The following is a 72089-nucleotide window of genomic DNA, read 5'->3' on the forward strand; positions in this document are numbered from 1 at the left end:
CCCTCGCGTTGGCCTGCCTGCCTGCCCCTTCATCTCTCTCCCTCGCGTTGGCCTGCCTGCCTGCCCCTTCTTCTCTCTCCTTCGCGTTGGCCTGCCTGCCTGCCCCTTCTTCTCTCTCCTTCGCATTGGCCTGCCTGCCCCTTCTTCTCTCTCCTTCGCGTTGGCCTGCCTGCCCCTTCCTCTCTCCTTCGCGTTGGCCTGCCTGCCCCTTCCTCTCTCTCCTTCGCGTTGCCCTGCCTGCCCCTTCCTCTCTCTCCTTCGCGTTGCCCTGCCTGCCCCTTCCTCTCTCTCCTTCGCGTTGCCCTGCCTGCCCCTTCCTCTCTCTCCTTCGCGTTGGCCTGCCTGCCCCTTCCTCTCTCTCATTCGCGTTGGCCTGCCTGCCCCTTCCTCTCTCTCCTTCGCGTTGGCCTGCCTGCCTGCCCCTTCCTCTCTCTCCTTCGCGTTGGCCTGCCTGCCTGCCCCTTCCTCTCTCTCCTTCGCGTTGGCCTGCCTGCCTGCCCCTTCCTCTCTCTCCTTCGCGTTGGCCTGCCTGCCCCTTCCTCTCTCTCCTTCGCGTTGGCCTGCCTGCCTGCCCCTTCCTCTCTCTCCTTCGCGTTGGCCTGCCTGCCTGCCCCTTCCTCTCTCTCCTTCGCGTTGGCCTGCCTGCCTGCCCCTTCCTCTCTCTCCTTCGCGTTGGCCTGCCTGCCTGCCCCTTCCTCTCTCTCCTTCGCGTTGGCCTGCCTGCCTGCCCCTTCCTCTCTCTCCCTCGCGTTGTCCTGCCCGCACTTCCTCTCTCACTTGTGCTGTCTCGCCTGCTCTTTCTCTTCGCCAATGATGCCAGTGTTGTGTTCAGTCTTCGGTCTGTTGCGTGTGGAATATGCCAGCCTATTTATTGATGATAGGCCCTGCTTTACTGAAGTTGCAATACAAATTGAGATAGATAGGTCTAGTACATGGTTCTTACTCTGTTTGCCTGGTGGCCAATCTGTCTATACTGTGCCCCTCTGTGTTTGTGTTTTTGGCAGTACATCAACTAATCGGCCTCCTCCGTTCCAAGTTCCAGAAGTACCAATCTTAGCAGTCGATTCCCGGAATCGAATCTTAACACAAAAAAATGGATTCACGTGGAATTGTATTAATTTTATTATAATTGAATGGAAAACGAATAATAATTTTATTTATTTATTTGTCACATCCCTAATATATTCATGTTTAATCATAGCTTAATTAAGTTGTTACTTGCTATGTAAGATTTCACAGACTGACTTTACATAAACAAATACAATTTCCAATCAGTAAAATGCTATTTCACCTGATTTAATGTAGACGAAATCAACATTTATTTTTTCTCCCCCCTTTCCATTCTATAGAATGTTTTAAGGTACATACATACTGAAGCGAAGGAGAGGAAGCAAACTGCATTTCAAAATGGCTGGAAGATGTATATCAACGAGGTATGATACATTGAGCTGTGTGTGGATCTTTGAAATTGAGTTTTAATGTTTGCCTGATCATTTTTTTAACACAATAGAACAAAAAGACTGGTCTTTACGGGATTGCCTTCAGAAATCCTGCAAAAAATGCCATTTGAAATGTAGCCCATGATAATCACTGTTTTGGGTGTCTAACTACAAATTGATTTTTCGCAGAGAATACCACAACAGACAAATGAAAACGACTGTGGAGTTTTTGTGTTAGAGGTACCAGCATATATATATTTTTGTAAATCCTTGATTATTTGAAGTGTCTGCTTTTATCGTCATGTACCTCTGTGTGAAATCTTAATAAAGGGTTACTTCCTGTCTCACTCACCCTGTTCATTCCTTTGTCTCAGTACTGCAGGTGCCTTGCCTTGGGGAAACCGCTGCACTTCTCCCAAGGGGACATGCCGACTGTGCGAAAGAGAATCTACAGAGAGCTCTGTGAATGCAAGCTCCAGGACTGACAAAATGGACCTTTCACCTTTTCACCATCCTCACTCACCTCACCTGGGTCATACTAATTAGGGCACACTAGAGAAAAATGTTTTGCAATGGTAAAAAAAAAAAAAAAGTAGATATTGCCAAGAATCCTTGAACCATAGAAAGGGGGGGAGGGGTTGTTTTGTCTGGACCCTGTGTCATTGTGTTAGCTGATATATTTAATTAGTGGAGAAGCATCTCCACCCCATATTCTGACGACCTGTTATTTCAAGCCACATGGTATCAGACTGACTAGCTGGCATTTATTTTAACCAATGGTGTATCAGGGTGTAACAAAATATGTTGTGATCAGTCTGTAATGACAGCAGACTAGTTGGTCTCCTAGATTTTTATTTTATAAAGACTTACCAAAGTCTGAGGCAACTCTATATACATGTGTCCACTGTTTTTCAATGGTTATTGCATTATTCTACATGAGCTTACGTTTAGACTATTGTTGAAGGCGGCAGACCGAATAGCAACTTGCCATTGAATGTATTGAACATACGGAATATATTCTATGTAGTTTTTGTTCACACTTTCGTTATAGTTTTGTGTTTTAGACGTTTCTTTATGGGTCAAATTTCAGTTTTTTTGCATTGGATAAATTGCATTCATTTAAATGTAAACTGTTGTCCCTTAGATTTGCAATTTACTTTTTAGACTTAAGTTTTCCTATTATGTCATGCCTCTATCTCCCGGAGGCTCAGTTCTGTAACGGGTCAGCAGGAGGTTCATTTGGATCCGGGTTTGAGCCGTTAAAAGGTAAATCAGGGCCCATATTCATAAAGCGTGTTAAGGTAGGACTGCTTTGAGAATACAGGCCCAGAAGGATACGTCATGTTTTTTTGTGTTTGTCTTTCAAAGTAAGGTGACAATCTGGAATTTGTATTTATTTTTATTTAACCAGGCAAGTCCGTCAACAAATTCTTATTTAAAATGACGGCCTACCGAGGAACAACTGCTTTGTTCAAAGGCAGAACGACAGATTTTTACCTTGTCAGTTCGGGGATTGGATCTAGCAACCTTTCGGTTACTGGCTCTAACCACTAGGCTACCTGCCCCCCCCCCTCCAATATTGAACAAAGTTATTGTAAAGTATATGTACATAGTAATGTAAAAGTAACATAAAATCCATTTGATTTAGAGCCACTCTGCATTATTTTACCTAATTTTACCTAATTATTTTACCTAGCGTAGGCCGTCATTGTAAATAAGAATTAGTTCTTAACTGACTTGCCTAGTTAAATAAAGGTTAATTAAAACATAAATTGTCATAGTTTGTCTTCACTATTATTCTACAATGTAGAAAATATGAAGATAAAGAAAAACCCTTGAATGAGTAGGTGTGTCTGAACTTTTGTCTGGTACTGTGTGTATATGTATATATGTACACACACACACACACACACACAGTGCATTCAGAAAGTATTCAGACCCCTTGACTTGAAGCACCTTTAGCAGCGATTACAGCCTCGAGTCTTCTTGGGTATGACGCTACAAGCTTGGCACACCTGTATTTGGAGATTTTGTCCCATTCTTCTCTGCTGATCCTCTCAAGCTCTGTCAGGTTGGATGGGGAGCTTTGCTGCACTGATATTTTTAGGTCTCTCCATAGATGTTTGATTGGGTTGAAGTCCGTGCTCTGGCTGGGCCACTCAAGGACATTCAGAGACTTGTCTGCGTTGTTTTGTTGTTGTGCTTAGGGTTGTTGTCCTGTTGGAACATGAACCTTCACCCCAGTCTGAGGTCCTGAGCGCTCTGGAGCAGATTTTCATCAAGGATCTCTCTGTACTTTGCTCCATTCATCTTTGCCTCGATCCTGACAAGTCTCCCAGTCCCTGCCGCTGAAAAGCATCCCCACAGCATGATGCTGCCACCACCTTGCTTCACCGTAGGGATGGTGCCAGGTTTTCTCCAGACGTGACCCTTGACATTCAGGCCAAGGAGTTCAGTCTTGGTTTTATTAGACCAGAGAATCTTATTTCTCATGGTCTGACAGGCCTTTCGTTACCTTTTGGAAAACCAAGCGGGATGTTATGTGCCTTTTACTGAGGAGTGTCTTCAGTCTGGGCACTCTACAATTTAGGCCTGATTGGTTGAGTTCTGCAGAGATGGTTGTCCTTCTGGAAGGTTCTCCCATCTCCACAGAGGAACTCGAGAGCTCTGACAGAGTGACCATTGGGTTCTTGGTCACCTCCCTGACCAAGGCTCTTCTCCCCCGATTGCTCAGTTTGGTTGGGCGGCCAGCTCCATGAAGGGTCTTGATGGTTCCAAACTTCTTCCATTTAAGAATGGTGGATGGGGTTCAATGCTGTAGAAATGTGTTGGTACCCTTCCCCAGATGTGTGCCTCAACACAATCCTGTCTTGGAGCTCTACGGACAATAACTTTGACCTCATGGCTTGGTTTTTGCTCTGACATGCACTGTCAACTGTGGGACATTATATAGACAGGTGTGTGCCATTCCAAATCATGTCAAATCAATTGAATTTACCACAGGTGGACTCCATACAAGTTGTAAAAACATCTCAAGGGTGATCAATGGAAACAGGATGCACCTGAGCTCAATTTCGAGTAGCATAGCGAAGGGTCTGAATACTTATGTAAATAAGGTATTTCTGTTTTGAATATTTTATAAATTTGCAAAAACCTGTTTTCACTTTGTCTTTATGGGATATTGTGTGTATGTAGATTGCTGAGGAAACGTTTTAATTTAATCTATTTTATAAGGCTGTAACTTTAAAAAATGTGGAAAACATCAAGGGGTCTGAAAACCTTCCGAAGGCACTGTGTGTGTGTTTGTTTGTGTGTGTATATGTAACGGATGTGAAACGGCTAGCTTATTTAGCGGTGTGCGCTAAATAGCGTTTCAATTGGTGACGTCACTTGCTTAGACCTTGAAGTAGTAGTTCCCCTTGCTCTGCAAGGGCCGCGGCTTTTGTGGAGCGATGGGTAACGATGCTTCGAGGGTGACTGTTGTTGATGTGTGCAGAGGGTCCCTGGTTCTCGCCCGGGTATGGGCGAGGGGACGGATGTAAAGTTATTCTGTTACATTGATGCTGTTGACCCGGATTACTGGTTGCTGCGGAAAAAGGAGGAAGGTCAAAAGGGGGGTGAGTGTAACGGATGTGAAACGGCTAGCTTAGTTAGCGGTGTGCGCTAAATAGCGTTTCAATTGGTGACGTCACTTGCTTTGAGACCTTGAAGTAGTAGTTCCCCTTGCTCTGCAAGGGCCGCGGCTTTTGTGGAGCGATGGGTAACGATGCTTCCTGGGTGACTATTGTTGATGTGTGCAGAAGGTCCCTGGTTCGCGCGAGGGGACGGACGTAAAGTTATACTGTTACATACACATATATATATATATATATATATACATACACAGTGCCATGCGAAAGTATTCGGCCCCCTTGAACTTTGCGACCTTTTGCCACATTTCAGGCTTCAAACATAAAGATATAAAACTATTTTTTTGTGAAGAATCAACAACAAGTGGGACACAATCATGAAGTGGAACGACATTTATTGGATATTTCAAACTTTTTTAACAAATCAAAAACTGAATAATTGGGCGTGCAAAATTATTCAGCCCCTTTACTTTCAGTGCAGCAAACTCTCTCCAGAAGTTCAGTGAGGATCTCTGAATGATCCAATGTTGACCTAAATGACTAATGATGATAAATGCAATCCACCTGTGTAATCAAGTCTCCGTATAAATGCACCTGCACTGTGATAGTCTCAGTGGTCCGTTAAAAGTGCAGAGAGCATCATGAAGAACAAGGAACACACCAGGCAGGTCCGAGATACCGCTGTGAAGAAGTTTAAAGCCGGATTTGGATACAAAAAGATTTCCCAAGCTTTAAACATCCCAAAGAGCACTGTGCAAGCGATAATATTGAAATGGAAGGAGTATCAGACCACTGCAAATCTACCAAGACAAGACCTGGCCGTCCCTCTAAACTTTCAGCTCATACAAGGAGAAGACTGATCAGAAATGCAGCCAAGAGGCCCATGATCACTCTGGATGAACTGCAGAGATCTACAGCTGAGGTGGGAGACTCTGTCCATAGGACAACAATCAGTCGTATATTGCACAAATCTGGCCTTTATGGAAGAGTGGCAAAGAAGAAAGCCATTTCTTAAAGATATCCATAAAAAGTGTTCTTTAAAGTTTGCCACAAGCCACCTGGGAGACACACCAAACATGTGGAAGAAGGTGCTCTGGTCAGATGAAACCAAAATTGAACTTTTTGGCAACAATGCAAAATGTTATGTTTGGCGTAAAAGCAACACAGCACATCACCCTGAACACCCCATCCCCACTGTCAAACATGGTGGTGGCAGCATCATGGTTTGGGCCTGCTTTTCTTCAGGGACAGGGAAGATGGTTAAAATTGATGGGAAGATGGATGGAGCCAAATACAGGACCATTCTGGAAGAAAACCTGATGGAGTCTGCAAAAGACCTGAGACTGGGATGGGGATTTGTCTTCCAACAAGACAATGATCCAATTTTTCAGTTTTTGATTTGGTAAAAAAGTTTGAAATATCCAATAAATGTCGTTCCACTTCATGATTGTGTCCCACTTGTTGTTGATTCTTCACAAAAAATACAGTTTTATATCTTTCTGTTTGAAGCCTGAAATGTGGCAAAAAACATTCAAGATTTCTGGTTCTCACAGACCTGTAACTTCTTTTTTAAGAGGCTCCTCTGTCCTCCACTCGTTACCTGTATTAATGGCACCTGTTTGAACTTGTTATCAGTATAAAAGACACCTGTCCACAACCTCAAAAACAGTCACACTCCAAACTCCACTATGGCCAAGACCAAAGAGCTGGCAAAGGACACCAGAAACAAAATTGTAGACCTGCACCAGGCTGGGAAGACTGAATTTGCAATAGGTAAGCAGCTTGGTTTGAAGAAATCAACTGTGGGAGTAATTATTAGGAAATGGAAGACATACAAGACCACTGATAATCTCTCTCCATCTGGGGCTCCATGCAAGATCTCACCTTGTGGGGTCAAAATGATCACAAGAACGGTGAGCAAAAATCCCAGAGCCACACGGGGGAACCTAGTGAATGACCTGCAGAGAGCTGGGACCAAAGTAACAAAGCATACCATCAGTAACACACTACGCTGCCAGGGACTCAAATCCTGCAGTGCCAGACGTGTCCCCCTGCTTAAGCCAGTACATGTCCAGGCCCGTCTGAAGTTTGCTGGAGAGCATTTGGATGATCCAGAAGAAGATTGGGAGAATGTCATATGGTCAGATGAAACCAAAATAGAACTTTTTGGTAAAACCTCAACTCGTCGTGTTTGGAGGACAAAGAATGCTGAGTTGCATCCAACGAACACCATACCTACTGTGAAGCATGGGGGTGGAAACATCATGCTTTGGGGATGTTTTTCTGCAAAGGGACCAGGACGACTGATCCGTGTAAAGGAAAGAATGAATGGGGCCATGTATCGTGAGATTTTGAGTGAAAACCTCCTTCCATCAGCAAGCGCATTGAAGATGAAACGTGGCTGGGTCTTTCAGCATGACAATGATTCCAAACACACTGCCGGGGCAACGAAGGAGTAGCTTCGTAAGAAGCATTTCAAGGTCCTGGAGTGGCCTAGCCAGTCTCCAAATCTCAACCCCATAGAAAATCTTTGGAGGGAGTTGAAAGTCTGTGTTGCCCAGCAACAGCCCCAAAACATCACTGCTCTAGAGGAGATTTGCATGGAGGAATGGGCCAAAATACCAGCAACAGTGTGTGAAAACCTTGTAAAGACTTACAGAAAACGTTTGACCTCTGTCATTGCCAACAAAGGGTATATAACAATGTATTGAGATAAACTTTTGGTATTGACCAAATACTTATTTTCCACCATAATTTGCAAATAAATTCATTAAAAATCCTACAATGTGATTTTCTGGATTTTTCCCCCTCATTTTGTCTGTCATAGTTGAAGTGTACCTATGATGAAAATTACAGGCCTCTCATCTTTTTAAGTGGGAGAACTTGCACAATTGGAGGCTGACTAAATACTTTTTTGCCCCACTGTATAAATATTTAATATAGATTAGACACTTAAAATATAACGTTGCATGACTATTCTGGCTCTTTGTTCAGGCAACCTTAAATTAGTTCAGGAGTAACATTTGGCTTAACAAATCACAAACAGTGAAAAAGTATTTGCCCCCTTCCTGATTTCTTATTATTTTTGCACATTTGTCACACTTAAATGTTTCAGATCATCAAACAAATGTTAAAATTACACAAAGATAATCCAAGTAAACTCAAAATGAAGTTTTTAAGTGATAATTGTATTTATTAAGGGAAAAAAGCTATCCTAACCTTCATGGCCCTATGTGACAAAGTAATTGCCCCCCTGGTTAAATCATGAATTTACTGTGGTTAATCACATTTTTTGGAACACAGAGTTCAATTTCACTAGCCAAACCCAGGCCAGATTACTGCCAGACCTGTTGAATCAAGAAACCACTTAAATAGAACCTGTCTGACAAAGTGAAGTAGGCCAAAAGATCTCAAAAATCAAGACATCATGCCGTGATCCAAAGATATTTAGGAACAGATGAGAAACAAAGTCATTTACATGTATCAGTCTGGAAAGGATTACAAAGCCAGTTCTAAAGCTTTGGGACTCCAGTGAACCACGGTGAGAGCCATTATCCACAAATGGAGAAAATTTGGAACAGTGGTGAACCTTCCCAGGAGTGGCCAGGCTACCAAATTACCCCAAGAGCGCAGCGACGAATCATCCAAGAGGTCACAAAAGAACCCACAACAACATTTAAAGAACTGCAGGCCTCACTTGTCTCAGTTAAGGTCAGTGTTCATGATTATTATCATTTAAACCATAAGAAAACCATAAGAAAGAGACTGGTCAAAAATGGCATCCATGGCAGAGTTCCAAGGCGAAAACGACTGCTGACCAAAAAGAACATAAATGGAGACAGGACGGACAGCTGATCATCCTCGCAGTGGTAGACCACGTGTAACACCTGCACAGGATCGGTACATCCGAACATCACACCTGCAGGACAGGTACAGGATGGAAACAACAACTGCCCGAGGTACACCAGGAATGCAACATCTCTCGGTTGGTCATGACTGGGCTTGTTGTCATTTCAGGCAATCCCAAGGCTATGTGTTACAGGGAAGACATCCTCCTCCCTCATGTGGTACCCTTCCTGCAGGCTCATTCTGACATGACGCTCCAGCATGACAATGCCACCAGCCATACTGCTCGTTCTGTGCGTGATTTCCTGCAACACAGAAATGTCAGTGTTCTGCCATGGCCAGCAAAGAGCCCGGATCTCAATCCCATTGAGCACGTCTGGGACCTGTTGGATCGGTGGGTGATGGCTAGGGCCATTAGCCCCAGAAATGTCCGTGAACTTGCAGGCGTCTTGGTGGAAGAGTGGGGTAACATCTCTCACAGCTAGAACTAGCAAATCTGGTGCAGTCCATGAGGAGGAGATGCACTGCAGTAATTAATGCAGCTGGTGGCCACAGAAGATGCTGACCGTTACTTTTGATTTTGACCCCCCTCCTTTGTTCAGGGACACATTATTCCATTTCTGTTAGTCACATGTCTGTGGAACTTGTTCAGTTTATGACTCAGTTGTTGAATCTTATGTTTAACAAATATTTACACATGTTAATTAAGTTTGCTGAAAATAAATGCAGTTGACAGTGAGGGACGTTGCTTTTTTTGCTGAGTTTACATACATCTTTAAGGTCCCTTCATTCAAGTGTTGAATTTCAAGCACAGGTTCAGCTACAAAGACCAGGGAGATTTTTGAAAGCCTCATAAAGAAGGGCAGTGATTGGTAGATGGGTAACAATATGAAATCAGACATTGAATAGATATTTAAGCATAGTCAAGTTTAGAATCATTTTGTGGATTATGTATTAAACCCCCCAGACACATAAAAGATAGTAGTCGTCCTGCTGATCTGAGCTGTAAGACAGGAAGGAAACTACTTAGGTACTACTTATTTTACAACTGTTCAATCACACATACTGTACAGTTGAAGTCGGAAGTTTACATAAACCTTAGCCAAATGCATTTAAACTCAGTTTTTCACAATTCCTGACATTTAATCCGAGTCAAAATTCCCTGTTTTAGATCAGTTAGGATCACCAATTTATTATAAGAATGTGAAATGTCAGAATAATAGTAGAGAGAATTATTTATTTCAGCTTTTATTTCTTTCATCACATTCCCAGTGGGTCAGAAGTTTACATACACTCAATTAGTATTTGGCAGCATTGCCTTTAAATTGTTTAATTTGTGTCAAACGTTTCAGGTTGCCTTCCACAAACTTCCCACAATAAGTTGGGTGAATTATGGCCAATCCCTCCTGACAGAGCTGATGTAATCGAGCCAGGTTTGTAGGCCTCCTTGTTCGCACACACTTTTTCAGTTCTGCCCACAAATGTTCTGTAGGATTGAGGTCAGGGCTGTGTGATGGCCACTCCAATACCTTGACTTTGTTGTCCTTAAGCCATTTTGCCACAACTTTGGAAGTATGCTTGGGGTCATTGTCCATTTGGAAGACCCATTTGCAACCAAGCTTTAACTTCCTGACTGATGTCTTGAGATGTTGCTTCAATATATCCACATCATTTTCCTCCCTCATGATGCCATCTATTTTGTGCTGCACCAGTCCCTCCTGCAGAATGCGTCTCCTTCCTGAGCAGTATGACGGCTGGACGGTCCCATGGTGTTTATGCTTGCTTACTATTGTTTGTACAGATGAACGTGGTACCTTCAGGCGTTTGGAAATTGCTCCCAAGGATGAACCAGACTTGCGAAGGTCTACAAGTTTTTTTCTTGGCTGGTCTTGGCTGATTTCTTTGGATTTTCCCATGATGTCAAGCAGAGGCACTGAGTTTGAAGGTAGGCCTTGAAATACATCCACAGGTACACCTCCAATTGACTCAAATGATGTCAATTAGCCTATCAGAAGCTTCTAAAGCCATTACATAATTTTCTGAAATTTTCCAAGCTGTTTAAAGGCACAGTCAACTTAGCGTGTATAAACTTCTGACCCACTGGAATTGTGATACATTGAATTATAAGGGAAGTAATCTCCTCTGTAAACAATTGTTGGAAAAATTACTTGTGTCATGCACAAAGTAACCGACTTGCTAACCGACTTGCCAAAACTATTGTTTATTTTCACAAGAAATTTGTGGAGTGGTTGAAAAATGAGTTTTAATGACTCCAACCTCCAATCTATTCGACATTCGACTTCAACCGTATGTCACCATGAGGCCATTGGGGATTTTAAAAACAGTTACAGAGTTCAATGGCTGTGATGGGAGAAAACTGAGGACGGATCAACAATGTTGTAGTGACTCCACAATAATGACAGAGTGAAAAGAAGAATAGAAATATTTCAAAAAATGCATCTTGTATGCAACAAGGCACTAACGTAAAACTGCAACAACAAAAAACACAGCAAAGGAATTCCCTTTTTGGCCTAATTGCAAACAACGACTTATGTTTGGGGCAAATCCAACACATAACTGAGTACCTGCCTCCTTATTTGCAAGCATGGTGGTGGCTAAATCATGTTATGGGTATGCTTGACATTGGCAAATACTGGGGTGATTTCAGGATAAAAAGAAACGGGATGGAGATAAGCACAGGCAAAATCCTAGAGGAAAATCTGCTCCAATCTGCTTTACACCAGACACTGGGAGAGAAATTTGCCTTTCAGCAGGACAATGTCCTACAACACAAGGCCAAATCTACACTGGAGTTGCTTACCAAGAAAACAATGAATTTTCCTCAGTGACCAAGTTACAATGTTGTCTTAAATCTTCTTGAAACTCTATGGCAAGAATTGAAACTGGTTGTCTAGCCATGATCGCTAACATCTTGACAGAGTTTGAAGAATTATAAAAAGAATAATGGGATAATATTGCACAATCCGAGTGTATTAAGCTCTTAGAGACTTATCCAAGAAGACTTGCAGATGTAATCGGTGTCAAATGGGTTTCTAACATGTATTAACTCAGGGGACTGAATATGTCATGTTTTGTCTTATATTGTCTTGTCCTTGTGCTTTCCCTTCTGTTCGTTTCCCCCTGCTGGTCTTACCTATCCCTCTCTCGCCCCCTCCCTCTCTCTCCTCTTTCTATCGTTCCGCAATTCTCCTAACTATTTAATTTATCTTGTTATTTATTTCTCCCCTTGTTTTCCGTTTCTGTCCTGTCGGATTTGTATATTGTTCTGCTGTGTCTTGTTTCCCTCAGATGCTGCGTGTGAAGGTGTCTTTGAAAAAAATTTCGGTCGGTGCCTTCCCGAGGCAACCTACAGTTTATGGTCGAGTCTCCAGTCTGTCCTCGTCACTACGAGTGGAATTAGTTCTTTATGTTTTGTTTTCTGCTCTGATTTGTCAGAGCATCACTGGAATAAAGACTCATTGGGTCCTCATTCACCTGCATAACAGAAGGATCCGACCAAGAATGGACCCAGCGACTATAGATTCTCTCTACTCTACTCTCGAGTTCACTGCATCTCAGTGCCCTGGCCGCTCAGACCTCTCAGGACATCACTACCAGCTACCCTGGTTTGATTCCAGGCAGCCCACTGGCCGCTCCTTTCTCACCCAGTGTGATATAGTGTTCTCTCTCCAACCCAACACATACTCAAGAGAGAGCTCGGATTGCCTACGCACACTCCTTACTGGTGGGCTCGGCAGTGGGGCACAGCTATCTGGGAGTAGAACTTTAAAGAGGAGATGATAAGGGTTTTGATCGTTCAAAACTAATCGATGTTACTCTATGGTTCCTCAGTAACTGGAACTTGCTCGCTCGTTTTCTGGAACTCCACGCTAAGGTTAGGATGAGATTCTCTCTCGGGAGGTTCCATCCAGCGTGGATTCTTTGATTGAACTCGAGCATTGAACCAGATGGTTTCTCACCGGCTCATAGAAGAGAGCTCGCGTTAACTGTGTCTCCCCTCTCTCCGACACCTTTCAGGTGTTGAGCCCATGCAGCTTATTCCATTTCGACTAAGGAGAGGGAACGGAGAATCACCAACCGCCTCTGTCTCTATTGCGGTTCCGCTGGTCATTTTGTCATTTCATGTCCAGTTAAAGGCCAGAGCTCATCAGTAAGCGGAGGGCGACTGATAAGCGCTACTAGACGGTCCTCTCCGTCAAGTACCTGTAAAATCTACGCTGGAATAATTCCTGCAGTGCAGACTCTGGGGCGGAGGGCTGTTTTATGGAGCCTGGGCAACATGACATTCCTCTCAGACAGTTAGGGGACCCACGGTCATGTTCGCCTTGGATGGTAGTCCTCTCCCCATTCACTTTTAACCCTCACTGTATCTGGTAACCATAGTGAGACCATTTCTTTTTTGATTTTTTGTTCACCTTTTACACCTGTTGTTTTGGGTCATCCCTGGCTATGTGTCATAATCCTTCTTTTGATTGGTCTAGTAATTCTATCCTTTCCTGGAACGTTTCTTGTCATGTGAAGTGTTTAATGTCTGCTATTCCTCCTGTTTGTTCTGTCCCCTCTTCTCAGGAGGAACCTGGTGATTTGACAGGAGTGCCGGAGGAATATCATGATCTGCGCTCGGTCTTCAGTCGGTCCAGAGCAAACTCCCTTCCTCCTCACCGGTCGTATGATTGTTGTTCTGATCTCAATCCGCTCCTATCCTTGTTGCACCTGAACTAAACAGTTTATTGTTGAGGTTGACGCATCGGGGCTGGGCGTACCCAGCGCTCCGATACTGATGATGGGGTCCACCCTATTTTTCTCATCGCCTGTCACCGTCGGAACGTTATGATGTGGCTAACCGCGAACTGCTATCCGTTTAGCCCTAGGCAAATGGCGATGGTTGGAGGGGGCGACTATCGTTTGGACTGACCAAAAGAACCTTGAGTATCCGTTCTGCCAAACGACTGAATGCGCGTCATTCGTTGGGCGTTGTTTTTAATTTCTTATTGCCCGGGTACTAAGAACATCATGTTTATCCCGTCTCTTTATTCTTCTGCATCCTTCCTGTTGGGCGTGTTGTCGGGTTGACAGTCTGGGGAATTGGACAGGTTAAGCAAGCATACGCAATATTTTTTTCGTTCCTGTTTCTACGTCTGGCTGTTCTTCATAATGTTTGTTTATTTTTTGGTGGCCTACTCAGGAGAGTGACATTTCGTGGCTGCGTGTTCGGACTGCGCGCAGAATAAGTCTGGTAATTTTTTTCTGCTTCTGCTCCTGGTCTTGCTGGGTCTCAGTCTGTTCCCTGCCATCGCATCTCTCCTGTTCTTGTTCCTGCCCTTGCTGTGTCTCAGTCTGTCCCTAGTTGTTACTCTCCTGGCCTGTTTGGTCCTGTTTGCTCTAAAGCTTTCAGTTCTCTACCCGTGTCTCATTTTTTTTTTTAGAGTAGTACCCTAGTTTCCCTTTTTATCGCACGGTCCTGAGGTGAGGAGTTGGGTTCTTTCTCGCGTGCTGGACCGTTTGTGATCTATGATTTCCTCCGTTGCCGCCAGTGTTCCTCCTCGAGGCGCCACAGTGGGGGGTACTGTCATGTTTTGTCTTATATTGTCTTGTCATTATGCTTTCCCTTCTGTTCGTTTCCCCCTGCTGGTCTTATTAGGTTCGTTCCCTTTTTCTATCCCTCTCTCTCCCCCTCCCTCTCTCTCCTCTCTCTATCGTTCTTCCTGCTCCCAGCTGTTCCTATTCTCCTACTCACTCATTTAGTCTTTCCACACCTGTTCCCTATCTTGTCCTCTGATTAGAGTCCCTATTTCTCCCCTTGTTTTCCGTTTCTGTCCTGTCGGATCCTTGTATATTGTTCGTGCTGTGTCTTGTTTCCCTCAGATGCTGCGTGTGAGCAGGTGTCTGAGTCTGCTACGGTCGGTGCCTTCCCGAGGCAACCTACAGTTTATGGTCGAGTCTCCAGTCTGTCCTCGTCACTACGAGTGGAATTAGTTCTTTATGTTTTGTTTTCTGCTCTGATTTGTCTAGGAGTATTGCATTTCTTTACTGGAATAAAGACTCTGTTTTCGCCAATGTCCTCAAAAATACCTATGCAACAACTATAATTTAGTTATTTAATTTCTATGAATCTTTGAAAAAATGTCTTCCATTTTGACATTTGACATTCCTGGTCAATGCAGAGCATCAAGCCATTGGGTTCTCAAGTGGAGCAGCGGTCTAAGGCACTGCATCTCAGTGCTAGAGGCATCACTACAGACCCTGGTTTGATTCCAGGCTGTATCACAACTGGCCGTGATTGGGAGTCCCATAGGGCGGCGCACAATTGTTCAGTATTTTAAAACTTAATGTTTGATGGTTCCTCACCTTGAAAGTAGTTTGGTTTCTCAAGTTTTGGTTTTCCATGGTTTCTCCAGGCCTGTAGCGTGCCTTTTAGGGTGAGGAACCATCTAACATCAAGTTTAACAATTCTGAACTTCCCCTTTAAAATGTAATAATGCACAGACAAAGAGCGCACAGCGAACTAGGTGGCCCATTCACTTTCAATGAAGCCTATGTGGGGACGAAATTCTATTCAGGTATACAGAGGTGCTCGTGTCCACGGAAGCTGCTTAGCCGAGGCAGCGAAAACAGGATTCTGCTCTTATTTTTCAAGAGATTCCGTCGTTGTTGACCAATCACAGTAGAAAACGTAGCCAACAGCAGGATACTATCAGTTTACAGAGTTATGTTTAACAATATATTTTTTTAAATATACAAATATTTGTATTATTAATTTATGTTGCATGTTTTATGCATGCTTATGGAGTTATAGCAATATTTTCTTCGCACGTTGATAATGTTTGTTTATTTCATTGTCATGTTCACCAGCAGCTGTCGCATAGACTGTGGACTTGCGTCCACGTGTGTAAAGGCACTTGCCGCTTTGACTAGAGGGACAAGTGGTGTACTCTGCGATATTCTGCTGGCTGTCTGAAAAGCACTATACGGTATTGTAACAGGAAGAGCTGCAGGTCATTCTGTTTAGAACAGGTTCAAGTTTACGCTTCTATTACAACACTTTCCTTGGCTGACTTGTTTAACACTAACAATGTCAAAATACATAGTTCTGAAATATGTACTGTGTTCCTTCACTCTTAGTCGTCCACATTAGCTTAGTCAGAGGTGGGATGCCCGTATGTACACTGTTATGTGTAGGTCAGTTTTTCCATTTACAGTCTAATGGTTAAGGTAAGGATTTGGGGAGGGTAAACTGACCCTAGACGTGTGATCCTAGAACTTTAGGAGATGGGGCCAGCTTTTTCCCAGAGAATTTCATTGACCCTTTGTTCCCTCCAAATGTTCCCTAGTCATCCATGTTTGCTCCCAATGGGCCCTAATCGTCCATGTTGGCTCCCAATGGGCCCTAATCGTCCATGTTGGCTCCCAATGGGCCCCAATCGTCCATGTTGGCTCCCAATGGGCCCTAATCGTCCACGTTGGCTGCCAATGGGCCCTAATCGTCCATGTTGGCTCCCAATGGGCCCTAGTCATCCATGTTGGCCCCAATTGGCCCCTAGTTGTTTTCCATCTGCGGGTGTTCCTGATCGATCTCCTGGCCATCATCGTGGTGCAGGAGGATGTAGGAAATGAACTGGAACATGTGTTGCCACAGCAGCAGGGCCAGGTACAAGTAGAAGTCACTACAGTCGACTGTGCATTGGTCACCTGAGAAGTTGCTCTCACAATCACAGTGGAAGCCATTGGGGAGGTTGTGGCAGTAGCCTCCGTTATCGCAGGGGCCTGATGCGCACTCATCAAAGTCTACCTCACACCTGTGCAGAAGGGGGATTTAATTAAATATTAATTCATGAAGTAAATACAATTAATTATTAATTCATTGCATTTAATAATATTTGTTATAACATGAATATACATTTTCATATACATTCATGCAATATTACAAGACAGACAGATATTGGGTCTCATTCACTAACCGTGAGCATGCACAGACGGGTGCTTCTCCAGAGCACAAGATTAAATATACAAATATTTTCGATTTTGTACATTTTTTCTTATTAGAAATGTGTTCTTCTGTACAAACAAATTTTACAACTGCTTAGACCACTCGTACACACATTTTCTTGTTGAAACAGGTAAATTAGCAATTTTATTGACAAAGAATTTCCCCGGTTAATGTTTTGACTCCGGTGAAAGTTGCTGTCTTAATTTGAGGAAGTGAAAAGAAGGATGCAATCTGTAAAATTTATTTTCCACTTTCTGTATTGTCATGCAAAGTATGTAAAGTAACATAAACATGTTATCGATTTAATTTATTGTGGATATTTTCATCCTACATATTACGTTTGTGTAACGGCGTTCGTCTGTTGAATGAAGAGAGTCGGACCGAAATGCAGCGTGTTTGTTACTCATGATCTTTAATGAACGAAAACGAAACGATACATGAAATAACTCAATACAAAAACAACAAACGGAACGAGAAACCTAATTACAGCCTATCTGGTGAAACTACACAAAGACAGGAACAATCACCCACGAAATACAAAGCGAAACTCAATCAGAGACAACGAGAATCACCTGACTCTGATTAAGAATCGCCTCAGGCAGCCAAGCCTATAAAACACCCCTAATCAGCCGCGATCCCAAATACTACAAACCCCAATACGAAAAACAACATATAAACCCATGTCACACCCTGGCCTACCCAAACATATAACAAAAAACACAAAATACAATGACCAAGGCGTGACAGTTTGTACAGTATGCATGCAGTGATTATGGCTTTCTGGTTTTGTGTTGAATAGACTGTTTCCTATTATTTAGTATCTGATAGTAACAACCTTTCCGAACAATAGATCTTCACTGTTTTACATGCAACCCGTAATTCAAAACAATATATATATAAATAAATAAACAAGTTATACATACATAGATCCTCTTCATGAACAAAAGTATGTGGAAACCTGCCCATCGAACATCTCATTCCAAAATCATGGGTATTAATATGCAGTTGGTCCCCCTTTTGCTGCTACAACAGCCTCCACTCTTCTGGGAAGGCTTCCCACTAGATGTTGGAAAATTGCTGCAGGGATTTGCCCCATTCAGCTACAAGAGCATTAGTGAGGTTGGGCACTAATGTTGGGCGATTAGGCCTGGCTTGCAGTTGGCGTTCCAAATCATCTCAAAGGTGTTCGAAGGGGTTACAGTCAGAGCTCTGTGCAGGCCAGTCAAGTTCTTCCACACTGATTTCTCAAAAAAAATATTTCTGTATAGGCCTCGCTTTGTGCATGGGGGCATTATCATGCTGAAACAGGAAAGGGCATTCTTCAAACTGTTGCCACAATGTTGGAAGAACAGAATTGTCTAGAATGGCATTGTATGCTGTAGGGTTAAGATTTCCCTTCACTGGTACTAAAGGGCCTAGTATGAACCAAAAACAACACCAGACCATTATTCCTTATCCACCAAACTTTACAGTTGGCACTATGCATTTGAGCAGGTAGCGTTCTCCTGTTATCCGCCAAACCCAGATTTGTCTGTCATACTGCCATATGGTGAAGCGTGATTTATCACTCCAGAGCACTCGTATCCACTGCTCCAGATTCTAATGGCGGCTAGCTTTACACCACTCCAGTTGAAAGTCACCGAGCTCTTCAGTAAGACCACTGATCTGAGATCAGTTATCTGGAGGAAACCTGGCACCATCCTTACAGTAAAGCATGGTGGTGGCAGCATCACCTTTGGGTATGCTTTTCAGCAGCAGGGACTGGGGGAGACTAGTCAGGTTCGAGGCAAAGATGGAGGGAGAAAAGTACAGAGAGATCCTTGATGAAAACATGATCCAGAGTGCTCAGGACCTCAGACAGGGGCGAAGGTTCACCTTCCAACAGGACAACGACCATAAGCACACAGCCAAGACAATGCAGGAGTGGCGCCTGGACAAGTCTCTGAATGTCCTTGAGTTTCCCAGCCAGAGCCCAGACTTGAACCTGATAAAACATCGCTGGAAAGACCTGAAAATAGCTGTGCAGCGATGCTCCCCATCCAACCTGATAGAGCTTAAGAGGATCTGCAGAGAATAATGGGATAAACTCCCCAAATACAGGTGGGCCAAGCTTGTAGCGTCATACCCAAGAAAACTTGAGGCTGTAATCGCTGCCAAAGGTGCTTCAACAAAGTACTGAGTAAAGCATCTGAATACTTATGAAATGTGTTATTTCAGTTGTTTAAAAAAAATCAATTTGCAAACATTTCTAAAAACCCTGTTTTGCTTTGTCATTGTAGGGTATTGTGTGTAGATTAGAGGAGGAAAGAAAACAATTGAATATTTTTAGAATAAGGCTGTAACGTATTAAAATGTGGAAAAAGTCAACAGGTCTGAATACTTTCCGAATGCACTGTACATACAGTTCCAGTCAAATGTTTGGACACACCTTCCCATTCAAGGGTTTTTCTTTATTTTTACTATTTTTCTACATTGTAGAGTAATGGTGAAGACAACAAAATGATGAAATAACACATATGGAATCATGTAGTATGCAAAACAAGTGTTAAACTAATCAAAATATATTTTATATTTGAGATTCTTCAAAGTAGCCACCCTTTGCCTTGATGACAGCTTTGCAGACTCTTGACATGAGTCAAAAGTTTAGTATTTGTCCCATATTCCTAGCACGCAATGACTACATTAAGCTTATGACTCTACAAACACGTTGGATGCATTTGCAGTTAGTTTTTTGTTGTGCTTCAGATGATATTGTGCCCAATAGAAATTAATGGTAAATAATGTATTGTGTTGTTTTGGAGTCAATTTTATTGTAAATAAGAATATAATATGTTTCTAAACACTTCTAAATTAATGTTAAAACCACAATGATTATGGATCATTTTGAATGAATTTTGAATAATGATGTGTGAGAAAGTTGCAGAGGGTCAAAGGTCATAGCCCTAAGTCATTCTGCTGTCTATCTTCTCAATAGATTTATATTCATCAAAAATATAAAAGAAACATGCAACAATTTCAATGATTTTACTGACTTACAGTTCAATTAAGGAAATCAGTCAATTTTTAAAAATTCATTAGGCCCTAATCTATGGATTTCCCATGACTGGGCAGGGGCTTTGGAGGGCACACCCACTTGGGAGCCAGGCCCAGCCAATCAGAATGAGTTATTCCCCACAAAAGGGCTTTATTATAGACAGAAATACTCCTCAGTTTCATCAGTTGCCCGGGTGGCTGGTCTCAGACGATCCCGCAGATGAAGAAGCCAGATGTAGAGGTCCTGGGCTGGCGTGGTTACATGTGGTCTGCGGTCTGAGGCCAGTTGGACGTACTGCCAAATTCTCTAAAACCACATTGGAGGTAGCTCTGTAGGACATTCCTGCAGTCAGCATGGCAATTGCGTTTCCAGTCAATAACTGATGCAAAGTGTGTATGTTTATCATGTGTTCCATTTAATTAGCTAGTAAATAAATCATTTAACCAATTTGTGTAGTACTGAATCATAAGTAAGGCTGGGTTTTTTGCAGATGCAAGGAGGTTACTACTGTTCAGAGTGATGATATGATAGGAAAGGGAAAGGGGGATACCTAGTCCGTTGTACAACTGAATGCCTTCAACTGAAATGTGTCCTCTGCATTTAACCCAACCCCTCTGAATCAGAGAGGTGCGGGGGGCTGCCTTAATCGACATCCACGTCTTCGGTACGAGGTTATGATTAATACTTTGACTGTTTATAGATGTGATAGGTAAATACCCTTTAGAGTTTAATTCAGGAGATGGTGACTCTTTAAAGAACTGCTCTCGTGGTGCCCCAGATCCTATTAAGTTCATTGTTACATTATTAATTTAATCAGGTAACAATTAAACATCGTTAGGTAATTAGATAAATAGCAGTTTTCAGATTAATGTTAAAGACAAGGCACGACACAGTCTTACGTATGAAATCTCTTAGGCAGCATATCTTTAATAAAAATTAAAAATATATAAAAAAATAATAAATTAAAACAACATAAGTAAACAATTCAGACCTTTGCAATTGAGTTAGCAAGCTTAAGGCTGGGTAATTAAGAAAAATAAACAAAAATGAAATCAAAAGGACAATATGCCTAAACAGTAAAAAAAAAGGTAGCTGTAGGATTCAAATATTGTCCATTGTTCAGTCATTGGCATGGTGTAATCACTGTGTAAATGTCCTGAACCATAGGCAATATAATTATAACATGTTCAATACTCAGGAATAATAGTATTATTGTTCCTTGTACCCGAACATGAGGGGTGTCCTCATCATTGTCTTATGCTGAGGGCAGCATCCTAGCCATAGTCTAGGCTGCATGATTGTGCATGGATAGCATACCTGAATAATGTTTTGAACTTTTGAACTTTCTTGGCAGTGGAAAACGTATGTGTTGTGTTCTGGAAGGTCAAGATGAGTTTTGCCAGGTGGATGAAGTCACATCTTAGGTTTAGCTTGCGTAGCTGGGTTCTCACCTCGTTCTCACCTCGTTCACCTGGGTTCTCTCCCTCTGTTTTAGCAGTTCATCACTCAGGTCTGGGTAGATGCTGATCTTCTTCCCTGCATAGGTCAGACCCCTGGATTACGCTGCAAAGCGAACGATTCGCAGCTTGACTTCAAAGCTGTGGATCCGTACAATCATACAGCGAAAGGCGTTTCGGAGTTGACCAGTGTGGTGCGTAAAGGTTAATCAGTGGCATGGGACCAATCTTCTCCTGCCTGAACAATTCATAGAAAATATTACTCATGGAGGAGGTCGGGTTCTCCGCTTCCACACCAGTTTCAAGTCCTGTGATCTGCACATTCAATTAGCGGGACTGATTTTGGAGTGATTCAGTTCATTATCTCTTCCAACTTAGTTTACGCTGTTTCCAGATTATGGAGTCGCACATCTGACGTATTGGCTGTCTTCTCCAGACATTCCACTTTGGTTTAAAACAGGCTCTCGAGTGACGCAGCGGTCTAAGGCACTGCATCTAAGTGCTAGAGGCATCACTACAGACCCTGGTTTGATCCCAGGCTGTATCACAACCGGTTGGTTGAGTCCCATAGGGCGGTGCACAATTGGCTCAGCGTTGTCCGGGTTAGGGGAGGGTTTGGCCGGGGTAGGCCGTCATTCTAAATAAGAATTTGTTCTTAATTAACTGACTTGCCTAGTTAAATAAAGGTAAAATAAATAATAAGTATCCACTCTGCCAGTGATTCATTTAATATCTCGTATAGTAGCAGCCAACTCTTTCTGTTGTCTGGTGTTGAGAGCCGTCATGTTCACACAGTTGAATTGTGGACGTACAAATTCTAGCTGCTGGAGAGTAATGGACCTGGTAGGTATTTCTTGTCCCACACCTTAATTTGATGTTTAGTATTGAGTTTTAGGAAATAAGTCTGTTAATTCATAGTTGTTTGCATAAGAAAGTCACGAAAAGGCCACTAGTTTCAAAGTATGCCACCGGAACCAGAAACCTAACAGCAGCTCTTATCAGAAATGTGGACTGCCTCAGTCTGCCTTGATGAAAGTTTGGGCACACGTACTCATTCCAAGGTTTTTCTTTATTTGTACTATTATCTACATTGTAGAATAATAGTAAAGACATCATAACTATGAAATAACACATATGGAATCATGTAGGAACCAGAAAAGTGTAAAAAAATCTAAATATATTTTATATTTGAGATTCTTCAAAGTAGCCACCCTTTGCCTTGATGACAGCTTTGGAAACTCTTGGCATTCTCTCAACCAGCTTAATGAGGAATGTGTCCATTTACAAATTATTTAGTTTATTTTAGAAGAAATCAAATGTCTATTTTGATTTTACCAGGCAATTCAGTGAAAAACAAATTCTTATTTTCAATGACAGCCTAGGAGCAGTGGGTTAACTGCCTGTTCAGGGGCAGAACAACAGATATGTACCTTTTCAGCTTGGGGATATGAACTTGCAACCTTTCGGTTACTAGTCCAACGCTCTAACCACTAGGCTACCATGCCAGCCCATTTAACTCCTGACAGATGCGTTCCGTAGGAGAAGTATAGTTATGGTACAGTATCACAATACTGTATGTGATCCTATGTGGCTCAGTTGGTAGAGCATGGTCTTACAACGGCAGAATCGTGGGTTTGATGCCAGCTGGTTGTAATGCACAGCCTTCCACCATGATGGGAGTTTTGTATGAAAGTCCGATTTGCAGGTCATTCCTTTCAGAGCAGAACAACAACAAAACATGTACGGGGTAGATCAGCTTTAATATTGCAGATATATTGACGCTTCAGTCAATGTAATTGTCAGCATCATTTCCAATCCCCCATATATTTTTCTGTATATATATATATATATATATATATATACAATGCCAGTCAAAAGTTTGGACACACGTACTCATTCCAAGGTTTTTCTTTATTTGTACTATTATCTACATTGTAGAATAATAGTGACGACATCATAACTATGAAATAACACATTTGAAATCATGTAGGAACCAGAAAAGTGTTAAAATAATCTAAATATATTTTATATTTGAGATTCTTCAAAGTAGCCACCCTTTGCCTTGATGACAGCTTTGCAAACTCTTGGCATTCTCTCAACCAGCTTCATGAGGAATGCATTTTAAGGAGTTTCCACATATGCTGAGCACTTGTTGGCTGCTTTTCCTTCCCTCTGCGGTCCAACTCATCCCAAACCATCTCAATTGGATTGAGGTAGTCCCCTGTTTACCTTCTTAATGCGTTTGTGTCATGTTTGTCATTTATTGTCATGTCTTGTCCCTGTGCTCCCCATGCTATTCGTTTCCCTCTGCTGGTCTTGTTTGGTTCTATCCCTCTCTCTCCCCCTCCCCCTTTCACTCTCTCGCTCTCTCTTCTCTCTGTCGTTCCGTTCCTGCTCCCAGCTGTTCCTATTCCCCTAATCATCATTTAGCCTTCCCACACCTGTTCCCGATCCTTTCCCCTGATTAGACTCCCTATTTATTCCTTTGTTATCCGTTCCTGTTCCATCGGTTCCTTGTTTTGTATTCCATGCTGTGATTGCGTTTCGCCCTGTCCTGTCGTGTTTTTTGCCGTGATTGTGTATCACCCTGTCCTGTCGTGTTTTGTGCCTTCTTCAGACGCTGCGTGTGAGCAGGTGTCTCAGTTGACTACGGCCTGCGCCTACCCGGCGACCTGCAGTCTGTGGCCGCTTCTCCAGTTGTTTTCCCCTCTACTAATCTAGAGGATTTCAGTTATTCGGTTTTGAACATTAATAAACTCTGTTTCTGTTAAGTCGCGTTTGGGTCCTCCTTCACCTGCATGACAGAAGGAACCGATCAAAGAATGGACCCAGCGACTTCAGACGCTCGTTACACTGCCGTCGAGATCCAAGGAGCCATGCTCGGCAGACACGAGCAGGAATTGTCTGCTGCTCGTCATGCCGTGGAGAACCTGGCCGCTCAGGTTTCCGACCTCTCTGGACAGTTCCAGAGTCTACGTCTCGTGCCACCTGTTACTCCCTGGCCTGCCGAGCCTCCTGAACCCAGGGTTAATAACCCACCTTGCTACTCCGGGCAGCCCACTGAGTGCCGCTCCTTTCTCACGCAGTGTGAGATTGTGTTCTCTCTCCAACCCCACACATACTCTAGAGAGAGAGCTCGGGTTGCTTTCGTCATTTCACTCCTTACTGGCCGGGCTCGAGAATGGGGCACAGCTATCTGGGAGGCAAGGGCTGATTGCTCTAACAGATTCCAGAACTTTAAGGAGGAGATGATTCGGGTTTTTGACCGTTCAGTTTTTGGTGAGGAGGCTTCTAGGGCCCTGGCTTCCTTATGCCAAGGTGAACGGTCCATAACGGATTATTCCATTGAGTTTCGCACTCTTGCTGCCTCTAGTGAGTGGAACGAGCCGGCGCTGCTCGCTCGTTTTCTGGAGGGACTCCACGCAGTGGTTAAGGATGAGATTCTCTCCCGGGAGGTTCCTTCAGATGTGGACTCCTTGATTGCTCTCGCCATCCGCATAGAACGACGGGTAGATCTTCGTCACCGGGCTCGTGGAAGAGAGCTCGCATCAACGGTGTTTCCCTGCTCCGCATCGCAACCATCTCCCTCTGGCTTTGAGACTGAGCCCATGCAGCTGGGAGGGATTCGCATCTCGAATAAGGAGAGGGAACAGAGGATCACCAACCGCCTGTGCCTCTATTGCGGAGTTGCTGGACATTTTGTTATTTCATGTCCAGTAAGAGGCCAGAGCCCATCAGTAAGCGGAGGGCTACTGGTGAGCGCTACTACTCAGGTCCCTTCATCTAGATCTTGTACTACTATGTCGGTCCATCTACGCTGGACCGGTTCGGTGCTACATGCAGTGCTTTGATTGACTCTGGGGCTGAGGGTTGTTTCATGGACGAAGCATGGGCTCGGAAACATAACATTCCTTTCAGACCGTTAGACAGGCCTACGCCCATGTTTGCCTTAGATGGTAGTCATCTTCCCAGTATCAAATTTGAGACACTACCTTTAACTCTCACAGTATCTGGTAACCACAGTGAGACTATGTCTTTTTTGATTTTCCGTTCACCGTTTACACCTGTTGTTTTGGGTCACCCCTGGCTTGTAAGTCATAATCCTTCTATTAATTGGTCTAGTAATTCTATCCTATCCTGGAACGTTTCTTGTCATGTGAAGTGTTTAATGTCTGCCATCCCTCCCATTTCTTCTGTCCCTACTTCTCAGGAGGAACCTGGCGATTTGACAGGAGTGCCGGAGGAATATCATGATCTGCGCACGGTCTTCAGTCGGTCCCGAGCCAACTCCCTTCCTCCTCACCGGTCGTATGATTGTAGTATTGATCTCCTTCCGGGGACCACTCCTCCTCGAGGTAGACTATACTCTCTGTCGGCTCCCGAACGTAAGGCTCTCGAGGATTATTTGTCTGTGTCTCTTGACGCCGGTACCATAGTGCCTTCTTCCTCTCCGGCCGGGGCGGGGTTCTTTTTTGTTAAGAAGAAGGACGGTACTCTGCGCCCCTGCGTGGATTATCGAGGGCTGAATGACATAACGGTTAAGAATCGTTATCCGCTTCCCCTTATGTCATCAGCCTTCGAGATTCTGCAGGGAGCCAGGTGCTTTACTAAGTTGGACCTTCGTAACGCTTACCATCTCGTGCGCATCAGAGAGGGGGACGAGTGGAAAACGGCGTTTAATACTCCGTTAGGGCATTTTGAGTACCGGGTTCTGCCGTTCGGTCTCGCCAATGCGCCAGCTGTTTTTCAGGCATTAGTTAATGATGTTCTGAGAGACATGCTGAACATTTTTGTTTTTGTCTATCTTGACGATATCCTGATTTTTTCTCCGTCACTCGAGATTCATGTTCAGCACGTTCGACGTGTTCTACAGCGCCTTTTAGAGAATTGTCTCTACGTAAAGGCTGAGAAGTGCTCTTTTCATGTCTCCTCCGTTACTTTTCTCGGTTCCGTTATTTCCGCTGAAGGCATTCAGATGGATTCCGCTAAGGTCCAAGCTGTCAGTGATTGGCCCGTTCCAAGGTCACGTGTCGAGTTGCAGCGCTTCTTAGGTTTCGCTAATTTCTATCGGCGTTTCATTCGTAATTTCGGTCAAGTTGCTGCCCCTCTCACAGCTCTTACTTCTGTCAAGACGTGTTTTAAGTGGTCCGGTTCCGCCCAGGGAGCTTTTGATCTTCTAAAAGAACGTTTTACGTCCGCTCCTATCCTCGTTACTCCTGACGTCACTAGACAATTCATTGTCGAGGTTGACGCTTCAGAGGTAGGCGTGGGAGCCATTCTATCCCAGCGCTCCCAGTCTGACGATAAGGTTCATCCTTGCGCTTATTTTTCTCATCGCCTGTCGCCATCTGAGCGCAACTATGATGTGGGTAACCGTGAACTGCTCGCCATCCGCTTAGCCCTAGGCGAATGGCGACAGTGGTTGGAGGGGGCGACCGTTCCTTTTGTCGTTTGGACAGACCATAAGAACCTTGAGTACATCCGTTCTGCCAAACGACTTAATGCCCGTCAAGCTCGTTGGGCGTTGTTTTTCGCTCGTTTCGAGTTTGTGATTTCTTACCGTCCGGGTAGCAAGAACACCAAGCCTGATGCCTTATCCCGTCTGTTTAGTTCTTCTGTGGCTTCTACTGATCCCGAGGGATTCTTCCTTATGGGCGTGTTGTCGGGTTAACAGTCTGGGGAATTGAAAGACAGGTTAAGCAAGCACTCACGCACACTGCGTCGCCGCGCGCTTGTCCTAGTAACCTCCTTTTCGTTCCTGTTTCCACTCGTCTGGCTGTTCTTCAGTGGGCTCACTCTGCCAAGTTAGCGGGTCATCCCGGTGTTCGAGGCACTCTTGCGTCTATTCGCCAGCGCTTTTGGTGGCCGACTCAGGAGCGTGACACGCGCCGTTTCGTGGCTGCCTGTTCGGACTGCGCGCAGACTAAGTCGGGTAACTCTCCTCCTGCCGGTCGTCTCAGACCGCTCCCCATTCCTTCTCGACCATGGTCTCACATTGCCTTAGACTTCATTACCGGTCTGCCTTTGTCTGCGGGGAAGACTGTGATTCTGACGGTTGTCGATAGGTTCTCTAAGGCGGCACATTTCATTCCCCTCGCTAAACTTCCTTCCGCTAAGGAGACGGCACAAATCATTATTGAGAATGTATTCAGAATTCATGGCCTCCCGTTAGACGCCGTTTCAGACAGAGGTCCGCAATTCACGTCACAGTTTTGGAGGGAGTTCTGTCGTTTGATTGGTGCGTCCGTCAGTCTCTCTTCCGGGTTTCATCCCCAGTCTAACGGTCAAGCAGAGAGGGCCAATCAGACGATTGGTCGCATACTACGCAGCCTTTCTTTCAGGAACCCTGCGTCTTGGGCAGAACAGCTCCCCTGGGCAGAATACGCTCTGGTCCGCTTCCTTCGTCTGCTACCGGGTTATCTCCGTTTCAGAGTAGTCTGGGTTACCAGCCTCCTCTGTTCTCATCCCAGCTTGCCGAGTCCAGCGTTCCCTCCGCTCAAGCGTTTGTCCAACGTTGTGAGCGCACCTGGAGGAGGGTGAGGTCTGCACTTTGCCGTTACAGGGCACAGACGGTGAGAGCCGCCAATAAACGCAGGATTAAGAGTCCAAGGTATTGTTGCGGCCAGAGAGTGTGGCTTTCCACTCGCAACCTTCCTCTTACGACAGCTTCTCGTAAGTTGACTCCGCGGTTCATTGGTCCGTTCCGTGTCTCCCAGGTCGTCAATCCTGTCGCTGTGCGACTGCTTCTTCCGCGACATCTTCGTCGCGTCCATCCTGTCTTCCATGTCTCCTGTGTTAAGCCCTTTCTTCGCACCCCGTTCGTCTTCCCTCCCCCTCCCGTCCTTGTCGAGAGCGCACCTATTTACAAGGTACATAAAATTATGGACATGCGTTCTCGGGGACGGGGTCACCAATACCTAGTGGATTGGGAGGGTTACGGTCCTGAGGAGAGGAGTTGGGTTCCGTCTCGGGACGTGCTGGACCGTTCGCTCATCGATGATTTCCTCCGTTGCCGCCAGGATTCCTCCTCGAGTGCGCCAGGAGGCGCTCGGTGAGTGGGGGTACTGTCATGTTTGTCATTTATTGTCATGTCTTGTCCCTGTGCTCCCCATGCTATTCGTTTCCCTCTGCTGGTCTTGTTTGGTTCTATCCCTCTCTCTCCCCCTCCCCTTTCACTCTCTCGCTCTCTCTTCTCTCTGTCGTTCCGTTCCTGCTCCCAGCTGTTCCTATTCCCCTAATCATCATTTAGCCTTCCCACACCTGTTCCCGATCCTTTCCCCTGATTAGACTCCCTATTTATTCCTTTGTTATCCGTTCCTGTTCCATCGGTTCCTTGTTTTGTATTCCATGCTGTGATTGCGTTTCGCCCTGTCCTGTCGTGTTTTTTGCCGTGATTGTGTATCACCCTGTCCTGTCGTGTTTTGTGCCTTCTTCAGACGCTGCGTGTGAGCAGGTGTCTCAGTTGACTACGGCCTGCGCCTACCCGAAGCGACCTGCAGTCTGTGGCCGCTTCTCCAGTTGTTTTCCCCTCTACTAATCTAGAGGATTTCAGTTATTCGGTTTTGAACATTAATAAACTCTGTTTCTGTTAAGTCGCGTTTGGGTCCTCCTTCACCTGCATGACAGTTTGAGCCAATCAGTTGTGTTCTGACAAGGTAGGGGTGGTATAAAGAAGATAGCCCTATTCGGTAAAAGACCCAAGTCCATATTATGGCAAGAACATTTGAAATAAACAGAGAAACCACAGTCCATCATTATTTTAAGACATGAAGGTCAGCCAATCCGGAACAATTTCAAGAACTTTTAAAGTTTCTTCAAGTGCAGTCCCTAAAGCCATGAAGTGTTATTATGAAACTGGTTCTCATGAGGACCGCCACAGGAAGTTCATTACTTACCAGCCTCAGAAATTGCAGCTCAAATAAATGCTTCACAGAGTTCAAGTAACAGACACATCTCAACATCAACTGTTCTAAGGAGACTGTGAATCAGGCCTTCATGGTCGAATTGCTGCAAAGAAACCACTACTAAAGGACACCAACAAGAGGAAGAGACTTGCTTGGGCCAAGAAACACGAGCAATGGATAATAGACCGGTGGAAATCTGTCCTTTGGCCTGATGAGTCCAAATGTTTATTTTTTGGTTCAAACCGCTGTGTCTTGTGAGACTCCGAGTAGGTGAGCGGATGATCTCCATATGTGTGGTTCCCACCGTGAAGCATGGAGGAAGAGGTGTGATGATGTGGGGGTGCTTTTCTGGTGACATTGTCTGTGATTTATTTAGAATTTAAGGCACACTTAACCAGCATGGTTACCACAGCATTCTGCAGCGATACGCCATCCCATCTGGTTTGACTTAGTGGAACTATAATTTGTTTTTCAACAGGACAATGACCCAAAACACACCTCCAGGCTGTGTAAGAGCTATTTGACTGAAAAGGAGAGTGATGTAGTGCTGCATAATATGACCTGGCCTCCACAATCACCCGACCTCATCCCAATTTAAATGGTTTGGGATGAGTTGGACAACAGAGTGAAGGAAAAACAGTCAACAAGTGTTCAGCATATGTGGGAACTCCTCCAAGACTGTTGGAAAAGCATTCCAGGTGAAGCTGGTTGAGAGAATGCCAAGGTCTCATCGAGGCAAAGGGTGGCTACTTTGAAGAATCTAAAATCTAAAATCTATTTTGATTTGTTTATAACTTTTTTGGTTACTAAATGATTCAATATATGTAATTTCATAGTTTTGATGTCTACATCTATTATTCTACAATGTAGAAAATCATAAAAATCTAATTACCCTTGAATGAGTAGGTGTGTTCAAACTTTTGACTGGTACTGAATATACACATACATGCATACATACATACAGACAGACAGACAGACAGACAGACAGACAGACAGACAGACAGACAGACAGACAGACAGACAGACAGACAGACAGACAGACAGACAGACAGACAGACAGACAGACAGACAGACAGACAGACAGACAGACAGACAGACAGACAGACAGACAGACAGACAGACAGACAGACAGACAGACAGACAGACACACACACACACACACACACACACACACACACACACACATACATACATATGTTTATACATACATACACATATTATATACATCTTTAAAAAAACATCCTTTATTATTTTCCTCCAACCATACCACCCCTTCCCTAATTGGAGTAAACTAAGGTACAACAACACTTTGGCTTCTATTTCCAGCTTATACATACTATATACATTTTACGGACACAATCTATTTTACAATAGTTATCTTTAGTTTGTTTTTACTCATATCCTTCCGCTACCCTTAACCCCTCCCACCTTCCGCTACCCTTCCCTCCCACCTTCCGCTACCCTTAACCCCTCCCATCTGTTTCTGAAGACCATCCAGTTTCATTTCTATTTGCCATATATTTTTAACTGTGCTGTTTCACAAAAGTTCTGAACCTATAGACATTTTAAGTACCCAGTATATTTTACATTGGTTATCGTGTTGTTATTAGTCCCACACTTCAGCTCCTCTCATCTCCCATCTATCTTTTAACGCCATCCATATTGGATTTCTATTTGTCATATATTTTTCAACTGTGCTGTTTCACAAAAGTTCTGAACCTATAGACATTTTAAGTACCCAGTATATTTTACATTGGTTATCGTGTTGTTATTAGTCCCACACTTCAGCTCCTCTCAACCCCTCCCATCTATCTTTTAACACCATCCATATTGGATTTCTATTTGTCATATATTTTTCAACTGTGCTGTGATGTTTCACAAAATTTCTGAACCTTTGTATTCTCATAGTTTCTACAGATTGTAAATTAAAGATAAACATTTTTGCTAAAAGTATTACTATATTATTGATCGGTTGACTATGACTTTTCAAATCACCCAATAGTGCTATCTCTAGAGTTAGCTGCAGGTAAATGTTGCAATTCTTCAGTCATTCCTGAACCTGCAACCAAAAACAAGCTACATATGGACAGTACCAAAACTAATGATTTTGTCTCTTCACAGCAAAATCTGCAGAGCAGTTATGTTTGTATCCCCATATATAAAACATTATACTGGTTGCAAAAATTTGGTATAATAATTTAAAGAAAAACATTCTGAAGTTCTAAGTTTTGAATCCGGTGTCGTTTTGAGTATCAGTCCGTAAACCATATGGAATTAGTACCTCAAAAATCTCTTCTATTTTGCAGTCTGTATGGCACACCTGTCAATTTTTTGGTCCTTAAAGTAAACTGGTATACTTTTTTATTCATCAAAATGTTCTTTAACCAATTTTAATGCAGGGCCGGCAGACAAGTTCCTTACTTTTTTCCCCTTCCACTTGCCTCTTTCATTTTTGTGGTAATGCTGCAATTGGTAGGTTGTAATTTTGGGTAGAGCAGACATTTTCATATATTTGTGTTAGCTTCATGTGTGACATAACTCCACCAGTCCTATTTATGATATAATTGACAAAAAATGTACTTTTCTTTATCAATTAGTATATTTAAGTTTAACCACAATATTTGTCATATTATTTGTTCTGCCTTCTCTGGTGCATTAATCTGAAAATGCAAACACATTTCTATGACTTGTTTTAAAAATAGCGATATTCTGGAGATTATTTCATTTTCAAATAACCAAAGGTGAGAGTTGGTAATCTGAATAAAGGGAAAAAGGCCATTCTTGAACATGGGGTGAGACATTCTTACTAATGTGCTGGAGAACCAGTTTGGATTAAGTATAACTTTTTTATGACTGACACCTTTAGTGAGAGGTCTAATGCTTTAATATTTAATCATTTCTGACCTCCGAATTCATATTCATTATATAAATAGGCCTGTTTAATTTTGTCTGGCTTGCTGTTCCAAATCAAATTGACAATTTTATTGGTAATGTAAACATTGTATTTTGTAATGATCCAATATGTAATATAGTACATTTATCATAATTTGGTTGTAATCCAGAGAGGTTACAAAAAGTATCTAGATCCTCTATAAGTCTGTGGAATGATCCAAATTGTGGATTTAAAAGAAAACATGAATCATCAACATACAATGATATCTTTGTTTTTAAGCCCTGGATTTCCAGCCCCTTGATATTACTGTTGGATCTGATTTTAACAGCTAACATTTCAATGGCCATAATAAATAGATATGCCGATAGTGGACAACCTTGTTTTACTCTTCTTGACAATTGAATACTTTCTGAGACGTAGCCATTGTTTACTATTTACCACCTAGGGTTATTATATATAACTTTAACCCAGGTAGGGGGCAGGTAGCCTAGTGGTTAGAGCGAGCTGACAAGGTAAAAATCTGTCGTTCTGCACCTGAACAAGGCAGTTAACCCACTGTTCCCGGTAGGCCGTCATTGTCAATAAGAATTTGTTCTTAACTGACATGCCTCGTTTAATACATTTTAAAAAATGTATTCTCCAAAATTGAAATATTCCAGGCATTTATATATAAATTCCAGCTGTACTTTATCAAAAGCCTTTTCAAAGTCAGCTATGAATGCCAGGCCTGGTTTCCCAGATGTTTCATGGTGTTACTATTGTTTCCACTACCTGTCTTATATTATCTTCAATGTATCGTCCATGTAAAAAAAACTGTCTAATCAGTATAAATAATATCCAACAATACCTTTTTAATTCTATGCATATGCATTTTGCTATAAATTTTGCATCACAACTAGGGCTGTGGCGGTCAGGAAATTTTGTCAGCTGTTGATCGTCAAACAAAAGAACTGTTGTTCTCACGGTAATTGACCATTAATTAACATTAACACATTTAGCATCTCCTGGTTTCCACACATACAAGCCACTGATGCTGACCTTTGGAACATCTACATAAAGTCTAATAAATCCATGTAATATAGCCTACACCTCCACAATAAATGTTGATAAACTATTAGTCTATTTCTTCACATTATAAGCAAAGCAGTGCGCACATGGTAGTTGGCTATAAGCGCGAATGTTCCATTAGTGGAAAATGCCATTATCAAAAATGACCGCAAATGCAATTATGCATGTAAAGCTTTTATTATAAAGGTGCATTTGTACGGTGAAAATTAACTTCCCCAAACTTGAAACTCACGTGCTGCTTATATATGCCTGTTGTAAAGCGGATTAATCTGCTTCATTTTAAGACGTTATTTGGCCACTTTAGTTGTGATACAAACCTTATTAAAACATATAGGCCTATGGGCTAGGCTACATGAGGTGTGATACTAACCTCATTAAAACATATAGGCCTATGGGCTAGGCTACATGAGGTGTGATACTAACCTCATTAAAACATATAGGCCTATGGGCTAGACTACATGAGGTGTGATACTAACCTCATTAAAACATATGGGCCTATGGGCTAGACTACATGAGGTGTGATACTAACCTCATTAAAACATATAGGCCTATGGGCTAGACTACATGAGGTGTGATACTAACCTTATTAAAACATATAGGCCTATGGGCTAGACTACATGAGGTGTGCGACTATGATTGGAAAAAAATCGCTAAAAAAAGGCTTTGTTTCTTTTATGCTGGGCATCAATCACAAGTGATAATATATAATTCATAAATGATAAGCTAATATTGTCACCCATCAGACTACTCTTTATTTAATCTTGTCTTTACATATACTGAATAATATATGTGTGAAATTTGTTTATGATTTAGAATGGACCATTATCATGCACCTCTGAATGAAAACAGGCAGCGGCCAACCAATACATGTCGACTATGCATTTAAATAGCGAATGGAGGACACTTTCCCTGTGGATTATTGTCATGCCAGCCAGGTAGGCTTTACTCCTGTTGTATATATAAGCAATGTGCTTAATATTAGGAAAGTTGATAAATAAATATAATAGGCCTAGCTTTTACACCTGCATTGTTTGCTGTTTGGGGTTTTAGGCTGGGTTTCTGTACAGCACTTTGAGATATCAGCTGATGTACGAAGGGCTATATAAATAAATTTGATTTGATTTTGATTTTGATTTGCTAGGGCTGGGTGGTATACTAACCTTATGATAACATATTGATGCCTTTGGGCTTTTGGTTTGGGTTTTTACTTTATTCTATAAAAATCGGTATATTAATGTTTGGTTTGTTAAATGGGATCAATCACAAGTGATAATATATAATTTTAAATGATTAGCTTATTGTCACTCTCCATGCCACTTTCCATTTAATCTTGTCTTTCACTCAAGGATGGCATTTGTTTTTACTCGATCATGTGTTAAGTTCAGTCTGCATGGTCAATGTAGCACATGCAACAACGTTGATGACAACGATGGTTTTCACTTTGCTTCTTAATATAAATCCACTAGCATTCTATAATTACATGATTTGTTTGTGTTTCTTACATCTGCTAACACCTAGGTTGTATTTACTAAGCAAGTTGGGCCATAATCCTGTTAGCTGCTAATGCTAATCGCCAGCTAGCTGTTACATGTACTGAGTGAGAGCAAACATAATTAGCTATACAGCCTAATAATACCAGTGATGGTGTAGACCTAAATCAGCATTCAGCATATTGTTTGTGCAACAGTATCGTCTAAATCAAAGAGGAATATGCAAAGCAAGAATAAGATAAATACATGAAGTAGCTAATAGAAAACATTCAATGTAGCCAAAGATTATAGGGCCCCTTAGGAAACACTTGTCAACACTTTAGTTCCTACCCTGTCACAATAACTCCTCGCTGGCATTATCATTCGTTGTCATGTGAAACAACACCCTAAGGTCACACACTACTCATAAAGCAGCCCTAGGCCTAGCTTATAGAAAGCTTATACAAAGTGCCCACTATAATATTCTAACAATATAATTAGAATAGTCATTATATTTCCATGACTCCAACAGTTCACCCAAGTGTTTTGCTCTAAATCGCAAGTCAAATTGCAATTGCGACATTTGGTTAAAAATAAGTCCTAGATTATTTGCCCATATCGTGCAGCCCTACATGGCAGTGTGGAAGTGATCTCAATTGAGTGCGAGAAATACAGACAATTATAAATCTGCTGAAATTTGTTTTGGTTGAAGTTTAATTGAACCGTATAAAACAATCAGAATGGAGAAAGACCCATTGAAATCACTTAGAGTGTATGTGTTGCCACCCTAAGGTCACACACTACTCATAAAGCAGCCCGAGGCCTAGCTTATAGAAAGCTGATCCTCCTCTTGTTAGTAGAGGCCATGACTCTGTTTTCTCGCTCAATTGCATAGCCTATATAAATGTTGCGCAACATGAGTTCATGGGCTCTCACAAAGTGTTTTATGAATACATTTGCATTGATGTCAAAGTGATTAGAGGGACAATAGCGTGCTGAATACGAGGCAGTTAGCAAGTTTGGTAGGTTACTAATGACCATCAGCAGCTTCAGAGCTTGGAAAAGCCTATCACTAAATGGTTACATGGAATATGACTGCCTTCACGACTGGTGACCGCAGGTGTGGCGGTAATACGGTAATTGCAACAGCCCTAATCACAACCCTGAAGTGTAAGGAGCTTCCTATTTTTTTATGGACTGGATCTTTGTATTTACCATTTGGATCCTGTCTCAGTAATAATGAAATCCGACCTTCTTGTTGAGTATCTGATAATCAACAATTTTTATAGGAGTGTATAAAACATGATAATAACAGTCCTCTGAGTACATCACAAAAGGATTGGTATACCTCAACTGGTAGGCCATCAAACCCTGGAGTTTTCCCGAACTTAAAGGCTTTAATTGCATCAAGAAGTTTCTCCTCTGTAATTTGGCCTTCACATGAGTCTTTCTGTACAGCTGTGAATTTTACATTATTAATCAAATAAAAAATACATACAATTAACTTCGGTTAGTGGAGATGGAGGAGACTGAAATGAAAACATATGCTTAAAGTGCTGTGCTTCCTCTTTCAAAATATAGTTTGGTGAATTATCGAGGTAATTTTGGTAGCATTATTATGTTGAAGATTTAAAAAATAATTTGGTTCATTTTTACCCATATTTCATCATGTTCTCTTTAAATGTTATAATATATTACACTTGATCTTTCTTGAATAAGTTCCTCCATTTATTTGCTGTTTTTCCTCTAACTTATTCTGTGTCTCTTTGGTACAGTTTTTATTGGTATCTATCTTTACTGTTAGTCCTTCCATTTCCTCTTAAAAAATGGACTCGTTTGACCTAAATTGCCTTTGTTTTAAAGATGAGTACTTCATTGCATGGCCTCTAAAGGCACCTTTAAAAGTGTCCCATACAATAAGAGGATGTGCTGTACCTACATCTGAAGTCGGAAGTTTACATACATTTAGGTTGGAGTCATTAACACTTGGTTTTCAACCACTCCACAAATGTATTGTTAACAAACTATAGTTTTGGCAAGTTGGTTAGGACATCTACTTTGTGCATGACATAAATCATTTTCCCAACAATTGTTTACAGACAGATTATTTCACTTATAATTCACTGTTTCACAATTCCAGTGGGTCAGAAGTTTACATACACTAAGTTGACTGTGCCTTTAAATAGCTTGGAAATTTCCAGAAAATGAGGGTCATGGCTTTAGAAGCTTTTGATAAGCTAAGTGACATAATTTCAGTCAATTGGAGGTGTACCTGTGGATGTATTTCAAGGCCTACCTTCAAACTCAGTGCCACTTTGCTTGACATCATGGGGGGAGGAAAAAAAGACCTCAGAAAACAATTTGTAGACCTCCACTAGTCTGTTTCATCCTTGGGAACAATTTCCAAATGCCTGAAGGTACCACGTTCATCTGTACAAACAATAGTACGCAAGTATAAACACCATGGGACAACGCAGACGTCATACCGCTCAGGAAGGAGTCGCATTCTGTCTCCTAGAGAAGAACGTACTTTGGTGCGAAAAGCGCAAATCAATCCCAGAACAACAGCAAAGGACCTTGTGAAAATGCTGGAGGAAACAGGTACAAAAAGTATAATTTCCACAGTAAAACGAGTCCTATATCGACATAACCTGAAAGGCCGCTCAGCAAGGAAGTAGCCACTGCTCCAAATCCGCAATGTAAAAGCCAGACTACGGTTTGCAACTGCATATGGGGACAAAGATCGTAATTTATGGAGAAATGTTCTCTGGTCTGATGAAATAGAACTGTTTGGCCATTATGACCATCATTATGTTTGGAGGGAAAAGGGGGAAGCATGCAAGCCAAAGGACACCATCCCAACCGTAAAGCACGAGGGTGGCAGCATCATGTTGTTGGGTTGCTTGGCTGCAGAAGGGACTGCTGCACTTCACAAAATAGATGGCATCATGAGGCGGGACAATTATGTGGATATATTGAAGCAACTCAAGACATCCGTCAGGAAGTTAAAGCTTGGTCGCAAATGGCAATGCAAGGCAATGCTACCAAATACTAATTGAGTGTATGTAATATTCTGATCCACTGGGAATGTGATGAATGAAATAAAAGCTGAAATGAATCATTCTCTCTACTATTATTCTGACATTTCACATTCTTAAAATAAAGTGGTGAACCTAACTGACACAAGACAGGGAAATTTTTACTAGGATTAAATGTCAGGAATTGTGGAAAAACTGAGTTTAAATGGATTTGGCTAAGGTGTATGTAAACTTCTAACTTCAACTGTATGTTATGTCGGAAAACGCCAGTTATAAATTATTCTGTCCTAGTTAAAAGCAAGTTATCATCCAATAGGCTTTGATTAAATTTCCAATATCCTTGCCCACGTGGAAATTCTGTAAGTGTAATGTTATAGGCCAATTATTTGATGGTCCGACTGCATTCTGTCCCCTATCAATTTAAAAATGGATTCTGTCCCCTATCAATTTAAAAAAAACTTTTAGTGCTAGCGAGAACGACATAAGAAAGTAGTCAAGACAACTAGCTTGATTGAGCCTCCGCCATGTATATGTCACTAGGTCAGGATATTTAAGTCTCCATATATCCACTAGTTCCAATATATCCATGATTTCGATATTTCCTTAAGTGAACGAGGGTAATAGTTTGTTGCGTGACTTCCTTAACGGTCCATTGCGGTATTTAAAACTGTATTATAATCTCCCACCATAATTATACAGTCTTGTATTGCTTGTAGGTTTGATAAAGTATTATATATCATTTCAAAGAAGTGTGGATTATCATTATTTGGACTGTATGGATTAATGAGCCTTATCTGTTTATGGTCCAATAACATATGTAAAATGTTAAGGTAAGGTTTTTGGGAGGGTAAATGGATCCTAAACCTGTGCATAGGAAGTGGGAGCAACAGCTACCCAGAACATTCAATCAACACTTTGTAGCCCATGTTGGTTCCCGATGGCCCTTTGTTATCCATGTTGGCTCTCATGTGCTCCTAGTTGTCCATGTTGGCTCTCATGTCCTCCTAGTTGTCCATGTTGGCTCTCATGTGCTCCTAGTTATCCATGTTGGCTCTCATGTGCTCCTAGTTGTCCATGTTGGCTCTCATGTGCTCCTAGTTATCCATGTCGGCTCTCATGTGCTCCTAGTTGTCCATGTTGGCTCTCATGTGCTCCTAGTTGTCCATGTTGGCTCCAATGGATCGCTAGTCGTCATCTATTTGCAGTTGTCCCCAGTCGATCTCTGGGCCATCGTCGAGGTGCAAGATAAGGTAGGACATGAGCTGGAACATGTATTGGAATTGCAACAAGGCCAGGTACAAGTAGAAGTCGCTGACATCGATCTGGCACTGGTCACCTGAGAAGTTCATCTCACATATACAGTGGAAGTGGTTGACAAGGTTGTGGCAGTAGCCTCCGTATTCACAGGGGCCCGACGCACACTCATCAAAGTCTATCTCACACCTGTTACACACGGGGGATTTAATGAAATATACTTATATATTAGTTATATATTTAACAATAATTGCATATTTGAATAATATTAATTACATGTTTATATACATATACATTGTGTTACAAAACCAACTAGCTAGCCAACTGAGTTTGGTACACTTTCTAAGTCTAGGAGTCCTAGGCCTAGCTAAATGGTCCGTAACCTGATTTAATGTGTTCATTTCAAATCAAATCAAATCCGACTTTATTAGTCACATGCTCTGAATACAACAGGTGTAGAGCTTTACAGTGAAATGTTTTCTTACGAGCCCCTAACCAACAGCGCCGTTTAAGAAAAATATGGATAAGAATAAGAGATAAAAGTAACAAGCAATTAAAGAGCAGCAGTAAAAAAATACAATATTTACAGGAGGGTGCCAGTACAGAGTTGATGTGTGGGGGCACCAGTTAGTTGAGGTAGTATGTGGATGTAGGTAGAGTTATTAAAGTGACTATGCATAGATGACAACAGAGTGGCAGTGGTGTAGGGGGGGGGCAATACATATAGTCTGGGTAGCCATTTGACTGGATGCTCAGGAGTCTTATGGCTTGGGGCTAGAAGCTGTTTAGAAGCCTCTTGAACCTAGACATGGCGCTCCAGTACCACTTACCATGAGAGAACAGTCTATGACTAGGGTAGCTGGAGGCTTGACCATTTTTAGGGCCTTCCTCTGACACCACCTGGTGTAGAGGTCCTGGATGGCAGGAACCTTGACCCTAGTGATGTACTGGGCCGTTCGCATTACCCCCTGTAGTGCCGAGCAGTTTTCATACCAGGCAGTGATGCAACCACCATGCTCTCTATGGTGCAGCTGTAGAACCTATTGAGGATCTGAGGACCCATGCCAAATCTTTTCAGGCTCCTGAGGGAGACTGAAAAGGGGAAAATAAGTTTTGTCATGCCCGCTTCACGACTGTTTTGGTGTGCTTGGACCATGTTAGTTTGTTGGTGATGTGGACACCAAGGAACTTGAATCTCTCAACCTGCTCCACTACAGCCCCCCGTCGATGAGAATGGGGTTGTGCTCTGTCCTCTTTTTCCTGTAGTCCACAATCATCTCTTTTGTTTTGATCATGTTGAGGGAGAGGTTGTTGTTCTGGCACCAGACGGCTAGGTCTCTGATCTCCTCCCTATAGGCTGTCTCATTGTTGCCTGAGATTAGGCCTACCACTGTTGTGTCATCTGAGGGAGAGGTTGAAAATGTCAGTGAAGACACTTGCTAGTTGGTCAGCGCATGCTCGCAGTACATGTCCTGGTAATCTGTCTGGCCCTGTGGCCTTGTGGATGTTGACCTGTCTGAAGGTGTTACTCACATTGGCTCCGGAGAGCGTGATCACACAGTCTCCCAGTACAGCTGGTGCTCTCATGCATGTTTCAGGGTTATTTGTCATGCAGGTGAAAGAGGACCCAAAAGCGACTTAACAGAAACAGAGTTTATTCAAGTCCAAACAGGGAATAACAGAAATCCTCTAGTCTGTAGAGGGAAATAACAGGAGAAGCGGCCACAGACTGCAGGTCGCTTCGGGTAGGCGCAGGCCGTAGTTGACAGAGACACCTGCTCACACGCAGCATCTGATGAAGGCAAAAAAACACGACAGGACAGGGCGAAACACAATCACAGCACGGTGAATACTAAACAAGGAACCGACGGGACAGGAACGGAACACAAAGGAATAAATAGGGACTCTAATCAGGGGAAAGGATCGGGAACAGGTGTGGGAAGACTAAATGATGATTAGGGGAATAGGAACAGCTGGGAGCAGGAACGGAACGATAGAGAGAAGAGAGAGCGAGAGAGTGAGAGAGGGAGGGGGAGAGAGAGGGATAGAAAGAGGGAAAGAACCAAATAAGACCAGCAGAGGGAAACGAATAGAATGGGGAGCACAGGGACAAGACATGATAATAAATGACAAACATGACAGTACCCCCCACTCACCGAGCGCCTCCTGGCGCACTCGAGGAGGAATCCTGGCGGCAACGGAGGAAATCATCGATGAGTGAACGGTCCAGCACGTCCCGAGACGGAACCCAACTCCTCTCCTCAGGACCGTAACCCTCCCAATCCACTAAGTATTGGAGACCCCGTCCCGAGAACGCATGTCCATGATCTTATGTACCTTGTAAATAGGTGCGCTCTCGACAAGGACGGGAGGGGGAGGGAAGACGAACGGGGGTGCGAAGAAAGGGCTTAACACAGGAGACATGGAAGACAGGATGGACGCGACGAAGATGTCGCGGAAGAAGCAGTCGCACAGCGACAGGATTGACGACCTGGGAGACACGGAACGGACCAATGAACCGCGGAGTCAACTTACGAGAAGCTGTCGTAAGAGGAAGGTTGCGAGTGGAAAGCCGCACTCTCTGGCCGCAACAATACCTTGGACTCTTAATCCTGCGTTTATTGGCGGCTCTCACAGTCTTCCCCGCAGACAAAGGCAGACCGGTAATGAAGTCTAAGGCGATGTGAGACCATGGTCGAGAAGGAATGGGGAGCGGTCTGAGACGACCGGCAGGAGGAGAGTTACCCGACTTAGTCTGCGCGCAGTCCGAACAAGCAGCCACGAAACGGCGCGTGTCACGCTCCTGAGTCGGCCACCAAAAGCGCTGGCGAATAGACGCAAGAGTGCCTCGAACACCGGGATGACCAGCTAACTTGGCAGAGTGAGCCCACTGAAGAACAGCCAGACGAGTGGAAACAGGAACGAAAGGAGGTTACTAGGACAAGCGCGCGGCGACGCAGTGTGCGTGAGTGCTTGCTTAACCTGTCTTTCAATTCCCCAGACTGTTAACCCGACAACACGCCCATAAGGAAGAATCCCCTCGGGATCAGTAGAAGCCACAGAAGAACTAAACAGACGGGATAAGGCATCAGGCTTGGTGTTCTTGCTACCCGGACGGTAAGAAATCACAAACTCGAAACGAGCGAAAAACAACGCCCAACGAGCTTGACGGGCATTAAGTCGTTTGGCAGAACGGATGTACTCAAGGTTCTTATGGTCTGTCCAAACGACAAAAGGAACGGTCGCCCCTCCAACCACTGTCGCCATTCGCCTAGGGCTAAGCGGATGGCGAGCAGTTCACGGTTACCCACATCATAGTTGCGCTCAGATGGCGACAGGCGATGAGAAAAATAAGCGCAAGGATGAACCTTATCGTCAGACTGGAAGCGCTGGGATAGAATGGCTCCCACGCCTACCTCTGAAGCGTCAACCTCGACAATGAATTGTCTAGTGACGTCAGGAGTAACGAGGATAGGAGCGGACGTAAAACGTTCTTTTAGAAGATCAAAAGCTCCCTGGGCGGAACCGGACCACTTAAAACACGTCTTGACAGAAGTAAGAGCTGTGAGAGGGGCAGCAACTTGACCGAAATTACGAATGAAACGCCGATAGAAATTAGCGAAACCTAAAAAGCGCTGCAACTCGACACGTGACCTTGGAACGGGCCAATCACTGACAGCTTGGACCTTAGCGGAATCCATCTGAATGCCTTCAGCGGAAATAACGGAACCGAGAAAAGTAACGGAGGAGACATGAAAAGAGCACTTCTCAGCCTTTACGTAGAGACAATTCTCTAAAAGGCGCTGTAGAACACGTCGAACGTGCTGAACATGAATCTCGAGTGACGGAGAAAAAATCAGGATATCGTCAAGATAGACAAAAACAAAGATGTTCAGCATGTCTCTCAGAACCTAATGCCTGAAAAACAGCTGGCGCATTGGCGAGACCGAACGGCAGAACCCGGTACTCAAAATGCCCTAACGGAGTGTTAAACGCCGTTTTCCACTCGTCCCCCTCTCTGATGCGCACGAGATGGTAAGCGTTACGAAGGTCCAACTTAGTAAAGCACCTGGCTCCCTGCAGAATCTCGAAGGCTGATGACATAAGGGGAAGCGGATAACGATTCTTAACCGTTATGTCATTCAGCCCTCGATAATCCACGCAGGGGCGCAGAGTACCGTCCTTCTTCTTAACAAAAAAGAACCCCGCCCCGGCCGGAGAGGAAGAAGGCACTATGGTACCGGCGTCAAGAGACACAGACAAATAATCCTCGAGAGCCTTACGTTCGGGAGCCGACAGAGAGTATAGTCTACCTCGAGGAGGAGTGGTCCCCGGAAGGAGATCAATACTACAATCATACGACCGGTGAGGAGGAAGGGAGTTGGCTCGGGACCGACTGAAGACCGTGCGCAGATCATGATATTCCTCCGGCACTCCTGTCAAATCGCCAGGTTCCTCCTGAGAAGTAGGGACAGAAGAAACGGGAGGGATGGCAGACATTAAACACTTCACATGACAAGAAACGTTCCAGGATAGGATAGAATTACTAGACCAATTAATAGAAGGATTATGACATACTAGCCAGGGATGACCCAAAACAACAGGTGTAAACGGTGAACGGAAAATCAAAAAGAAATAGTCTCACTGTGGTTACCAGATACTGTGAGAGTTAAAGGTAGTGTCTCAAATTTGATACTGGGAAGATGACTACCATCTAAGGCAAACATGGGCGTAGGCTTGTCTAACGGTCTGAAAGGAATGTTATGTTTCCGAACCCATGCTTCGTCCATGAAACAACCCTCAGCCCCAGAGTCAATCAAGGCACTGCATGTAGCACCGAACCGGTCCAGCGTAGATGGACCGACATAGTAGTACAAGATCTAGATGAAGAGACCTGAGTAGTAGCGCTCACCAGTAGCCCTCCGCTTACTGATGGGCTCTGGCCTCTTACTGGACATGAATTAACAAAATGTCCAGCAACTCCGCAATAGAGGCACAGGCGGTTGGTGATCCTCCGTTCCCTCTCCTTAGTCGAGATGCGAATCCCTCCCAGCTGCATGGGCTCAGTCTCAAAGCCAGAGGAGGGAGATGGTTGCGATGCGGAGCAGGGAAACACCGTTGATGCGAGCTCTCTTCCACGAGCCCGGTGACGAAGATCTACCCGTCGTTCTATGCGGATGGCGAGAGCAATCAAAGAGTCCACATCTGAAGGAACCTCCCGGGAGAGAATCTCATCCTTAACCACTGCGTGGAGTCCCTCCAGAAAACGAGCGAGCAGCGCCGGCTCGTTCCACTCACTAGAGGCAGCAAGAGTGCGAAACTCAATAGAATAATCCGTTATGGACCGTTCACCTTGGCATAAGGAAGCCAGGGCCCTAGAAGCCTCCCTACCAAAAACTGAACGGTCAAAAACCCGTATCATCTCCTCTTTAAAGTTCTGGAACTTGTTAGAGCAATCAGCCCTTGCCTCCCAGATAGCTGTGCCCCATTCTCGAGCCCGGCCAGTAAGGAGTGAAATGACGTAAGCAACCCGAGCTCTCTCTCTAGAGTATGTGTTGGGTTGGAGAGAGAACACAATCTCACACTGCGTGAGAAAGGAGCGGCACTCAGTGGGCTGCCCGGAGTAGCAAGGTGGGTTATTAACCCTAGGTTCTGGAGGCTCGGCAGGCCAGGAAGTAACAGGTGGCACGAGACGTAGACTCTGGAACTGTCCAGAGAGGTCGGAAACCTGAGCGGCCAGGTTCTCCACGGCATGGCGAGCAGCAGACAATTCCTGCTCGTGTCTGCCGAGCATGGCTCCTTGGATCTCGACGGCAGTGTAACGAGCGTCTGTAGTCGCTGGGTCCATTCCTTGGTCGGTTCCTTCTGTCATGCAGGTGAAAGAGGACCCAAAAGCGACTTAACAGAAACAGAGTTTATTCAAGTCCAAACAGGGAATAACAGAAATCCTCTAGTCTGTAGAGGGAAATAACAGGAGAAGCGGCCACAGACTGCAGGTCGCTTCGGGTAGGCGCAGGCCGTAGTTGACAGAGACACCTGCTCACACGCAGCATCTGATGAAGGCAAAAAAACACGACAGGACAGGGCGAAACACAATCACAGCACGGTGAATACTAAACAAGGAACCGACGGGACAGGAACGGAACACAAAGGAATAAATAGGGACTCTAATCAGGGGAAAGGATCGGGAACAGGTGTGGGAAGACTAAATGATGATTAGGGGAATAGGAACAGCTGGGAGCAGGAACGGAACGATAGAGAGAAGAGAGAGCGAGAGAGTGAGAGAGGGAGGGGGGAGAGAGAGGGATAGAAAGAGGGAAAGAACCAAATAAGACCAGCAGAGGGAAACGAATAGAATGGGGAGCACAGGGACAAGACATGATAATAAATGACAAACATGACATTATTTGCCTCGAAGCGAGCATAGAAGTAGTTTAGCTCGTCTGGTAGGCCCATGTCACTGGGCAGCTCTCGTCTGTGCTTCCCTTTGTAGTCTGTAATGGTTTGCAGGCTCTGCCACATCCGACGAGGATCAGAGTCGGTATAGTATGACTCAATCTTAGTCCTGTATTGACACTTTGCCTGTTTGATGGTTCGTCAGAGGGCGTAGAGGAATTTCTTATAAGCTTCCGGGTTAGAGTCCCGCACCTTGTAAGCGGTAGCTCTAGCCTTTAGCTCAGTGTGGATGCTGCCTGTAATCCATGTCTTCTGGATGGGGTATGTACGTACGATCACTGTGGGGATGACGTCATCGATGCACTTATTGATGAAGCAAATGACAGATGTGGTGTACTCATCAATGCCATTAGAGGAATCCCAGAACATATTCCAGTCTGTGCTAGCAAAACAGTCCTGTAGCTTAGCATCTGATTCATCTGACCACTTTTATTTTTCTAGTAACTGGTGCTTCCTGCTTACATTCTTTGCTTGTAAGCAGGAATCAGGAGGATGGAATTATGGTGAGATTTGCCAAATGGAGGGCGAGCTTCGTATGCGTCTCTGTGTGTGAAGTATAGGTGGTCCAGAGTTCTTTTCACTCTAGTTCTTTTCACTCCATTTAACATGCTGATAAAAATTTGGTAAAACTGATTTAAGTTTCCCTGCATTAAAGTACCCGACTAGGAGCGCCACCTCTGGGTGAGTGTTTTCTTGTTTGCTTATGGCGGAATACAGCTCATTCATGCTATTTTAGTGTCAACCTCTGACTGAGGTGGTATGTAAAACAGCTACTAAGAATACAGATGAGATCTCTCTCGGTAGGTAGTGTAGTCTACAGCTTATATACTCAACCTCAGGTGAGCAATAGCTCGAGACTTTCTTAGATATTGTGCACCAGCTGTTATTTTCAAAAATACATAGTCCGCTGCCCCTTGTCTTACCAGACGCTGCTGTTCTATCCTGCCAGTACATCGTATAACCAGCCAGCTGTATGTTGATATTGTCGTCGTTCAGCCACGACTCCATGAAGCATAAGATGTTACAGTTTTTAATGTCCCGTTGGTAGTTTAACCTTCTCTGTAACCCATCGATTTTATTGTCCAAAGATTGCACGTTTACTTGCAGAATTGAGGGATAGTGGGGTTTAATCGATCACTTTCGAATTCTCAGCAGGCACCCCGCTTTCTGGCCTCTCTTTCTCCACCTCCTCTTCACACAGATCATGGGGGTTTGGGCCTGTTCCCGAGGGGGCCGTATATCCTCCGCCTCGGGTTTGTCAGAGTCGTGAAAGAAGAAAAAGGATTCTGCTAGTCCGTGGTGAGTAATCTCAGTCCTGATGTCTAGAAGTTACTTTCGGTCATAAGAAACGGTAGTGGCAACAGTATGTACAGAATGAGTAAAAAATAAGTTAAAAATGAACAAAAAAACACAATCGGTTGGTGGCATGTAAAACCTCTGCCTTCTGCTCCGGGCGCCATTTTCTTGTGTGTAGATTTATGAGAGACATCAGAGTATACGGACTGTGTTGTATGCATTTGCCTCCAGGAGACAGCAACCTTACCCAGGTCCTGGGCCTCCTCCATCCTGACTTCTGGGTCGGCCAGCCCAAGCAGGCTATTGAATTGTTAACAAAATAAATATGTACAAAAAAACAAATTAAAAAAATCATGCTCCAAAAAGATAACCCCAAAAGAAACACTGGCAGCCCAAGAGGCTTCTGGACACTTCTCTCTTATTGTTTGCCGATCATTTTTAATTACCCACACCTGTGCACTTTGAGGCACAGCATCTGCAGTCGGTTGCTGCTGCCACCTAGGGATTAGGTAGCGTTCTGTCTATCTATGCTAATACTTAACCACGCCCCTATATAATAAAAATTGGTACAATCATTCTTCTTCTTCATTCATGTGGTATACTGAGTAGCAATTTTGTTTTTTTCCCCAGTTGCTTTATGACTCTAAAACCTAATTAAAGTTAACATATTTGATCATTAATATTCTATCTAAATCTTCAAGGGAGAGGGAATTGACAGGTAATATTTTTTGTTTACCATGGTGATATCAATATATTTTGTTTAAATCTATCAAAAAGAGAGAACTTTCCGGACCCTGAGTTGTCTTGTTACACTATATGTAAACATGACATTAAGGAAGTTGACCCTGCTCATTCCTCATTAATTTAGGATGCTTGACAAATCTGATGGAGTTTACCAAACCTTGGGACACATCTTTAAGGAGTCACAGTTTTAAGATACATATTCTTCGAAGTCACAAAGGTTTATTCCATTAAACTACATGAGATCCGTTTTCAGATCCAGGTTTCTAACATTTTGAGTTTCCGAGGTTGAAATTGGAATCCTTTGCTTAGGACAAGGATTGTCCAGATTTTCAAGAATGCCTGAATTACATAGTAATTACACTTAGGTTTAATTGAGATTAATTGACACAAGTGTTTACTACAGATTTACTATTGTTTATATTCATGGCTTACCATTGCCCTATAAAACCGGGCAGACAGTCACAGGTGTAGTCTTGCTTAGAGCAGTTCCCCCCGTTGAAGCAGCTGTAATTCCATCTGTCTCCAGGACACACGGACGTGGGCAGGTTGGGGTATCTAGAGTTCAGCGACACAAACATACAAGCATCAGTTACCTGACAGTTAAGAGTTTGATAGCTGGCGAAATGGCTCAAACAGAATTGTTAGTTGATTAAGTTGATGTGCCTAATCACCACAGATGTGAGCTAGTATTAGCTTGAGAGGATATAATTTAAAATTACTTGAAAGAACTTGAAATAACTTACGGTATCTTTTCAATGTACCATGGGACTTCTGGCACCTTTTCACTAAAAGAGAATGATTAATCAGGCATCCATTTGGGGTGGTTAGTGGTTAGAGCGTGTGACTAGAACGTTGCAAGTTCAAACCCCCGAGCTGACAAGGTACAAATCTGTCGTTCTGCCCCTGAACAGGCTGTTCCTAGGCTGTCATTGAAAATAAGAATTTGTTCTTAACTGACTTGCCTAGTTAAAGGTAAAAAAATGTGTTCTTATTACCCATGACAAATGCAATAACTCATACACAATTGAGTTTTTGTTTTGTTTAGTTCTTGCAGATTTGTTTTTGGATTTTTTTCTGTGTTCTTTAAGATAAATGTGTTAAGGTATGGGAAGCGTTTGAGACTTACACGCAGAAGGGCCCGGTCATGTTCCTGGGGCAGTGGCAGGCATAGTTTAGGAGGCCTCTGAGACAGGTGGCCCCGGGCCGCACTTGTTGTTCTCACACGTGTCCACGTCCATCTCACACCTGGTCCCCCCATACCCCGGCTCACACGCACATAGATATCCCTCCCCCAACACACTGCAGTTGCCATGGACACAGGGCTTGACGGCGCAGGTGTCCACGTCATTCTGGCATTGTGGCCCCATCCACTCAGGAGGGCACCTGCAGAGGGAGAGGTCAAAGAGTTCCTCACACACCCCCTGGTTTCGACAAGGGTTCGGCGTGCACACACTAGCCCCCCGGCAGCCATATAGGGGGGTGACGGCACTGGGGGTCCTCACAAACTGCCCCTCTTGGGGCCTGGGAATGTTCAGGTCAGTATCTCCATAGTAGGGCAGCGGGAGCCCCCGATCTGGACAGGGCCCAGACATCCATCCAAATTACCCCCAGCCTCTGGCCCCAGACCTCCCAGGAGGATGTCCACTCCCTCCCTGAGGAAGGCCAGGCTCCCAGAGGCGACCTTGGACACAACATGCTCCTCCTCTACTCCATCTCTTCCCCCATCCAGGACCATGATCCACCTGGAGGTCTGTAGATCCGGGGCTTCCATGGAGAGCTCCACCATGTGCCACTTGCCGTCGCTGACCAGGCCCCGGCTCTGGGCAGTGAGCTTGGGGGAGGCCTCGCCACCACCGGCCTGTAGTTCTAGCAGGAGGTGAGAGTCCTGGAGGGAGATGGTGATGAACTCAGAGCCTTTCTTGGTGTGTAGGAGGGTGGCGTTCGTTTGTCTGGTTCGCACACTTAGGAGGACGCTGCTGAGGTGGTGCCTGATCTTCCCGTTGCCTCTGTAGGACAGTATGCTGTCATTCCGGAGGGTCACGTTGGACACACCTGGGATGCAAAACAGAAGAGGCTTAAAACAACGAAATCTGTAACTGAAATATCCTCAGTGGCACAAGAAGCAACCAAAAATCAACGAGAGAGATGGGGCAAGTGCAATGATCAACATTTTGGGCTAAAACCCCTTTCAAGTAACTGAGTCATTAAGCGTTGCCCCCATCTCTCCGATTGATTTGTGGTTAGCCTTGGGTAAATTTACTGAAGTTAAAGGTGGCTGTTTAAAGAAATCCACACCATGGATTACAGTCTCTCCTAGCCCATAGACTACTTTCAGGGTAAGGAACCATATAGTTATAGAACCATACGTTACAAGCATTTCGCTACACTCGCATTAACATCTGCTAACCATGTGTTTGTGACAAATAAAATTAGATTTGATTTGATTTGATAGAGACCTTATCTTTTAATTGCCTATTGAACAAACAGGAGCATTACTTGAAAATATTCTGGTGCCTTAACCTCTTGAATCATGTGGTGGTATGGTTAATCTGGAGGGATAAACTTGGCTCATTGGCTCATGGGAATTCTGTGTTGGGCTTCTCCTTCTGCCCTAAGTCTCTACTGTATTTACCTTTACTCTAGTTAAGCCCTCAGATAAGGAAACGCAGGGAGGATAATCAACAGTCCATTCAGTGGATACACACTGAGTAGGCTGACATACTAGTCTGCTCTATATAGAATACGCCAAATACAGAGAAGAAATTGCTACATGTCTATATTTCCCTGGCCTCTCTTCAGGAACCCCCAGCCAGTTCCATGTATCTATTTAAGTACAGCGAACTTAATTCAACTAATTAAGCAGATGTGATTCAACTTGTCAAGCAGAGTGGATTCAGCTAATGAAGGGCTTGATGATTAGTGAACTACCGGTAATTGAATCAGGTGCACTGATACTGGATTAGGTCAAATACACTACATGACCAAAAGTATGTGGACACGTGCTCGTCAAACATCTCATTCCAAAATCCTGGGCATTAATATGGAGTTGATCCTCCCTTTGCTGCTATAACAGCCTCCACTCTTCTGGGAAGGCTTCCCACTAGATGTTGGAACATTGCTGCGGGGACTTGCTTCCATTCAGCCACAACAGCATTACTGAGATCGGGAACTGATGTTGGGTGATTAGGCCTGCCTCGCAGTCAGCGTTCCAATTCATCCCAAAGGTTTTCGATGGGGTTGAGGTCAGGGCTTTGTGCAGGCCAGTCAAGTTCTTCCACACTGATCTCAACAAACCATTTCTGAATGGACCTCACTTTGTGCACAGGGACATTTTCATGCTAAAACAGGAAAGGGCCTTCCCCAAACTGTTGCCACAAAGTCGGAAGCACAGAATCATTGTATGGTGTTGTGTTAAGATTTCCCTTCACTGGAGCTAAGGGGCCTAGCCAAACCATGAAAAACAGCCCCAGACCATTATTCCTCCTCCACCAAACTTTACAGTTGGCACTATGCATTGGGGCAGGTAGTGTCCTCCTGGCATCCTCCAAACCCAGATTCGTCCATCGGACTGCCAGATGGTGAAGTGTGATTCATCACTCCAGAGAACAAGAGTCCAATGGCTGTGAGCTTTACACCACTCCAGCCGACATTTAGGCTTGTGTGCGGCTGCTCGGCCATGGAAACCCATTTCATGAAGCTCCCGACGAACAGTTATTGTGCTGACCTTGCTTCCAGAGGCAGTTTGGAACTCTGTAGTGAGTGTTGCAACCGAAGACAGACGATATTTCCCTCAACACCCGGCGATCCCGTTTGTGTGGCCTAGCTTGTGTGGCCTACCAATTTGTGGCTGAGCTGTTGTTGCTGCTAGATGTTTCCACTTCACAATAACAGCACTTACAGATGACCGGAGCAGCCAAAGGCAGGGCAGAAATTTGACGAACTGACTTGTTGGAAAGGTGGCACCCTATGACAGTGCCACATTGAAAATCACTGAACTCTTCAGTAAAGTCCATTCTACTGCCAATGTTTGTTTATGGAGATTGCATGGCTGTGTGCTCGATTTTATACATCTGTCAGCAACGGGTGTGGCTGAAACAGCCAAATCCACTAATTTAAAGGGGTGTCCACATACTTTTGTAAATATAGTGTAACTGGACCTTGCAGGCGGTATTAAAGGTATTAAGGCGGTTTGAGAAACATTGATATGAGTAATAGTGAAATTTAACATTTGATTTCTGCAGAATGGATTACATTGCTTGATCTCTTCAGAAAGGGGTTCCCGAACTAGGAACTCACACTCAAAGCCCTGTGAGAGGGTCTGGCAGGCTGCGGTCGAGGGGCACGGAGACAGCTCACACCACTTGACCACCTCACACCGCCGCCCTGCAATGTTTGGTGGGCAATTGCAGATAAAGTCGTCCCACATGGAGTAGCACACTCCGCCGTTCAGACATGGGATGTTCTGGAGGAGACAAATAATAACTCTGTCAAGCAGTTGACTTTGTCATGGAAAATGTCATGGGGCAACTGTGTTGTCATGGGGAGGTTGTGCAGAGTCATTGGGCAACTACAGTTGAAGTCGGAAGTTTGCATACACCTTAGCCAAATACATTTAAACTCATTTTTTCACAATTCCTGACATTTAATCCTAGTAAAAATTCCCTGTCTTAGGTCAGTTAGGATCACCACTTTATTTTAAGAATGTGAAATGTCAGAATAATAGTAGAGAGAATAATTAATTTCAGCTTTTCTTTTTTTTATCACATTCCCAGTGGGTATGAATTTTACATACACTTAATTAGTATTTGGTAGCATTGCCTTTAAAATTGTTGGGTTAAACATTGCAGGTAGCCTTCCACAAGCTTCCCACAATAAGTTGGGTGAATTTTGGCCCATTCCTCCTGACAGAGCTGGTGTAACGGAGGCAGGTTTGTAGGCCTCCTTGCTCGCACACTCTTTTTCAGTTCTGCCCACAAATGTTCTATAGGATGGAGGTCAGGGCTTTGTGATGGCCACTCCAATACCTTGACTTTGTTATCCTTAAGCCATTTTGCCACAACTTTGGATGTATGATTGGGTCACTGTCTATTTGGAAGACCCATTTGCGACCAAGCTTTAACTGATGTCTTGAGATGTTGCTTCAATATATCCACATAATTTTCCTACCCCATGATGCCATCTATTTTGTGAACTGCACCAGTCCCTCCTGCAGCAAAGCACCCCAAAGCACCCCCACAACACCCCCACCCCGTGTTTCATAGTTGGGATCGTGTTCTTCGGCTTGCAAGCCTCCCCTTTTACCTCCAAACATAACGATGGTCATTACAGCCAAGCAGCTCTATTTTTGTTTCACCAGACCACATTTCTCCAAAAAGTACGATCTTTGTCCCCATGTGCAGTTGCAAACCGTAGTCTGGCTTTTTTATGGTGGTTTTGGAGCAGTGGCTTCTTCCTTGCTGAGCGGCCTTTCGGGTAATGTCGATATAGGACTTGTTTTACTGTGGATATAGATACTTTTGTACATGTTTCCTCCAGCACCTTCACAAGGTCCTTTGCTGTTGTTCTGGGATTGATTTGCACTTTTCGCACCAAAGCACGTTCATCTCTAGGAGACAGAACGGAGTTCCTTACTGAGGAGTATGACGTCTGCGTGGTCCCATGGTGTTTATACTTGCGTACTATTGTTTGTACAGATGAACGTGGTACCTTCAGGTGTTTGGAAATTGCTCCCAAGGATGAACCAGACTAGTGGAAGTCTACAATTTTTTTTCTGAGGTTTTGGCTGATTTCTTTTGATTTTCCCATGATGGTGAGGCTTTAGAAAAGTTTACTTTTATTAATTTACAGACCTTATAATATTTTATGCAACTTTATGGCTTGAATCCTCTTACATTGTTAACAACTTAAAGTTTGGGGAAATAAAAACCCTACTACAGTGTTTGCACCCTACTTTGTTGTCTCATTGCCTGCTTGGTCCTTAACCTTTACAGCCTTTCAGGTAACCCCCGAAGGAGGCCGAGGCTCTCTGGTCAGACAAGCCCCAACGTAGACCAGGTCCCCTGGCTGCGCCACCACGGGCCGGATGGGAATGGTTCCATGGCTCTGGGCCGACTGGAACAGGGTCACAGAGTCGCCCTCCAGCTGCACCGTCACCAAGTGAAAGTGGCCGTCACTGACCACTTTGCTTCCCGCCAGGCTCTCAAAATTGTTATTTCCCCAAACTTTAAGTTATTAACAATGTAAGAGGATTCAAGCCATAATGTTGCATAAAATATTATAAGGTCTGTAAATTAATGAAAGTAAACTTTTCTAAAGCCTCAACGTAAAGTATAACTGACGTCTACATAGCAGAGGAGGAGCAACTGTAACGATCGTCGTTGGAATGAGACAGGCGGGAGTGAAGGGTGATTCCGGCAGCGCCGGAGTGAAGGGCGATTCCAGCAGCTCCTGACTGAAGGGTGACTCCGGCAGCTCAGGACAGACGGGTGGCTCCGGCAGCTCAGGACAGACGGGCGGCTCTGGCAGCTCAGGACAGATGGGCGGCTCTGGCCGCTCAGGACAGACGGACGAACCTGGAGGGAGGAGACGGAGAGACAGCCTGGTACGTGGGGCTGCCACAGGACCCACCAGACTGAGGAGACCTACAGGAGGCCTGCTGCTTGGAGGAGGCACCGGATGGACCGGACTGTGGGGGGAGCACTGGAGCCCTGGTGTGCAGCCTTGGCACCACTCCTCCCGGCTGGATCACCATTTCAGCCCGGGACCATCCAGAGTGCAGGCACAGGTTAAACCAGGCTGTGGGTGAGCACTGGAGATCCTCTGCATACCACTCGCACCTCTCCCTTAGGCTCAATACCCACATTCGCCCGGCACGGGCGGAGCGCAGGCATAGGACGCACTTCACCCTCCCAGCGCCCCGGAGACACAGCACGCAGCGCCGGTGCAGGATACCCTGGCTGGATGCCCACTCTCGCTTGGCACTTGCGGGGGGCTGGCCTATAGCCCACCGGGCTATGAGTGTGTACTGGCGACACCGTGCGCTTGACCGCATAACACGGTGCCTGACCAGTACTGCGCTTCTTCCGGTAAGCATGAGGAGTGGGCTCAGGTCTCCAACCTGACTCTGCCACACTCCCCGTGTTCCCCCCTGTTTTTGGGGCTGCCTCTCGTGCCTGTCGAGCTGCTGTGCTGCCTCCTCATATCGCTCAGCTTTCGCTGCCTCCAGCTCTGCCTTGGGGTGGCGATATTCCCCAGCTTGTGCCCAGGGCCCTTTTCCGTCCAAAATCTCCTCCCATGTACATGAGTCCAGAGATCGCTGCTGCCCGATACCACGCTGCTTGGTCCTTGGTTGGTAGATGATTCTGTAACGTAATTCGTCCTCCTCTGACGAGGAGTAGTCAAGATCGGACCATTGCGCAGCGTGGTATGTGTCCATGTTCATATTTAATAAATCAACTGAACACTGAATAACAAAACAACAAAGTGAAAGACCGAAACGACAACGAAACAGTCCTGTCTGTTGAAGACAAAACAGAAAACAATCACCCACAAAACACATGTGGGAAAAGGCTACCTAAGTATGATTCTCAATCAGAGACAACTAACGACACCTGCCTCTGATTGAGATCCATACCAGGCCAAACACATAAACACAACATAGAAAAAAGAACATAGACTACCCACCCCAACCCACCCGCCCTGACCCAACTTAAACAAAGACACAACAAAGGAACTAAGGTCAGAACATGACAGCAACTCATATCAAGGGTTAACTAAAGCCAAAAGCATGGCACTCCGAAGGGAATGGCCAGTTCCAAATATACAAGGCAGGTAGGCTGTAAAGATACTCATATGTGCATAGTACATTTGACCATAATATTTAGAGTTAGGGAAATCCATTTCGCCTACATGCTGGACAGAGGTGATATCATCCAAAACCCCTCCAGATTAAGGGTATTAGAATGTACCAAGAACACCTAGCCACCAGAAAAGAGCTGCACAAAACCATAATGGTAAAACGGGGTCATTATTTGAACAAGGCTAAATGTTTGTTGCAAATGAATGTTAAAGTGCACAGGATAGGGACATTTAGCAGTGCGGCTAGATGTGTCTGTCACTCTAAGGAAGTTATCTTTCACTCCTTCATTGACTTCCCAAACCCCAAATCCCAATATTGTCTGTTTGGTCTGTTTCGCGCTCATCCCAGGAAATATTGGCTGCTAGGAACTTTGGGTTTATAAACTCAGTGGTTTTGTCATGAGGCAACTGTAGTGTTGTCATGGGGCAACTGTGGTGAGTCATGGGGCAACTGGCATTGTCATGGGGCAACTGGGGTTTTGTCATGGGGCAACTGTGTTCAGTCATGGGGCAACTGTGGTTTATCAGTATAGTATGTAGTATATACTGTAGTTTGTCATGGGGCAACTGTGGTTTGTCATTATAGTATGTAGTATATAGTATAGTGTATGTCCAGCTACTCACACTGCAGACGTTGTCACTCATACATCCCTGTGTGACGTTGACCAGCTCCTCCACACCGTATGAGGCCACCGGAGTTCCTATGGGAAAGAACTGCAGCCGTTTATTGTTGATTCTCAGGTCCTGGACACAGCCTTTCAGGTAACCCCCGAAGGAGGCCGAGGCTCTCTGGTCAGACAAGCCCCCAACGTAGACCAGGTCCCCTGGCTGCGCCACCACGGGCCGGATGGGAATGGTTCCATGGCTCTGGGCCGACTGGAACAGGGTCACAGTGTCGCCCTCCAGCTGCACCGTCACCAAGTGAAAGTGGCCGTCACTGACCACTTTGCTTCCCGCCAGGCTCTCAAAATTGTTCACCTGAACTTTGACCCGGCCGTCATCCAGCCACAGGCGGAGGTACTGGCTGGTGCTGTTAGCCAGGACTAGGAGAAGGCCACTGGGGCGCCGGGTACGCACAAACATGGATATGGTGATGGTGCCAGAACCCAGGGGATCGTCCAAGGAGAAGACGGCATAGCTTGCTACGTCCTCGTTCCCGAACTTGGCGGTGATGTACTCTGCGTTGATACAGCGAGAGAAAGTTTTAGAAAAATAAATAAAGTTGCAAACTATGTCCTCCCAATTATTTAATGCATAGATGAAGAACTAACAGAGAGAGATGGTGTCAAAACACAAAGACAATAGCATGGTTTCCACTACACTCTTAGAAAAAAGGGTTCCAAAACGGTTCTTCAGCTGTGCCATTAGGAGAACACTTTTTGGATCCAGATAGGACCCTTTTAGGCTCCACGTGGAACCCTTTTGGATACCATGTAGAACCCTCTGTGGAAAGGGTCCTACATGGAACCCAAAATGGTTCTACCTGGAACAAAAAAAAGTTAATCAAAGGGTTTTCCTATGGGGAATCCTTTTCCGGTTCTAGAACGCAAGTTTTTCTAAGAGTGTACCAATCCCCACTGTGGCAATCCGGCCCCTAAGGACTAGAGTTGCCCATCCCTGAGGACTAGGGCAATCCGGCCCCTGAGGACTAGAGTTGCCCATCCCTGAGGACTAGGGCAATCAGGCCCCTGAGGACTAGAGTTGCCCATCCCTGAGGACTAGGGCAATCAGGCCCCTGAGGACTAGAGTTGCCCATCCCTGAGGACTAGGGCAATCAGGCCCCTGAGGACTAGAGTTGCCCATCCCTGAGGACTAGGGCAATCAGGCCCCTGAGGACTAGAGTTGCCCATCCCTGAGGACTAGGGCAATCAGGCCCCTGAGGACTAGAGTTGCCCATCCCTGAGGACTAGGGCAATCAGGCCCCTGAGGACTAGAGTTGCCCATCCCTGAGGACTAGGGCAATCAGGCCCCTGAGGACTAGAGTTGCCCATCCCTGAGGACTAGGGCAATCAGGCCCCTGAGGACTAGAGTTGCCCATCCCTGAGGACTAGGGCAATCAGGCCCCTGAGGACTAGAGTTGCCCATCCCTGATTCAAGGTGAAGAGGACCAGTATTCAGAACTCGGACCAGTTATTTCCACCTCTCACGTTAAAGCGTTGTGGCGGGAGTCCTTGGGAACCCCTGTTTTCTGGAAAGTAAACCTCTCCCAGTCGGCTCCTTAAACGTTTCCATAATCCTAAGGCCAGGTGTTATTTGATTTGCTTCTCTCTGCCTCTGTGTGTTTGAGTTTATATGTGTACGTTCATGTGTGTCTGTGTGTGTGTGTGTGTGTGTGTGTGTGTGTGTGTGTGTGTGTGTGTGTGTGTGTGTGTGTGTGTGTGTGTGTGTGTGTGTGTGTGTGTGTGTGTGTGTGTGTGTGTGTGTGTGTGTGTGTACCTGTGTGTGCGCATACATGTGTGTTTATGAGTGTGTGTGTGTGTGTTTGTGTGTGTGTGTGTACTGCATATGCTATTTTTACTAGTTCTCTAAGCTCCTTTGCAGTCTACCACAGGCTACTTTATCCACCTGTTCGGTGCCACATTACAAATTCAGCCATTCAGATTTTGGAGTGATCCTGAGGCTGAACTGTTGACCTGTAAATCAGGCAAAAATGACCATTTCCATTATTCTTGGCTACATTATCCAAGCTTTAGGAGAAGCACATAACCATTGCTCTAATAGAATATGTGGTATTATTGCATTGAAGCTGTGGCTCTCATATTTTACAGTGTTTCTGCTTTACTTTGGTTTTACTGCCACATCTTCAGTGTTTTCAGACAACACTCTCCAGGCCTTACCCTCAGCACAGTCAGTAGTCCCCTTGTATGGTCTGTAGCACTCGCACACATAGCTCCTCCATCCCTGGTTTATGCAATGCCCCCGGTTCTGACATGGGTTGTCGTCACACTTGTCCTTGTCGCTGCACCCCGCTGTGACGTTGATCTGAGCCGGTGAGTTGGCGGGGGCAGGCACCACCAGCCGCGACTCCACAAACACGTCCCGAAAGCAGCCCAGGAAGTGGGCAGGCGGGACAAGTGGGACAGAAGGGTCAGCAGCCTCAGGCATCCTCTTTCCTACTACCACACCGGAGCCCCAGCCCAGTCCCACACCCCCTAGGAAGAGGCTGTGACGGACTGAGCCGGACTCAGAGAGGCCGGAGCCTTGCTCCAGTAGGGAGGTCTCGGTGGTTGGGAACTCCTTGGTGCATCCCACCTCATCACAGGAGGACTGACGCAATCTGATCCCGCTTCCCTCCGCCTCACTGCCCAGCCAGGCCTCCACTGTGTGCCACTGGCCATCCGACACGCTCGGCGGTAGCTCCAGAACCACTGCCCTTTTTGACTCTTGACCTCTTAGCATGCTGAGGCGTAAGTGGCTGTTGACCAGCTCAATGGTGAGCAGCAAGTCTTCGACCCGGCGCTGGAGGAGGGTGCCGGCGTGCCGGTCCGTCCTGAAGCTTAGGGTGACGTTCAGAGGTACTTCAGGGTCCGATAGCTGGGTCTCCACGTACATGTAGCCGCTGGTCTCGAAGGAGAAGATGGTGGACGTCTGGCACTTGGAGCCGGTGAAGCCCGCACGGCAGGTGCAGGTGTAGGTGTGGCGGTCGTTCAGGAAGAGGGGAGAGCAGATGCTGCCATTCTTGCAGCGGTTGCCGTCGCAGCCCAGGAGGGCGACTGTACAGTTCTCACCTCCGTACACATGGCCATCTTGGCTCTGTCGAGAGCAGAGGCACCTGTAGCCTCCATGATGGCTCTCGCAGATGCCACCATTCTGACACGGTAGCAGTTCACATGTGTTAGTGTCCTCCTCACAGGTGGCACCTGTGTAGATATGTAAACAATCAGATATCTTTGCTTCCTGCATTAAAATCAGTTGGCAATTCTTTTTTATCTATGTGGAATTAATATGTTATTGATATGAATCCGGTTTTCCTTCATGTGAATTTACCAAGAGATTGAAAACATTCATTCAAAAGTTTGCCACATGTCATGCCATTGATTACTAGTTTTTTAATTTTTTTATCTTTATTTTCCTTTCGATATATCCACATTTACCTAGTTAAATGCACATCTATATATAGGGAAGTATAACACTCATTTTGCAGATTGGTTGATATGTTCACTTGTAATACTTTTTTCCTGTATCAACCAATAAAATAATAACTTTTCTTATAGAAATAGATATTTGGAGTTTATTTTGTGACGTTTAGTTTGAGTACTATAGAAAGCAAGTCATAAAGAACATAAAACGGTTGATGAAAATATTAGCTTGATAAATCAATTTGATATTCTCTTTGTAACACTTTTCTGTTCTGTGCACTGTATATCTTCACAGGAAACCTCACAGAGAACAACAACAAACTCACTACGAACAAGAGAGCTAAATTACCTGTATAGAGTAACCACGAAATCCAAACATACACGTTGACTCTCAACATGGTCCTTGGCTAGTCCTACTAATCAGTAGAAATGGGAATATCGGTAAATGACTCCATTGCATTTCACAGAAGTTGTTTGGAAGCCATTACAACAGATATCAGCTTCTTGTGTTTCCCCCATGGATGAATGGCTGCCCAGTCCAGTCTAAAGCCGGGATCACTACGCGCTAGATAGCCTATTTGGGATTAAGCTAATGTACTTAAAATGTCGTACAAATGGATTGCTAGCCAAGGAGGAGTTCACAGGACTAATTTGAGCAACAGCAAACATCTCCATTAGTCTAGTAACACGAAGGCTTACATAAGAGACTAGAACCTACCTCACCGATTATGAGTTTTTAAAATTAACTTGAATTTAATTCACCGGAACCCAGTTGAGACCAGTGTCTCATGGTGATCTGAATGAAGACCCCCCCCAAAATCCATTAATACAACAAAACAAAAAAATAAGACAGCCTATAGTAGGAGGAGTACTGATATAGCCTATAATTCAAATCAAATCAAATTTGTCACATACACATGTTTAGCAGATGTTATTGGGGTGTGGCGAAATGTTTTAGTACTTGGATAGTACACTGGTGTCACGAGAATTTTTATCCCAATGGTTGAACTCAACTATCACTATAGCTTTGACCAATTCCCAGAAGTTTGTAAGACCCTGGTTAATGAACAATTAGACAAAGCCCCCAGTCTGCAATATAGATAAGATAAATCCTTTATTCAGAGAGTAGTCTGAAGTCAAACATGCAAACACAGTCGTTTTATAACTCCCACACCCACCCCCACCTACACACACACACACACACACACACACACACACACACACACACACACACACACACACACACACACACACACACACACACACACACACACACACACACACACACACACACACACACACACACACACACACACACACTCTCTCCTCCCTAGATTTGAGGGGCCTTGAAAGGGCCCTCTTTCATGTTGTCAGTTTTCAGAGTTATCACACATCGACAGTTCAGTTGGCCTTGAATGTCTCAACTCTCCTCAGCTCATATTTCGAAATAGTAACACAATGGTCTAGTCACACACATTATTAAATTATGACTCTAACACATTTCATATGATTATATGATTTCAGGGTGGAATACTTTAATCATTACTTTAAAAATATAAATTCCTTTATCAACTGGTTTCAAAGATTTAGTGAACTGATGTTATGGACACACAAAAACACACACACACACACACATGTTGGAAGTTAGAGTACCATTCAGTAAAATCCTTTACAGTATTCTATTAGCATATTGGTTAAGGTAAAACACAGCCACCTAATACACACTTGCCTACATCAGGGTACTTTGACTCTCTGTGTGACTTGTTCATTGGTCTCTCTCTCTCCCTATCTCTCTCTCTCCTCTCTCTCTTTCTCTGTCACTCTCTCCCTTTCTCTCTCTCTCTCCCTGTCTCTCTCTCTCTCTCCTCTCGCTCTCTCTCTCTCTCTGTCACTCTCTCCCTTTCTCTCTCTCTCTCCCTGTCTCTCTCTCTCTCTCTCTCGCTCTCTCTCTTTCTCTGCCACTCTCTCCCTTTCTCTCTCTCTCTCTCTCTCTCTCTCTCTCTCTCTCTCTCTCTCTCTCTCTCTCTCTCTCTCTCTCTCTCTCTCTCTCTCTCTCTCTCTCTCTCCTCTCCTCTCAATTCAATTCAAGGGTCTTTATTGGCATGGGAAACATATGTTAACATTGCCAAAGCAAGTGAGGTAGATGATATACAAAGTGAAATAAACAATAAAAATGAACAGTAAACAATACAGAAGTTCCAAAAGAATAAAGACATTACAAATATAATATTATGTATATATACAGTGTTCTCTCCTCTCTCTCTCTCATCGTTCTCTCTTCTCTCTCTCTCTCTCTCTCTCTACTCTTGCTCTCTCTCTTTCTCTCCTCTCGCTCTCTCTCTCTATCACTCTCTTCCTGTCTCTCTTGATCGCTCTCTCTCTCTCTCCTCTCGCTCTGTTTTTACTTCACTCTGTGGTCCAACTCATCCCAAACCATCTCAATTGGGTTGAGGTCGGGTGATTGTGGAGGCCAGGTTATCTGATGCAGCACTCCATCACTCTACCTTGGTCAAATAGCCCTTACACATGTGTGTTTTGGGTCATTGTCCTGTTGAAAAACAAATGATAGTCCCACTAAGCGCAAACCAGATGGGATGGTGTATCGCTGCAGAATGCTGTGGTAGCCATGCTGGTTAAGCGTGCCTTGAATTCTGAATAAATCACTGACAGTGTCACCAGCAAAGCACCCCCACACCATCACAACTCCTCCTCCATGCTTCACGGTGAGAACCACACATGCGGAGATCATCGGTTTACCTACTCTGCGTCTCACAAAGACACGGCGGTTGGAACCATAAATCTCAAATTTCGACTCATCAGACCAAAGGACAGATTTCCACCGGTCTAATGTCCATTGCTTGTGTTTCTTGGCCCAAGTCTCTTCTTATTATCAGTGTCCTTTAGTTGTGGTTTCTTTGCAGCAATTCGACCATGACGACCTGATTCACACAATCTCATTTGAACAGTTGATGTTGACATGTGTCTTTTACTTGAACTCTGTGAAGCATTTATTTGGGTTGCAATCTGAGGTGAAGTTAACTCTAATTAACTTATAGTATCCTCTGCATCAGAGGTAACTCTTGGTCTTCCTTTCCTGTGGCGGTCCTTTTAAGAGACAGTTTCATCATAGCTTCATGGTTTTTGAAATTTTCCGCATTGACTTAAAGACTTAAAGTAATAATGGACTGTCTTTTCTCTTGGCTTATTTGAACTGTTCTTGCCATAATATGGACTTGTATACCCTACCTTGTCACAACACAACTGATTGGCTTAAATGCTTTTAGAGGGAAATACTTCATAGACAAACTTCATAGATTTACATTGGCAGTAGAATGGCCTTACTGAATCGTTCCGTGTCTTTCACCGTCATAGGATGTCACCTTTCCAACAAGTCAGTTCATCAAATTTCTGCCCTACTAGAGCTGCCCCGGTCAACTGTAAGTGCTGTCATTGTGAAGTGTAAACATCTAGGAGCAACAGCGGCTCAGCCACAAAGTGGTAGGCCACACAAGCTCACAGAATGGGAACACCGATTGATGAAGCATGTAACACGTAAAAATCCTCTGCCCTCGGTTGCAACACTCACTACCGAGTTTCAAACTGCCTCTGGAAGCAATGTCTGCACAAGAACTGTTCGTCAGGAGCTTCATGAAATGGGTTTCCATGGCCGAGCAGCCGCGCACACAAGCCTAAGACCACCATGCACAATGCCAAGTGTTGGCTGGAGTGGTGTAAAGCTCGCCCGCAATTGGACTCTGGGGTAGTGAAAACGCGTTCTCTGGAATGAAGAATCATGCCTCACCATCTGGCAGTCCGATGGAAGAATATGATTTTGCTGACGCCAGGAAAACGCTGCCTGCCACAATGCATAGTGCCAACTGTAAAGTTTGGTGGAGGAGGAATAATGGTTTGGGGCTGTTATTCATGGTTTGGTCTACACCCCTTAGTTCCAGTGAAGGGGAATATTAATGCTGCAGCATACAATGACATTCTAGACGATTCTGTGCTTCTAATTTTGCGGCAACAGTTTGGGGAAGGCCCTTTCCTATTTCAACATGACAATGCCCCTGTGCACAAAGCGAGGTCCATACAGAAATGGTTTGTCGAGACCGGAGTGGAAGAACTTGACTGGCCTGCACAAAGCCCTGACCTGACCTCTCTTTATGACCTCAACCCCCGTTTTCACCTTTGGGATGAATTGGAACGCTGACTGCGAGGCAGGCCTAATCACCCAACATCAGTTCCCGATCTCAGTAATGCTGTTGTGGCTGAATGGAAGCAAGTCCCCGTAGCAATGTTCCAACATCTAGTGGGAAGCCTTCCCAGAAGAGTGGAGGCTGTTATAGCAGCAAAGGGGTTCCAACTCCATATTAATGCCCATTATTTTCAAATCAGATGTTCGATGAGCAGGTCTCCAAATACTTTTGGTCATGTAGTGTATGTTACAAATTCCCTCTCCTTGTTCGGTAAATCTCCTGGTAGACGCAGCAATTCCCAGGAGTCACATGTATCCTCTGTCACAGGAGGAGACGGTGGCTATGGAAACACATGTTCTATTTTTTTATCAGAGTGACTGGCATTCCAGTTACAATAGTCATTTAAAACATTAACAATGTCTACACTGTATTTTTGATCAATTTGATGTTATTTTAATGGATAGAAAATGTGCCTTTCTTTCAAAAACAAGGACATTTCTATGGGACCCCAAACTTTTGAACGGTAGTGCATGTGTTTTCGGAAAAAAATTAAAGGAGATGGTTAGAAGAGACATTGAATGTTGTTTTTTCTGTTTATGGGCTTACTTGTTGATTAGCCATACACAGAGCAGTTATTACATTTAAGATTACTTTACAGGTACTGGTCTTCTCTGTATACACGTCGCAATACCCACCGGTTGATGCTTATTTATAAAACCCTTTTAGGCCTCACTCCCCCCTATATGAGATATCTACTGCAGCCCTTATCCTCCATATACAACACCCGTTCTGCCAGTCACATTCTGTTAAAGGTCCCCAAAGCACACACATCCCTGGGTCGCTCTTTTTTTCAGTTCACTGCAGCTAGTGACTGGAACGAGCTGCAACAAACACTCAAACTGGACAGTTTTGTCTCTTCATTCAAAGACTCAATCATGGACACTCTTACTGACAGTTGTGGCTGCTTTGCATGATGTATTGTTGACTCTACTTTCTTGCCCTTTGTGTTGTTGTCTGTGCCCAATAATGTTTGTACCATGGTTTTTGCTGCTACCATGTTGTGCTGCTACCATGTTGTGTTGTTACCATGTTGTTGTTATGTTGTGTTGTCATGTGTTACTGCCATGCTATGTTGTTGTCTTAGGTCTCTCTTTATGTAGTGTTGTGCTGTCTTTCTTGCCTTTTGCATTTTGGTAGGCCGTCATTGTAAATAAGAATTTGTTCTTAACTGACTTGCTTTAGTTAAAAAAAGGTTAAATAAAAAATGTATAATAAAAATTGTTTTGAGAAGATCAGAAGGTACTTTATGGGTTATTCAAACTCGAAAGGTTCACCTGTGATTTTAAATGGTTATCTTGATCGCTACATTATGTAATAACAGTAGACAGGATTTGAATGTAAACATACTGTAGATAAATATTTGGGGAATGTGATGTGATGAATGGTTTAATTTATACTGTCTCCTTTGGCACATGTGCTAGTTAGAGCGTGACAGCAGTTAGGAACATGGCTATTTAGTGTACAATCGCATGTTGTTTGTTACTTGGCATTTATGTTATTAAATGTGGCAACACATTGAAAATAACCTACGGATTAATGATCTTATGTTTAGCTTTAACCAAGACCAGTACAAATACAGTTCTAAATGTTCATTTCGTCACTGATTCTATGAGTCAGTGTGAATCATTTCTCATATTTCCCCCTTTTCAGCTATAACATTACAATTGTATAGCTAGTAGGTTATGGGATTTGAATGAAGCTAGTGCAGTTAAGGTGATAATGGCTGGGGTCATTTTTCCACAATAGCATACTGTACATGGGGAGTTCATTTGCATGATGTCAGTAAATCTCACAGAGGTATTGATTTTACATGCCATACTTGTTGATGCTGATTAATTGATCAGTGTTGACGCTGACATTATGACATTATGTTTATTATTATTATTACATTATGACGTTGTCTAATGTCTGTAAATAACGTGTCATAATCCAAATTGCAAGTAGGTCATTGAAACAAGGGTGAATAAGAGCAGAACATTAAAGAAGTCTATACTGTTGAAGACCAGTTTGAGGAACAGTTTGATTATTATCATGGGTTTCCAATCATTCATTTTCCTAATCAATATGTTTTATTATTCTCCTCTATTCATTTTTTAAGTGGGTTATGACTGTGAGACTGTTAGATGAAGGCGTTCACAGTCCTTTCATCCTACAACTCTCTATACAGGTTCCCTAGGTCGTATTTCACTACAATACCCACAATGCCACATAGACTATAAATTCGCATAGGCGAATCATGTGATACAGTTCAGCACATTCTTCACCTTTTATCAAGGAACACAAAGCACACAAAGGCTGTTACCGTTTAAAACAATTTACACGTACCTGCATAAATATGAGAGAAATATCAAAGGGTTTCTGTCGGCGTTTTGTGTGACATTTCTCTCTGATTACTGTTACACAAAGGGCTCGAGGACAAAAGCTGAAACAGCCAATGAACGAGCGCGTTGTTTGTTTGCGACGTTTCCCCAAGAATGTGAAGGTGGGTCGTTTTGCGATATTCAGGAAATTGTAATTTTTCTATTTATCTCAGAGTAGAGATTTACAAATGTATTTCGTTTTTTTTCTTAGCGTGCTTACACTTCTAAGGTAGGTTTGAATATTATTTCACTTGCACGAATGCTTTCCCAAAGGGGCAGTAAGGGTCGTTTGTCAACGTTCTCCTCTTCGGGGGGTGTGGGGGTGGGGGGGCTGTTGTACAGACCATAACATAGGGGTCCTTGAGGTGGATAGCGAATTTGAGACTGCAACATTGTAGCCAACTGCTGATGCACATCAAAACTGAATTGAGTTGGCTGCATGCTACGTTGGCTCGAATTTGCGATATAACAACGTTGTCAGCGGTTGAGTTGTTGATACACCCATGTCACTGCATACAATTGGCTTTCACAAAACATTAGCCAAAATATCAAAGGCTGGCTATAACAGTAACGTATACACGTATAATCAGTTGCATCTATAAGCTACATCTGTCTTTACCTCTCACCTTACCTTACAGGCTGTGTAATAACATATGTACAAAATAACTTTCTACTGACATAGGCTGTTTCTTGAAATTATGTCTGTTTTTCAGAACTCTTTGAATGGTTCACCATTCAACATAATGATGACGAGAAAACCCAACCAACCTCAACCCCCAAAGAGAAGAGGAAAGGTCCGTGCTAGTGCCAGTGGGCAAATTGACTCACTGGACAACAATACCATGACTGACTCAGAGACAGTTCCTCCATCACAAAAGAGGCACCTGACCATGATGCAGCATGGCGAAAACCTCCTCAAGTTTCTAAACGAGGACCGAACGAAGCAGAGGTTCTGCGACGTCTCCATCAGTGTGGGCGGGAAGAGCTACAGGGCCCACAAAGCCATGTTGGCGCACGGTAGCAGCTACTTCCACGCCGAGCTGACCAAAAACCCAACCGCCGATCACGTGATTCTCGACCACGTGGAGGATTCCGTGTTCCAACACTTACTGCACCTCCTTTACACGGCCGAGTGCGTCATTCCCGAGAGCGAGGTCCCTGCCCTGACTGAAGCGGCCGGCTTCCTGGACATGATGGATGTAGTGAAGCTCCTGGCAGGAGAGGGGGATGGCCGGCCAGCGCTTGCCCGAGTGGAGGTTAAGTCCGTGGGGGAACCAAGCTCAGAGAAGACCTCTATAGCTTCTGACCTTCCATCGGACTGTGTCGGGGTCCAAAGCCCAGTCCATTCTGGTGCCCACCATTGTTTGTTCTGCAGCCGCACGTTTTGCTACAAGAAGTCTCTGGAGAACCATTTAAACAGGAACCACAGTAGCAACACCGAAGTAGACGTCAGAGAAAAGGTGGTCAATCAAGAGGTTACTACCATGGTAACCACGACCCGGAGGTCTGCCCGCAGGAGGAGAGTTCCCGCTAAATTGGAGAGAGGGGACGCGGACATCTCCGGCGCAACAGAGGGGACGCTACATCAAGACCCCGCTAGTCGAGACCCAACCACCACAGAGGAAGACGACGAGGAAGAAGAAGAAGAAGATGGGAGAAAACCAAAGCACATATCCGACACAGGAGATGCACTCACCCCAACCGAGGGTGAGGAGGCGGAAGAGGAGAGGGAGGAGGAGATGGTGGAGGAACGTCAAAGTGCGTTAGTACGGAGAGCAAGAGAGAGCGGTGAGAGTTCAGAGGTGGAGACAACAGAACACCACACAGTCAATGAGGTGGAGGTATATAGTCAGGCTGCCAATGGTTCTAACTATGGAGCAGTGTACCCAGAGGGACTGGCTCCTGTCATCATCCAGAGCGTAAGCAAGAAGACGCTCAAGTGCCCCAAGTGTGACAAGACCTTTGACCGCACAGGTAGGTACTCTACTTAAAGAGTTTATTTAAATGCACTGCACTGATTACATAGTATCTACGTAGGCAGTTGTTTCTGAGCTGATATTACACAACAACAGATTAAGAACATACATGACAACATAATAATAAAACAATAACCAACATTCAACATAATAATAAAACAATAACCAACATTCAACATAATAATAAAACAATAACCAACATTCAACATAATAATAAAACAATAACCAACATTCAACATAATAATAAAACAATAATTCAAATAATAATAAAACAATAACCAACATTCAACATAATAATAAAACAATAACCAACATTCAACATAATAATAAAACAATAACCAACATTCAACATAATAATAAAACAATAACCAACATTCAACATAATAATAAAACAATAACCAACATTCAACATAATAATAAGATATTAAACAATAATAATATATTGAATAATTAATACATAACCAACATTTAAACAGCCACTGTTTTTTTGTCCTCTTCTCTTAGCAACGAAGTAAGTAGTAGGCTTAATTGGTTTGACTGCCAATCAAGTGACTCAGTGGAGTTTTCAAGAGCAGACATGGAAGCCCTGAAGGACTGTGGTCAAATATGTTTTATAACTAAACCAAGACAGACAGCCTTTCGTTTCCAATGGGAACAAATGAGCATTTTTTTTAAACTAGGCAGGTCAGTTAAGAACAACTTCTTATTTACAATGACACTTGGTTAACCTTTTTCAGGGGCAGAACGACAGCTTGGGGATTCGAGCCAGAAACCTTTCGGTTACTGGCCCAATACTCTAACCACTAGGCTACCTGCTGCCCCCATAGTGGGCAGAACAAGCAAGGAGGTGGGCAGAGGACAGCACGAGCTAGCGAGATCCTATTGGCGCGTTCTAGCATCATCTGTATATTTCCGTTAGGGAACACCTACTCTGTGAAGTGTGCTTGTGCAATAACTCAATTCACACTTGCAGTCCTAAACGTCGTTATTATTTTTACTTTTGCGAAGAGTAAAGTCTATAATCCTTAGTCTGGCAGGTAGCCTAGTGGTAAGAGCTGACATGGTAAAAATCTGTGGTTCTACCCCTGAACAAGGCAGTTAATCCACTGTTTCTAGGCTGTAATCTTAACTGACTTGCCTTGTTAAATCAAATAAAAAAATTGTCCACTCTGTCTATAACCGATTCTAGTTTTGGGAACAGAAAACTGTATTGAGATCAAATGTTTCATCGATGAGAAAATTTGCAGAATGTCGGCCAAACTCCATCTTCTCCCACTGCCCGCCATTGGGCTTCCTCTCACTACCATATTTGGTAGTGAGTGGAAATGCCAAGCCGATGCTTCACATTTAAACATCCAGTGAAATATCTGTGTCATTGTTCTATCTGTGCTGCAGTTGTGCCCCACTGTATCTGTCTTTTGAGCTTAGCTATAACATGCACCGAATACTTTATTATAACTCATAATATTCTGATGTTTTTCTCTGTATTTTTCGTAGGGAAGTATGAGAGTCACACCAGGGTACACACGGGAGAGAAGCCCTTCCAGTGTGACGTGTGTCTGCAGTGTTACTCCACCAAGTCGAACCTCACTGTACACAAGAAGAAGCACGCCAGTGACGCCCCCTTCCAGAAGAAGGACCACAAGTGCTCCTTCTGCAACAAGCTCCATGCCAGCAAAAAGACCCTCGCCAAACACGTCAGAAGGCGAGCCTTCGTTCCTGTCCCATCATCATTCTCTGTTCACCAGGGTTGGGGTCAGTTCCATTTCAATTCAGCCAATTCAGGAAGTAAACAGAAATTCCAATTTCACATTTTTTCTAATAGAGAAGCTTTGAGGAACATTTGAATTGGAATAGGAATTACAGTTTACTTCCCGAATTGACTGAATTGAAATGGACTTGTCCCCCAACCCTGATATTCACATTACATTCTTATACATGTTATATATTTAGATTATTATAAATACCTAAAAATTGATCTTTTAGGAAAATAATCACTCTAAATTCAAATGATTAAAATTATGTTCGTATGAATAAAAAGGATGAGGATATTTATTTAGTGGTTGAATTTAAACCTTATTAACAGCCCTTCCAAACTATGGGCTGGTTTCCCAGACCCAGATTAAGCCTAGTCCTGGATTAACAATCAATCAATGGAGATTCTCCATTGTAAGTGTGTTTTAGTCAATTACTAGGCTTAATCTGGGTCAAGGAAACCATTGCTAGACAAGTTTAAAGTTTGTTTGTAGTCTTTCAGGTTAAAGGGGTTTCTGGTTAGTAGTAATCTGAGTTGATCATTATATGCTCTGATCTAGATGTTATTTAATGGGGATTATTTCATTGCTCTTCAGGGATAGAGTTTATTGAGATAAATGTATTACACTGTAGTCCACCAGTCTTTTCTCACTTAGTTCTATGTAGTGTACTTAAAGTTCAAATAATTTGCTTTACCACCTTGTGGTCCTTCTGTAGCTCAGTTGGTAGAGCATGGCGCTTGTAACGCCAGGGTAGTGGGTTTGATTCCCGGGACCACCCATACCTAGAATGTATGCACACATGACTGTAAGTTGCTTTGGATAAAAGCGTCTTCTAAATGGAATATATTATTATTATTATTATTGTGGACACGTGTCACAGCGTAGTTCAGTGTCAAAGGGATCCAGACAGGTCCATGTTGTACTGCGTGTTTATATGGAGGCCCTCTGCTCTCCACGGAGTGAAAAGGAATGAATAATGAAGTCAAGGGTGTACTAACTATGTGTTACCACTGTGCTGTCAGGTTCCACCCGGATCACATTCAGGAGTTCCTGGCCATGAGGAGGAAGAAGAACGATGGATGGAAGTGTGATGTAAGCTTTGACTTGTTTTATTTTATGAAACACAATCCAAAAAAAGAAAATGTTTCCTGTAACGGACACAGTATAGAAAATGAGATAAGGAGTAAAATGCTCGACCCAAGATTCAGACTACAAGCATATTTTGAAGGGATCACTCACATTGAGCCCTTATAATATGAATGTCTCTCACTGATCAATATCAACACTTTGAGCCTAAGAAGTTTGGTTTTAATATTTAGCAGACGCTCTTATCCAAATACACTTGCATACATTTTTCATACTTGCCCCCCCGTGGAAATCGAACCCACAACCCTGACGTTGCAAGCGCCGTGCTTTATCAACTGAGCCACATGGTAGTTGCACAACCATTAGCTCATCAAGTTCAAGTGACATCATTGCATAGCCATATGAAATGAGATGTCTTTCAGAAGTTGAGTCAAAATCAAATCAAGTCAAATCAAATTTGTCACATACCGGTACACGTGTTAAGCAGATGTTATATGCGGGTGTAGGGAAATGCTTGTGTTTCTAGCTCTGACAATGCAGTAATATTTAACAAGTAGTATCTTAACAGTTTCACAACATTTACCCCAAATACACGTAAGTCAAAGTAAGGAATGGATTAACAATATATACGCATGTATGTCAGAGCGGCATAGGGCTAAGATACAGTGGCATAGTATAGAATACAGTATATACATATGAGATGAGTGATGCAATATTTACACACAAGGACCACTCTATAATATATACCTATAGATGCAATGCAGGAAATTGAAAACCTGTAGTGTATTTGAGGTTTAAAAGGACTTCTGGTGTCTGTAATTTCCACATAGAAATGTCAGACTTATTTTTCCCTTAGTATAGCAAAATGTATCAACCCCTACAAGAATGTGTGTCCCATGAATTATAATCCACATAATAATTAATATTTCCTGTTGCTGCAGGATTACTTTCCTTCTGTAGCGAACTGGCTCATATTAAGATCCTACATCTGTACACATCACATAATACATAGTCCACAGAATGATACACATAGTCCACAGAATGATACACATAGTCCACAGAATGATACACATAGTCCACAGAATGATACACATAGTCCACAGAGTGATACACATAGTCCATAGAATGATACACATAGTCCACAGAATGATACACATAGTCCACAGAATGATACACATAGTCC

The 72089-nt window shown here is 43.9% G+C and overlaps 2 protein-coding genes and 1 pseudogene across 3 annotated transcripts in view; 2 read left to right on the forward strand and 1 right to left on the reverse strand.

Moving 5' to 3' along the window:
• The window catches only part of LOC124042095, a 10716-nt gene extending 7821 nt beyond the window's left edge, over positions 1-2895 (forward strand). Inside the window, exons 8-10 of the mRNA XM_046360424.1 lie at positions 1350-1433; positions 1629-1679; positions 1814-2895. Of these exons, the coding sequence (XP_046216380.1) occupies positions 1350-1433; positions 1629-1679; positions 1814-1924 (246 nt within the window). The 3' untranslated portion in view covers positions 1925-2895. The remainder of the gene's footprint in view (positions 1-1349; positions 1434-1628; positions 1680-1813) is intronic.
• Positions 2896-38904: 36009 nt separating this feature from the next.
• Positions 38905-59975, reverse strand: LOC124040686 (annotated as a pseudogene).
• A 6138-nt stretch (positions 59976-66113) lies between these two features.
• zbtb41 (zinc finger and BTB domain containing 41) overlaps positions 66114-72089 on the forward strand; it is a 15850-nt gene continuing 9874 nt past the window's right edge. The window contains exons 1-4 of one of the 2 annotated variants that reach the window (XM_046360425.1): positions 66114-66209; positions 66801-68061; positions 69561-69768; positions 70843-70912. In XM_046360425.1, coding sequence (XP_046216381.1) covers positions 66162-66209; positions 66801-68061; positions 69561-69768; positions 70843-70912 — 1587 coding nt within the window. In that variant the 5' untranslated portion in view covers positions 66114-66161. Of the gene's footprint in view, positions 66317-66800; positions 68062-69560; positions 69769-70842; positions 70913-72089 lie in introns of both variants that reach the window. The other variant, XM_046360426.1, reaches the window with a different exon arrangement.

Source organism: Oncorhynchus gorbuscha, linkage group LG08 (assembly GCF_021184085.1).
Source record: "Oncorhynchus gorbuscha isolate QuinsamMale2020 ecotype Even-year linkage group LG08, OgorEven_v1.0, whole genome shotgun sequence".
Taxonomy (NCBI): Eukaryota; Metazoa; Chordata; class Actinopteri; order Salmoniformes; family Salmonidae; genus Oncorhynchus; species Oncorhynchus gorbuscha.